The sequence below is a fragment of the Gadus chalcogrammus genome, chromosome 13 (genome assembly GCF_026213295.1).
Source record: "Gadus chalcogrammus isolate NIFS_2021 chromosome 13, NIFS_Gcha_1.0, whole genome shotgun sequence".
NCBI classification, from domain to species: domain Eukaryota; kingdom Metazoa; phylum Chordata; class Actinopteri; order Gadiformes; family Gadidae; genus Gadus; species Gadus chalcogrammus.
In genome coordinates, this window is record NC_079424.1 from 3,030,141 (window position 1) to 3,098,480 (window position 68,340).

The following is a 68,340-nucleotide window of genomic DNA, read 5'->3' on the forward strand; positions in this document are numbered from 1 at the left end:
ACCAGAACGACGTGAACCACATGGTCTGTGTGTTCACGTTGGTGCTAATACACGCTATATACACGCTAACAGTGTCTATACTCTGTATCTCTACAGAGACGTGCGGGTGGTCGCGTATACACGCTCGCAGTGTCTATACTATGTCTCAACTCGCTTCAACGTTTGTCTCTGGGTGGTGGGAGGGAGGAAGAAGGGAAAGAAAGAATAGCAAAGAAAACAATAAAAGAGAGAAATCGAGAAAACACTGAAAGAGAAGAAGAAGAATGCAAACGATGCTATGAGTCACTGAGCGGGAAAAAAAGAAAGAGAGAGAGAGCGAGAGAGGCGGGTCTGAGACGCTCTGAGTCATCGCTTTGTCTCCGTCTCTGTAGAGACGGATCGTGGGGGGGGGGGGGGGGGGGGGGGGCGCTCCGGGTGGGATAGCAAAGCCGCGGGGGAGAAGGACGGCCCGCTGTGCCTCAGCTCCACGCGTGACATCCTCCGCTCTCCAGCTATTCACCGTGCGCTGAGGTCTCCCGGAACCTCCACAGGTGCTCTCCTGGCACCCGGAGCGTTAACCCAGGACTGACGGGGGGTCCCTGAGGAGAGGACCCCCACCAGAACCGGCCGTTTGATCGGCCTCCATTCATAACCCCGTACTCTGGAGCCCCCTCGTGTGTGGCTGGGTTGAGCTGGTCCCTCGGGGGAGGGGGGGAGACCGGCTTTAGGGATGGGTGGCTCGTCACTCCCCCCCCCCCCCCGCCGCCGCCTCCCCTACCTCCCTCATCTCCCCCCTCTCTCACCCATCACACCGTCCTGCAGCTCCAACAGGTGTGACATCCATCTACTGGGGCTGGCATCAAACCAGGCCGTTCACATCATATGTCCCCCCCCGACCGCCACCACCACCACCCCCCTCTTCATTGTGAATGATGGAGGGAGAGTCTCCCCTGGCATTGGTCACATTTGTTCTGACACCGGATGACAAATGCGTGACTGTCCACACTGCCGGGAACCTGCCAGTAAAAGGTAGCAACGAAGCGAGCGCACGCACAGATACACAAACACACGCACAGACACAGACACGCACACGTGACACACACACAGACACGCGCACATGCGCCCACAGACACAGACAACAGTGGCACACAAGGTACAAAGACACACACTTGTGCACACACAGACACACACACACACACACACACGTGCACACACACACACACACGTGCACACACGCATGTACACGCAAACCCAGGGGTAGTGGAGCGTTTAATCGTGGGGGGGGGGCGTGGTGTCGCCTCCGGTTTGATGGAGGCTTTGTGGGCCTGCCATGTACAGTAGGCCCGTGATCAGCACGCCCCCCCCTCCCACACGCTCCGTCCTTTCAGACGGAGAGCGCTGTTTACGCAACCGCTCAAAGAGTCTGTCTCTGTTCCACACAATTACCTCGTCCCTCTTCCCGCCGCCGCACCTGCGACTTTTGTTTGTCGTTTACCGCCTCAGTTTTTTTTAATGACAAGCTGGAGGGAACACCGGAAAAAAAAACGGAACGAAAGGGGAGAAAAAAAACACGGCGACAGAACTTAAGGCTGAATCGGCGACTCTGATGAAAGCACCTGAGAGTTTGGAACTCTGCGTCGCGGCGCAGACCCGTTTTCGGTCGGGGGGTGTTGGCGGGGGAGTCTGTGTTGTGTTCAGGCGTGATTAGGCGCCGGAGCCGAGAAGAAAGGACTTCACATGAGAGCCGCGCGTCGCCCACCACCGAGGAGAGCTTCCTCCACTTCCTGTTCCTGTTTGATGTCCCCCCTCCCCGTGCTGAAGGCGGACCCTCGAATGTCCCCCTGATTAGACGTCGGCTCCTCTACCAGCTGTTTGTGTCTACAGTTGGTTTTGCTTCCAGGGGAAATCTTAATTAACAAGGGCTGAGTACATCGATGAGGACTGCAATTATACAGCGCCTTTCTAACCAGTGGACCCTCAAAGCGCTTTACAATATTGCCTAACATTCACACATTCAGACACTGACGGCGGTGTCAGCCACGCAAGGCGACAGCCAGCTCGTCGGGAGCAGTCAGGGTGAGGCGTCTTGCTCAGGGACACCTCGACACTCAGACGCTAGGAGGAGCCGGGGATCGAACTAGCAACCTTCCGGTTACCAGCCAACCCACTCTATCTCCTACGTCACATGCAGCCCCAACTCTGCGAGAGACAGAGAGGGAAAAAACATATTGAAGATTGTTAATTCTGTATTTGAAGTAAGACAACAGCAACTTTTCCATGCAGCTACTTTAGTATTCTGAGGCCAGACAATGGATGACCCTTTCTGAAACAACAGTAAAGAGGGAATTTTAATCTCTGCTCCGTATTAACATTCTCTTTGATCTTCCAAGGCAGGATATGGAATACTGAAACAAAGACGGCGGTGAGAGTGGTGGTTTCTGCCGCTCAGAGACGTGAAACATAGAATGTGAAGCATCGTAGTCCTCCATTAGGCTGTATTTACAGGCAGGACAGGATATTAGCATGGGACTCAAACCGAGCAGGAATGTGATATGAATGTGGAATGACTATATTATATTGATATTGACTAGAGTTTGTTTACTTGGTGTTTGGATTAGTATTTACATGCAACACATTTATTTACATATATTCTGTGTTGGCACACCTGTGTTACACAACACTTTTATGTTGTGTATTAAGCCATTTAGCAGTCTCATCCAAAGTGACTTACCCTTTAATACTATTTTGTTAGAGCTTGGCACTTTACTTGGTTCTATGAACATCCTTACTGTAGTGACAGCGATATGATATTTCTCTTTCTTCTGACAAATGTACTTACTGTAAGTCGCTTTGGATAAAAACGTCTGCTACATGCCCTAAATGTAAATGCAAATGTAAATGTTGTATAACTAAGTCCTTGTTTAGGAGGAAGGTTTAGTCATCTTGCTCAAAGATGCCTACAGGCTAGGCTGCATGTATGAGGGATCCAACTCACAACCTTTCAGCTGGAGGTAAAAAAAGTGACACCTTAGTACACAACCCAAAGGCACGTGTGACGTACGCACAGGTACGCATCACACGCTTGGTAAAACACCAGCCGCTACAAACTACAACAGAACAAGCTAGCGGGACAAACATTGTTCCAATCAAACCACTGATAGCGTTAACACAGGTGTCAGAGGACCTGCACCGCCCTTCTACACCTCGTGATTTAAACAACAAACTACAAAACCTACCAACTCTTTGATTGAAACTACTTCACCTACCGACTCTTGAGATCAAAGTACTAAACCTGCTACACCTTTTGATTCAAATAACTAAACCCTTCCAAAAAAAAATAATACAACGATATCTTTTCTTACGTACTCAGATAAGATGAACCAGTATTAATCCCTGGACGGAAATGCAGGACTACTATATTAACTGTTGAATCGTTTATTATATAACCTGTGACATCAATCGTGTTACATCCTGCCGTCAGGTATCATCCACATCCTGTTAGGATGAGGTCTACACTTCGGATAATGCGTTTGCCCAAGCAAGGCCGCGGTGGTGCCAATGAGTTTGTTAACAGGTAATTCTGGCAAAGCAATTGGATGCACAAACCCCCCCCCTCCGCTGTGTTCTCGCCAGCCTGGTGGGAGCACAAATTGGTTTGGATCAGGCTCCAGAAACAAAGTGGTAATTGGCTGCTTTGTTACCTTTTAGCCAAGCTGCATTGATTGGCTGCGATCAGTTACGCTGAGAAAAGCAGGACAAAGCCGACCGGGAGCTGGGGCGATGAAAACAGAACGATGAACCACTCGAGAGTTCCTCCTCGTTGCCGCTGTTTGCCTCGACCCCCGGGTCGCGTCCATCAGTCCAAACAGACTTCGATTTCAGCCGGCCTCACCCTTCGCAATTATTGTTTTGCTGGATTGCGTCGCGGTCTTGCAGACTCTGTGATCAGTCTCGTCACACTCCGCAGCCTGCAGGCAGTGAAGGGCCACTTCGTCTTCCTCTGATACCATGACAATATCTCTACTCTGTTTCGCTACTCGCATGTCATTAAGGAGCAGGTGAAAGGTTAGAGCATCCTGCTCGAAGATACCTACAGGTATGCTACAGACTTTGGACTTCAGTCCCATATCCTTCAAACAGGGAGTCGTAAACCCTCGCCCTAAGACCTAACTTAACAGGAGTGCCGATATCAAATGTATTTTAAGTCTATGCATACTGATAATGGCAACACAGAAATAACCGGAGCCATTACTGGGGTTGTAAAACGTGTCCTGTACGGCTCAGATAAAGCGACGTCGTGCTTAACCACATCCTGCACTCTTCAGGAGGAATCCATTTTGGATTCACAGCCGCGCTCAAACTTTCCGCAGCACAGTCCATTCGTCAAAGGCTTTTTTTTTTGGACTGCCGAGAATGACACAATTGTACACACTCCCTCGCGCGGAAAAAACATCTCCAACAAAGGGAGACTATCAAAGAGCAGACTTTCAGGCCAACATTTTGATGCATTGTCTTCACAAATCCCTGTGGGAAGGAGGTGAGGATTAATTTGTTGCATCTGTCGGGCTGGTTCTGGCACAGCCGATAGTGTCCATGCCAGGATTCGGCTTTTCTTCCCATTGACTGGTGTGTCCTCTCCTGTGACACAGCAAACAACCGGCCAAAAAGACAATCTCTCAACCCCCCTCCTCTCACCGTACCGCTGTCACGGGCGGCCGAACACTCATGACCCCTGTGTCTGGACCTCGTTTGACCCCCCGATTCCCCCGCCCTGCGCGCCCGTCTCTGTCTCTCTGCGCTGGATCTCAGACATGGCTGTGCGACGGCAGACACATTGATTTGACACGGGAGGGAGAAGAGAGGGAAAGCTGCTCGTGGTGTAAACAGCTCCCGCGGGATCGGCCCTAATTTGTCGTGGCGTGCGTCTTTCAAGAGAAATATCCGAGTGGTAAGATTTGTGTTGCTTGTTTACGAGGTTGTCTGTGGCAGGAGATAAAGCAGGGTCAAACCCCGGTAACACCCAGAAATTCATTTATTTTACTTAGAATAAAAAGTTCCTCTTAAACTCGATGTCTTTGAAGCGGTCTCTTCGTCGGAAGGAGCGAGGACGGTAAAAAAAAACTAAATTAAACTTGTGGCCAAAAACCAATCGTAACTTTACGGAAAAGGGAAAAATGTAATTCGCTGAAGTGTCTTATATCCAGGCAGAGGCTCATCTTCATTTGAAATGCCTCTCGAAGAAGCGTGCTTGTTTGTTTTATAATCAAGGTCCCCCCCCCCCCCCACCCCCAGCCCCCCTACTCCTCCAACGTCGACAGGCTGCTGAGAGGAGGAGAGTAGGAGAGAGGAGAGCCTCTAAAGAAAACCATTTGAACAACAAAAGACGAACCAGGATAAGAAAAACAACCTGGGGGTGGGGGGTGGGGGGTGGGGGGGAGAAGGAGAATTAACCCAGACAGGTTGAGGGAGATAATCAAGGAAGGGAGACGATACAGAACACTCCTTTCCAAGGATTATTGGACGTGGATTTGCTGTTAGTTTACTGTCTGCTGTCGGAAAAATAGCAAAACAAACACAAAGTGGAGACAAAAAACAAGTGAGAGGAAAACGACAAACACACACACACACACACACATGCACGCACACACACACACACACAGACACAAACAGACACACACACAGACTTCCACACATGCTCATACACACACAAACACACGCACACAATGGCACACAAACACACATAGGCACACAGACACACTGACCCATGTGGCGCACACACCCACACACAAACACACAAACACACACAGAGGCAGCAGGGGAGGGTGTTGGGAGGGAGGGGGGGGCTGACCCGAAGGTAGTGGGCCCTACCTTCTCGGTGGACTGCGAGGTGCCGAAGAAGATGGGGATGAAGGCCAGCCAGATGATGCAGGTGGTGTACATGGTGAAGCCGATGGGCTTGGCCTCGTTGAAGGTCTCGGGCACGCCGCGGGTCTTGATGGCGTACACCGTGCACGTGACCATCAGCAGCATGCTGTAGCCCAGCAGGCAGATGAGCGACAGGTCCGAGATGTCGCACTTCAGCACGCCGCGCGCCATCAGCGGGTTGGACGTGCGCTGGTCCTCGTAGTCGATGACGGCCTGCGACGGGTCCACGCCGAACCAGATGCACACGCCCAGCAGCTGCACCGCCGCCAGGGCGAAGGTGATGATCAGCTGGGAGGCGGGCGAGATGAGGCGCGGCGCGCTCACCGACACGCCGCCCTGCTCGAAGATGCGGTAGATGCGGTTGGTCTTGGTGAGCAGCGCCGCGTAGCTGATGCTCATGCCCAGGCCCAGGAAGATCCGCCGCATGGAGCACACGCCCACGTCGGGCGTGGAGATCATCAGGAAGGTGTTGGCGTAGCACAGGAAGATCCCCGTCAGCAGCACGTAGCTCAGCTCCCGCCCCGACGCCTTGACGATGGGCGTGTCGTTGTAGCGCACGAAGGTGACCACCACGAAGAGCGTGGCGCTGATGCCCGCCACGGCGATGAGCACGGGGATGACCGCCCAAGGGGAGCTCCACTCCAGCTTCACGATGGGGATGGGGTCGCAGCCCGTGTGGTTGGCGTTGGGCCGCAGGTCGAAGCGGCACATCTTGCAGCTGAAGGTGTCGGCCTGGTACTGGTAGCCGTCGCAGCGCTCGCAGTGCCAGCAGCACGGGATGCCCTTCACCGTCTTCTTGCGCTCGCCCGCCTTGCAGGCCTGGCTGCAGATGGAGGAGGGCACCCGGCGCACGCCGCCCGGCCACTGCATGGTGCGCACCTGGGGGGAAGACAGGGGGGGAGACGGGGGGAGAGGGGGGAGGATCAGAGGGAGGTTTGGAGACCGGGGGAGACGGAGGGCAGAGACGGGGGAGACGATAGGGATCATGGGGGAGGTTTGCAGACCGGGGGAGACGGGGGGGATCACGGGGGAGGTTTGGAGACCGGGGGAGACGGGGGGGATCAGGGGGGAGGTTTGGAGACCGGGGGAGACGGAGGGGATCAGGGGGGAGGTTTGGAGACCGGGGGAGACGGGGGGATCCGGGGGGGAGGTTGGGAGACCGGGGGAGACGGGGGGAGGTTGAGAGACGGAGGGAGATGGACGGAGAGAAACCTCCGTCTCAATAACAGCCCTCTGGCTGGAGACAGCAGGGGAATAGCAATGAGCCGATGATGGTTTGGAAAAGAGTTTGTTTGTTTTTCCTGTCCAGTGTTATCTCCAGAATACGAATGAGAAAATATAATATATTGAATCGTATACAAACCGTCATAACACAACCCGACAAATTAACATTGGAGTTACCGCCCTTGTTGACACACAAAGCTTTTGAGCTCTTGATGTCATTCTCGATACTGCTGATGTTGATAGTATTATTGTGTGATAAATATTTGTCTGGTCCCACGTAGCGTTGGCTCTCAATACACGACCGTGCTATTGCCTCGAGATTAACGTAACAGTGAAAAAGCACAAAAGCCCTCGGTTTGGGTTGAGAAATATTCCCCCGGAGTCTGCCACGGGAGATAAACTTGTCTTTGTGTCGTTAAAAAGCGTCAGACTTAATGTTATGTTTGCTTTCAAAGGTGCATTCCCAACTCAAAGCTGTTTGTCTTCGCCTTGCCATTCAATTAAGAGCTCAAAGACTGCTAATTAACTTAAAGCAGCTTGACAGGCGAAAGAAAGGAAAGCCATAGAAGTAGCTTACCTAAGGAAGCTATCGGGGACAAAAGGAACAGACAGCGCAGGGCGCCCTAAAGCAGACTGTAGTCAGTCAACACTGTGTTCTTCCTCCTCCCCGCCGCCCCAGGCAAGTTATTTGCCAAAAGCGTGATTTGTGATTTCGAAACCCTTAATTTAATTCATTGTTATTCCCTTCCTTTACGTTATTACTTTTATCCTCTTGCCAAGAAAAATAGTTTGAGTTCCAGTTTTTAAAGTAAGTGACAGCGTCTGAAGTGTCTGTCTGTCCTTAAGTCCGGGCTTCGCTCCTCTGCTCCTCTGAACCAGCCCCGGTTCGTCATTCAAACGCACCCTGTGTGTGTTTACACCTTTTGAAGGAGACGAGGCTGAGCAGAGGGGGAGACAAAGGGCTCTGGGGAGGAATTACACGCAAACACAGCTGCAGAGCCCCCGACAAGCAGCCGGATTCCCCTGGCAAACACTCCATCACCGGCAGCACATCGGAGCGCTGAATGCCCTGGGTGGAAGGGGGCGGCGGGGGAAGCTGTGGTGGGTTTGTGTGGGTTTACTACGGGGGAGTGTGTGTACGTGGACTTTGGGAGAGTGTGTGTGTACGTGTACGGTAGGAGTTGTTTGTTTATTTGTTTGTTTGTGTGTTTGCCGTGGGAGTGAGTTTGTGTGCATTCATGTGTACTGCGTTATTAAGGGAGGGTGTGTACTACGGTGGTTTTGTGTATGCAGCAAGAGAGTGTGTGTGTGTGTGTGTGTGTGTGTGTGTGTGTGTGTGTGTGTGTGTGTGTGTGTGTGTGTGTGTGTGTACTTGTGAGTTCTGCAGGAGTGTGTGTGTCTACGGGAACTGTGTGTACTGTGTTTACTGTGTCTGTATGCGTGCATGTCCGCGGGTGTTCATGTGTGTCTGTGTGTTGTGCAGGGGTGTGTGTGTGTGTGTGTGTGCGTGCGTGTGTGTGGTGTCGGTCTCACGTTAAGGTGCAGCTGGTCGGTCCAGTGGCCGATGATCTTGTACTCAGCGGTCCGGTTCCTGATCTGGTACTGGTAGATCTCGTAGCGGCCCGGGGCGTCTCCGTTCTCGTTGAACAGGACCGGGTTCCCGGCGATGCCTGCCAAGGACACAACAGTCAACAGTCCAACGTTACCGACCCACACAGTCAACAGTCCAGCGTTACCGACCCACACAGTCAACAGTCCAACGTTACCGACCCACACGGTCAACAGTCCAACGTTACCGACCCACACAGTCAACAGTCCAGCGTTACCGACCCACACGGTCAACAGTCCAGCGTTACCGACCCACACGGTCAACAGTCCAACGTTACCGACCCACACGGTCAACAGTCCAGCGTTACCGACCCACACAGTCAACAGTCCAGCGTTACCGACCCACACAGTCAACAGTCCAGCGTTACCGACCCACACAGTCAACAGTCCAGCGTTACCGACCCACACAGTCAACAGTCCAACGTTACTGACCCACACAGTCAACAGTCCAGCGTTACCGACCCACACAGTCAACAGTCCAGCGTTACCGACGCACACAGTCAACAGTCCAACGTTACCGACCCACACGGTCAACAGTCCAGCGTTACCGACACACACAGTCAACAGTCCAACGTTACTGACCCACACAGTCCATTGTTACCGACATACACATTCAACAGTCCATTGTGACTGATCCTTACCGTCAACAGTCCATATTGTATGTTGTACGTCCTGGCACTTAATGTACACACTTATTGTGGATTGTACATCCTTGCACTTAAAAATAGTAATTAGCATGGTGTAGCGTCTTATCCTAGCTATCTTAGTTGTACACGGGGAATGGGTTAACCTAGCGATAGTTAGTGCTTGGCACTTGGATCTAAGGACATCCTTACTGTACCAACAGCGATATATTGTTTCTCCTTCTTCTGACAAATATACTTATTGTAAGTCGCTTTGGATAAAAGCGTCTGCTAAATGCCCTTAATGGAAATGAAAACGAAAAAATAATATGAGATTGATAATATTTAGCAGATGTTTGATTTGCATTACAGTTGAGCTCTGTATTTAGTTGAGTACTTATTTAAACTCCTTGCACAGGTGCCACTGCTGCACCTTATGAACACCATGATTGTGAAAAAATGATTTTCTTTGGGTTCTCCGAATTCCAGGCATAGATAGTTTTAACTTTTTGGGCTTAACTTTCCAAATGTACTCGAAATGTGAATATTATACTTTTATACCCCAGGAAATTGGTGTGAAAACGAGTCCAGATTCATTGAGTTCTTTCCATTGGGTTTGACACTCACACACCCGGTACATTTGCCCACCTCAGCGTTGCCAGTAAAGCCCCTTCCCAGACGACCATGATGACTAAACCAGTTGGTTCATTTTGAATGTGAGATGTTTGTGAATGTCGCACATTCTTCGGCCCACTCTGGTGACAACGGGCTATGGGCGGCATGGGGCTTGGGGCATGGGGCTCAGCACGTAGAGCGGGTTGGCTTGTAACCGGAGGTTGCTAGTCCGATCCCCGGCTCCTCCTAGCTGAGTGTCGAGGTTTCCCTGAGCATGACACCTCACCCTGACTGCTCCTGAAAAGCTGGCTGTTGGCTTGCATGGTTATGACCACTGAATCTATGCATGAACGGGTGAATATTCTACGGTGCTTTGGGTTGCCACTGGTTAGAAAAGTGTCGTATGATTGCAGTCCACTCACCATTTAACATTTACAACACCTTTACATTTCCACTGCATCCACGGTCTCGGCTTACTACCATCGCACGCAGAAATAAAGTTTCACCGCTGCAGTGTATTCTGCAATCCTACCGTACGAGGAACAGTCGTGTGTAACAGAGCGTAGACGTTATCTGAACAACAACATCCATTTACCGTCCCTGTGTTACACAAATCCAAACTTCGACAGTGTGTCGCGCGACAGCTGTACAGGTGGTATCTGGCTAATTAAAAGTGAACGCCAGTCAGACGTTGGCACTACAAGGTGTTGGTTCGCTATCAAGAGGCACGGGGCCCCTTGTTCACTTCCTGCACACTCAGCACACCGTGGGACCGCTCCCACAATGCCCTTCTTATCTGCACTGTTGTGCTAGGAAGCGGCTACACATTCATCACATCCAAGCATTAATTCAGTGCTCTCGCACTGTTGGATTAAAACAAATGGCTGTTTGCTGTTACAACTCGTGGGTACAAATTCCCGTTGTTAATTATGATCATAATTAATTATGATCATAATTATAATAATTATTTAATATATATATCTATATTTTAAGATTTTTTTATTTTGTTTTGTAATTTGCTCATCGTCATCCTAAAATGATGGTTTATCTGCCGTGCCTGCGTTATATTATCAAATGGTAAATGGACTGCACTATACGTGCATTTATACGGCGCTTTTCTATCCAGCGGCCACTCAAAGAGCCATTACCCTACATTACCCATTCATGCACACATCAACACACCGATGAGCCAACCATGCCAGGCGACAGCCATCCCGTCGGGAGCAGTTAATGCGAGGCGTCTTGCTCAGGTAAACCTCGACACCGGACGCTAGTGCGGAGCCGGGGATCGAACTAGCAACCTTCCGGTTACCAGCCAGCCCGCTCCACCTCCTGAGCCACATGGCGCACCCTGTGCAGCCCCAGCAGCCGCTCAGAGTGAGTCTATTGGACATAGCGGGTCGCTGCGCTCTCTGTATTTCTGCTGATGGCTCTCCTGCTCTTTGTGTGAGCAGGAGACGCACGGCGCTAATCCACAGCGAGCGATGAGCCGGGCTGTGGATCGACGCGTTACCGGTTCACACCTCACGCTGATCCACTCTGTACCAAAACAGCGTCACAAGGCGGAGAAGCAATGTTTGTGTCCATGTGTGTGTTTTTGTATGTGTGTATGTGTGTACTTCCTTCGCTTCTCTCTCTCTCTCTGTCTCCCTCTCCCCCTGTCTCCCTCTCCCTCTCTCTCTCTCTCTCTCTCTCTCTCTCTCTCTCTCGCTGAGTATTTATTGAAGATCATATTCCTTCTGCCATTAAATATGTGAGCCATGTGCAGTGTGTGTATGTTTGTGTATTTGTGTGTCTGTGTATGTGTATTTACCGTATGTGTCTGTATGTGTATGCATGTGTAAGTATGTGTGTTTTTATGCATGAGTCTATGCGTGTGTGGTTGTCTGTATGTGTATGTGTGTGTATGTTTGTGTGTGTTTATGTGTGTGTGTATGTCTGTACATGTTTGTGTCTGTGTATGTGTATATGTTTGTGTGTGTGTGTATGTGTGTATATGTATGTGTAAGCGATGTGTCTGTGCACGTGTATGTGGTTGGGAGTGAGTGTGTATGTGTGTGGTTGTTTGTATGCATACTTCATTCCCTTTGGCTGGGAATAAAGCGCCTGACCGAATAAAGCCCTCCTAAATCTGAGGGTTTTGTGTTATATTTGTGCTCTCCTCTCAAACCCAGAACTTTGGCAGGGAATAAAGCCCCTGACCCCAACACCATGTCCACTCCTTGCGTCGATTGAGTCCTCCTATCTCTGAGAGGGCTTTGAGTTATATGTGTGCTCTCCCTCCAACCACAGAACCTGTGGGTGGGAGGTTTGTGGATATTTCATCCAGGTGTTCTGACACCACATGCTGAACTTCTCCAGTTCATCGCAGTTCATTCGATCGAGCTTTGTTCATACATGTCTAGCCTTTATCTGGCTGAAATGGTAATATATATGTATTCAATTTCTAGAGGGAATATGAATATCCATAAGATCTCTCTCTCGCTTCCTTTCTCGATCCATATCGTTCTCTCGTCCTCGCTATCTCCGTATGAAAAAGAGAGACTGTAACTCTATTTATGTCTCTCTCTCTTTCTCTCTCCCTATATACCTCTTTATTTCTATCTCCCTCTCTCTCTCTCTCTCTCTCTCTCTCTCTCTCTCTCTCTCTCTCTCTCTCTCTCTCTCTCTCTCTCTCTCTCTCTCTCTCATGAAGAGAGGATTCTTGAGGGCAGAGGAGCAGAGGAGGAATCCAGGGTTTTAACATATTTACCCTCAGTGGTGGGTCTAAGGCGCTGTTCATTGTTGGCTGTGTGTGCACGTGTGCGTGTGCGTGTGCGTGTTTACATTTGTGGGAATGCGTGTATGTGCATGCATGTATGAACATGTGTGTGCGCTTTTGTGTGTGTGTGTGTGTGTGTATGTGTGTTTGTGTGTGTATGTGTATGGACGTGTGTGTGTGCTTTTATGTGTGTGTGTGTGTGTGTGTGTGTGTGTGTGTGAGTGTGTGTGTGTGTGTGTGTGTGTGTGATACGCCAGGCCGGTCAAAGTCTCACCGGCCGATGAGGACTTCGAGCTGTCATGTGGCGCAGACGGCTTGTTTTAATAGCGACTTGGCTAGTCAGAGGCCTAATGAGCTCCCTGGGGAGAACTCTGTCTGCAGCGGTACGCTATCGCCACCAGCTAACCACACTGCAAACTGCTACGTTTACTAGCCGAAATACTAGCGCCGCGAACCTCGCCGACATGTGTTAGCGTAGCATTTGCATTCGCTCTGTCTTATAGCTCCACATCTTCACCAGACACCGCACTCACAGGCATGCATGCCCGAACAACACATTCCCCTAGACATGTACACGTACATACACACACACACACACACACACACACACACACACACACACACACACACACACACACACGCAATAAAGAGTTGCATGATTGGTCATTGATCGCGTGCGGTCATCAATCCACTCGGATGAACCACCGAGCTAACCCGAGGTGCTAACACAGCTTGGCTTGGTAGTTCACCTCCCCCATAATTAACACCCACAGACCTGATCGCCGTGACAACACAGCCTCCCCGTTTAGCGGGGCGAGCCCACAGATCGTCTGCCCTCCGGCATCAGTCACTATCAAGCCCCAGAGGGGCGGGGTTCCTCACTTAACAGACGCCTTAAACTGAAGCCGCACACAGGGAATACCCTTAATACCCATGTACTTAAGATAAGGACCAGGTATGGCGTAAGACAGGGAATACCCTTAATACCATGTACTTAAGATAAGGACCAGGTATGGCGTGAGACAGGGTATACTCTTAATACCATGTACTTAAAGGTTGGGTATGGAATTCTCTTTTTTGGCCATTTTTGCAAAATTACTTGAAATCCTTATCATAACCCACTTACAGCCACCGAGTTAGAAGTACGGACATGAAAATTAAACAAGTCAATTATCTGTGGTACGGGCAGGGTTTGAAAAACTCCAGCCAATGATTTCCAGAACCAACGAGTGTCATTGGACGGTAAGTATGTCAATCAAACGGTCATACTGCACTCCCCCTCCCCCCGCTCCCCACGCGTGACCCCTTTGTGCATGTACTCAAAGCTCGTGACCAAGAGCAAGCTTCTGTTTGTTGTTATCCTGCGGTAGCTACTGGTGCTAGCTAACTAGCTAATCCACATTTGGACCTAGCACTAGAAGACAACCCTAAACTCCAACCTAGATAGCGGCTCGCTCTCGCGCATCTTTGTTCGCCCTCGTGCATGATTGCGCGTCCATGTACTTGGAATGGGTGGAGTCAGAGTCAGCGTTGAGGGAGAGGGGGTAGGACCATTTGAGTTGTTTATTTTCAAAATCTGGCGTTTCGCAAATCCCATACCCAACCTTTAAGATAAGGACCAGTTATGGTGTGAGACAGGGAATAATCTTAATGCCCATGTACTTAAGATAAGAACCAGGTATTGTGTGAAACAGGGAATGCTCTTAAGACCCATATACTTAAGGTAAGGTGTAGGTATAGATTTAAACAGTGAATACTCTTCAGACCCATGTACTTAAGATAAGGACCAGGTATGGTGTGAGACAGTGAATACTCTTAAGACCCATGTACTTAAGGTAAGGTATAGGGTTAAACAGTGAATACTCTTAAGACCCATGTACTTAAGATAAGGACAAGGTAGAGGGTTAGACTGAATACTCTTAAGACCCATGTACTTAAGATGAGGACCCGATATAGGCTTAGAAAGTGAATACACTGAGAACATTGTCATTAAGTTAAGGAGGGGTTAGACAGTGGATCCCTAACAGGCCTACCCATGTCCTCAGTGGGAGTCGAAGCTCTATCAAAGCCCTCTCGGCTCCTGATCCCCCGTGGAGAACAGGCCAATCAGCATCATCATTACCGACCACAGAGCATGGAACCGGAGACTCAAGTAAAAGGTATCAGTAGGCCTCTGATCACCGGCGTGTAATCGTACAAAAAAACGTATTAAATAACGTTCAGATGTTGTAATCCGGGGGACTGATGACATTTCTTAAGTGTGGGGGCAGAACACCACCACCGCCGTCACCACCACTACTACCTCCATCGCCACCCCCACCACCCCCTCCACCACCGCCACCCCATCCACCACTGCCCCCACCACTGCCACCTCCACCGCCACCTCCACCTCTACCAGCTCCACCACCTCCGCAGCCGTATGGCTCGTGTGTGATAAGCTCCTCCGATAACATCGCCGCTGCCTCGACCCTTTATAAAAACGTTCCGCATCGGCGGGGCTTTTTTCGTGTGTTTGTGGGTCGTTTCTTTTCTGCTGCTGCAGATATTATGCAATATCAATCTGGGGGGAAAATATGGCGTTTGATTTCAGCGAGCCAGAGGAACACAAACGGCCAGATGGGAGGGTGGTGTGCAGGTTTCGTTTGTGGGTCTGTGCTGCGGCACAGCAGACTGGCGGGGGGGACGGGGGGACCGGGGAGGGGGGGGGGGGGGGGGTTAGGGGAACTAATGTGCAGAGGGGAGGCAGAGGCAGGCTTCTTTCTTCTTCCAGCCGAGGAGATGGAACGGTGACAAGAGGTGACTTATCACAGAGCCCGGCTCTGATGTATGACCAATTACGATACACACCTCGTCTTTAAAATTGTGTAAAGTCGTCGAAAAAAAAAGAGGGTATAAAATAGCATAAATAATTAAAATAACAGGATATAGACTGACTGCGTACCACTGCATTACCATATTCCGTGATCTCCCACCAGGGATCCATAATGTCCTATCTCATGGTGTATATATATACACACTAGTAATTACCGGGTGTTTGAGTGGTATCGGAATGCAGCAGCACATCCTAATGCATATTGATGCTGTGCAGAAGTCATGATGAATATAATAACACATGCTCCCGTATCCGGGAGCCGGCCCCCACGCCTCGCGGGCGGTCGTGTGCTTCGCTCCCCCCTCTCTCCAGTGACGCGACAGCCAAACAGAGCTAATCAACACGGGAAAGATGGAGCACGCCACCGCAGAGCGAGGCTACAGCCATACAACAACCAACGCTCCGGATCAGATCGCTGCTCTGGAAGTGAATGCAGTCCCGGACACTACAACCTGTGTAAAATGGGTCTGCTCTACTCCACTCTGGCTCAGAGAAAATTCCCCCGGAGTTAAAATAGTTTCCGTCAAAAAATGGCGAAATTTCATCAAACCCTTGACTACCTTGAAAAAATAAGGCGATAGAGCCTCAGACAACACTGCTGTTCCCCTCCGCCGCTCGGCGTCCTCTTGCCTTCTTGTGCGTATTAATTAGCCCTGCCTATGGGAAAACCCTGAAGCACTGACTGGAAGTACGCAGTGAATAACGATCACGGCTACAGTCAATTTTTACTCTTTACTTCGTGGAAGGAAAAGTGGAAAATATATCAGCCTTGACGCGGCCTTGGGACAGCACAGGCACCTGAATAAAACGATGTCTGGAGTAACGCTACCGTCACCCCGGCCACGGGAAGAGAAACATGGAAGTGGCCTTTGTAACCGTCCATGCATCAGTGGTGATTGAGGAAACCACCCGCCGCTTCATGGCTTCCAAAATGTTTACTTTTGTTTTGTTCCTGTCGTTTCTCTTTCAGTGGGGACCTTGGTTTGGGGTTTCTTTTCCCTTTCACAGTCAATTTAAAAGTTTTGGGGTCGCTGCCTTGCCACTGTGGGGTGTCTCCTGTGAGCTCTGCTTTGCTGTGGTGATCGCTAATGGAATTAGGGGTCATAGCAGCCATGTTCGGGTCCTTTTTTGCATTTATTGATTGCATTGATTTATCTCAGTGGATTAAAAGGTCGAGCCTCCTGACAATGTTCTACGTCACCATGTAGGTTGTAGACAGCAAGGTAATGCATATTTGGCTCTGTATTTAATGGTGAATAATGGTGTTGTTGCACAGTCTGAGCGGTCCTACAATGAGCTAGCTTTAATGCTTTGTTAAGCCATACCGCTCAAATTCCTGGGAAAGCTGGCCACAATAATGCTGAAAGCGTATCATATGTTTACCGCCTTACACTCAAGCTTTATTATATATTTGAGAACTGTAATATGTTAGATATGTCATAGATGAGAACTCTTACATAGGATACAGCTCTATCATGGATGAACTATGAGATCTGCAATAGATTAGAGCAGCCGTAGAACGTAGCTCTGTCATATATTAGAGCTGACACAGAAAACCTCCTTCATAGAATAGAGTAGTCATAGAACAGCTCTGTCATATATTAGACCTGTCCTAGAAAACATCAGCCATAGATAAGAGCTGTCCTAGAAAACTTCTGTCATAGATTAGAGCACTCATAGAAAAGATCTGTCATAGGTTAGAGCTCTCATAGAAAAACACCTGTGATAGATTAGAGATGTAGAAAACATCAGTCATAGATTAGAGCCATGTCATAGATCGCCGCTGTATCGTGGTTAAGAGCTCTGTGGGAGTTTTGTGGTAGGTAGGGATCAGAGCTCTGAAAACCTTCACTTGGCTCCCATGGAGAAATCCACAGTCTGATGTAAATTACAACGGCTCTTAGGAGCTTTTGTAGCGCTTGGCATTCATCACGCATGCTTTATGATGATTCAGCCGCACTAAGTCCGAAGAAAACTTTGGGGATACATGACAACCGTTATCTAAAAACGCTGTAGTATCCAACAGAGAACGGGATAGGATTTATCTTAGTGGACAACCCCCTAATGCGCAGGCAGAAACTTTCAATCACTAAAGCAGACTTTTACTGCTTTAGTTGCCAACAGTGATTCATGAAAATATTCAACCTCAGCCCCCATGACGGGCAAACATACGCTTCAGAGGTTAGTGTGTGGGTGTGTGTGTGCGTCTGTGTGTGTGTGTTTGTGCATGAAGGATAACACCTTGGATTTGCTTGTCCAGAAAGAGCAAAGTGTGTGGGTCAAGGCCTTCAAAGTTCAAAGTTCAAGTTCAAAAGCTTTATTTGTCCAACCAGCCATGACACTGCCGTACCTGACCTCGCCAACAAGGCTGGTTTTCAATGGCTTTAAGACGTTCTTTCTGCTGTGTTATATTTGAGATCCTGGCCCGAACAAATGTCCGAAACGTACACATTCCCGTTGGATGGGGTGATGTGCAGCACACACACACACACACACACACACACACACACACACACACACACACACACACACACACACACACACACATATATACACATACACGCACAGACACACAAACACACATTAACATACACACACACACACACACAGTGTAACAGCTCTGCCAATCGTTTCAATTTGAGAGTCTGAAAAGGTCAGTTCATATTGCCATAGCGCATATTTTCCTTGACTTTATTGATCACGTTTATCCAGTAGAGCGTGTTTTCAATACTCTCTCTCGGTCGGAACCGGTGACTCAGGGTGGAAAAGCACATTGTCTCTTTGCCTCCATCACATGCATGAGAATACAGCTTCACATTCCACACCCTCTCTTCATCAAGTATTTTTGAAATGCTGCGTTTTTCTCTTTACATCTCTGAATCCTCTCTTCAAACGTCGGCCTCACACCAACAAGGCAGAAAAATAAACATCAGCTTGACGCAAGCAAAAATAAAAATCTCGCCAAGCTGACCGTCGCGGTACTAGAACAGGCTGGGATTGGTGCCAGCGAATTACTCACAGGAGACGGCATCAATAGTTGATGAAGTGATGATGTACCTCCACGCTCCCAGACAATAAACCAAGGAACCCCCCATTCCATGTAATGAAACTGTACATTGAGGGGCTGTTTCCGTGACGATAAACCCAACACAAACACAACACCATTTCTCTTTCCTGGCATTCCCAGAAAACCTTTTATTTTTGACTGATGCGGGGGAAAAAACTACTTATGCTTTCCGGAAACTTCGCTGTGTGCTGTTTTGGTCCGCGTTTATTTGACTTCCAGCTGAGATTACTAATGGAGCGAGAGGGACAAATTCCCCACAATGCTTTGTTCATAGGCATTCGGGGGAAAGAATAAGTATCCCAAGATGCACCATTCTGCAATACGCAATAGAAAAGCGTATCAGCTGAACGCAGCTGAGAGTCTAGCAAGAAAGGTCCCGTTTATCAAGTTACTTTATTGTTATCACTCCACTCTCTGTCATGAATTAAAGATCGAATTTGCATTCTGCCCGCGCAACAAGTACACAACTCTCACGGAGAATTAGCTTGAGGAGAAAGAGTTGAAATGAATAATGCATCTGTACGGAGCCCACGGTAGAGTCCATGGGAGAGCGTTGATAGTGGTTGTAGGACTCTGCAGTCCTCGGTGAGGACATGCTCGGTGTTCCCTCACCACGGCTCCTTTCAGCGCGCACGCCCTCATGGGATCGTGTATGTGTGCATTTGTAAGATATCAATAAAGTTGCCGCAGGAAGTAATCAACGGAGGGATGAAGGAATGAATACATGAATGAACGACCGAATACAGGCTCCGTTTTACGCCGAAATAAGTCAATCCACAACCGGGGAACAGCTGTGATATGTGATATCAGTAGAAGGATGCTTGACACGGTTTCAGCCAGCAGCCCCAGCCCGCCCCAGCACTGCAGATCTGATTAGGTGAGCCCAACATGGCGCTGCTTTCCTTAATCCACTACTTATGTAATCCTCGTAATGCGTCTGGCCTCATTCGGCGGCACCGCTGCCTTACCTCTCTGTGTTTTTCATTAGACTTCGGAGGTACTTTTAGGGCGTGTCCCCCCCAGCCCTTGGGATGGTGTAATCATGAAAAAGCGCTGTTCTAATAAACCCAACGTGATTTATGTTTAAGTTGGGACCTCCAGGCAAACGCCTTGGATCCCGTCCCAGAAAGCAGGCTAAGAGTGCCCCCCCAAAAGGTGTTACATTAAAGTGCCAGAGTTGTGGGGGAAATCGATATAAAGTCCCTTCTGCATGCACCCCCCCCTTCCCTCCATAACCCCATCCCTCCCCCATTAAAGGCCCCCCCATGGTGCAATAAACACTTCAGAGACCAACCACCAGAACCAGGTAACCACCATTACTACGGCAATGGTGTCCACGTTAACTAAGGTGATGGTGTCCACTGTCCACGTTTACTAAGGTAATGGTGTCCACGTTAACTAAGGTGATGGTGTCCACTGTCCACGTTAACTAAGGTAATGGTGTCCACTGTCCACGTTAACTAAGGTAATGGTGTCCACGTTAACTAAGGTAATGGTGTCCGCGTTAACTAAGGTGATGGTGTCCACTGTCCACGTTAACTAAGGTAATGGTGTCCACGTTAACTAAGGTAATGGTGTCCATGTTAACTTAGGTGATGGTGTCCACGTTAACTAAGGTGACGGTGTCCACGTTAACTAAGGTGACGGTGTCCATGTTAACTAAGGTAATGGTGTACATGTTAACTAAGGTGATGGTGTCCACGTTAACTAAGGTGATGGTGTCCATGTTAACTAAGGTAAGGGTGTTCATGTTAACTAAGGTAATGGTGTTCATGTTAACTAAGGTGACGGTGTTCATGTTAACTAAGGTAAGGGTGTTCATGTTAACTAAGGTGACGGTGTTCATGTTAACTAAGGTGACGGTGTTCATGTTAACTAAGGTGACGGTGTTCATGTTAACTAAGGTAACGGTGTCCATGTTAACTAAGGTAAGGGTGTTCATGTTAACTAAGGTAATGGTGTTCATGTTAACTAAGGTGACGGTGTCCACGTTAACTAAGGTGACGGTGTTCATGTTAACTAAGGTGACGGTGTTCATGTTAACTAAGGTAATGGTGTTCATGTTAACTAAGGTGACGGTGTTCATGTTAACGAAGGTGACGGTGTTCATGTTAACTAAGGTGACGGTGTTCATGTTAACTATGGTAACGGTGTTCATGTTAACTAAGTTGACGGTGTTCATGTTAACTAAGGTGACGGTGTCCACGTTAACTAAGGTGACGGTGTTCACGTTAACTAAGGTGACGGTGTTCATGTTAACTAAGGTGACGGTGTTCATGTTAACTAAGTTGACGGTGTTCATGTTAACTAAGGTGACGGTGTTCATGTTAACTAAGGTGACGGTGTTCATGTTAATCAAGGTGACGGTGTTCACGTTAACTAAGGTGACGGTGTCCACGTTAACTAAGGTGACGGTGTCCACGTTAACTAAGGTGACGGTGTTCACGTTAACTAAGGTGACGGTGTTCACGTTAACTAAGGTGACGGTGTTCACGTTAACTAAGGTGACGGTGTTCATGTTAACTAAGGTAAGGGTGTTCATGTTAACTAAGGTGACGGTGTTCATGTTAACTAAGGTAATGGTGTTCATGTTAACTAAGGTAAGGGTGTTCATGTTAAATAAGGTGACGGTGTTCATGATAACTAAGGCGACGGTGTTCATGTTAACTAAGGCGACGGTGTTCATGTTAACTAAGGCGACGGTGTTCATGTTAACTAAGGCGACGGTGTTCATGTTAACTAAGGTGAGGGTGTTCATGTTAAATAAGGTGACGGTGTTCATGTTAACTAAGGTGACGGTGTTCATGTTAACTAAGGTGAGGGTGTTCATGTTAACTAAGGTGACGGTGTTCATGTTAACTAAGGTGATGGTGTTCATGTTGAACAAGGTAGTCATGTATACATTATTTAATCGGGTCAGGGTACGAAGGATTGGAGATGATGCCCCTTTGCAGACAGAGTAACTTTAAACCAAAAGAACTGAACTACAATACAAAACCCAAACCCTTACCCCTCCGCTAACTTTACATAATAATGCTAACTACCTTCTCCATACCCCCCCTCCAGCCCCAACCCTCCCCTTACAGGGCTCCCCACGGTGCTTTAAATCGTCAGAGACCGACCGACCGGGGCCTCTCCTCCGGACTCACCGGCAAAGTTGAGGCGGCGGATGTGTTTGAGCAGCAGGGTGCCGTTGAGCGGGTCCATCTTGGGGCAGAGGGTCACCGTGCCCGGGCACAGCTCCCGGTGCATGTTGTGGAGGGCGTGGGCCATGGCGTACACCGCGTCGATCACGAACTGCACCTTGCCCTCCTGCTCGTAGGACGAGTCCTTCCCGATGCGCTCCTGGTCTGAAACGACAACAGTCAGAGCGCAAAAGGGTCGTCAATAACAATCAGAGTACAGGAGTCAACAGTCAGATCACAGAAGGGTGGTCAACAACAGTCAGAGCACAGAAGGGTGGTCAACAACAGTCAGAGCACAGAAGGGTGGTCAACAATAGTCAGAACACAGAAGGGTGGTCAACAATAGTCAGATCACAGAAGGGTGGTCAACAACAGTCAGAGCACAGAAGGGTGGTCAACAACAGTCAGTTCACAGAAGGGTCCTACACTGGGGTTGGGGTTTAGGGGGTTTAGGGGGGTTAGGGGCGTAGTGGGGTTAGGGTGTAGAGTGACCCCAGGATGAACCGGACGGGTTTGAACCCCAGTGACCCTGAAGGAATCGTAGGGCGACATGCCTTACCCCCCTACCCCTCCCTACTCCTACTGCTGTGTCTTTTAAATCACTAAAGCCGCTAAAACTAAAGTGAGTAAAACTAAAAACTACAAATAAATATATCTATATATATATTTATACACACACATACTGAATTACAATATATGCATTCAAATCATTGTAGAGCGCCTAATTAATTATATAATTTAAAGTAATTAATTAGCGTAAAACTAAAAGAAATATATATATACCCAAACACATACTGAATTACTATCTAAATAAATACACAGATACACAGTATATATATACTGTACAGATATATAGTATATACTGTACATGTATATGGGTTATCGCAAGAGGCATGAACCCTCCCTCCCTCCTAATGACCTGTGTCTCATCACGAGTCACTTTGGATGAGCGCTAAATGACGGCTAAATGACTGCGGTGGCGACTAGACTCTGCGTTCCCTGTGTGAGACTCACCCCTTCCTTCTCTGGCTGAATTCTGCCGCCAGTAATCAATTAGAAAGCAAATGAACGCAAGGCCCCCGCCGTCTGCCTCAGACCGCCGTTCACCTCGCTGAGCACATATTCGATTTGGAACCGCGGCAGAAAACAAAACAAGTCTACTCTGCATGCGTATACATAATTAGTACATTTGTTTTGTATACATATATATATTACACTTTGGCAGCGGCGTGTCTGCGTGCTTGGCCGTTTTAATTCTCTATTAAGCACTTGGTGCATTTTTATAACACCTGTGCTAAGATTAGAGGAAGGCAACGTTGCACCAGGAATAGTGACTGTTGATAACACATCCATCGTGGTCTTCAGCAAAACAAATGAGGCGTCTCTCCCCTGACGGAAACGGCAGAACACGTTACCATCGAGGTACCAAGTACTGTAATCAGGCAATATATAGAGCAAAAGGTCTTCGAAAAACCTCAACAGTGCCAATTAAGGGAGCTCTGATGTTGCAGTCTGGGTCATTTTAGCCTCTTCCTGTGTTTTGTTGGCCATCAAAGGAGGACTGCAGCAGCTGTTTTGGTCCCCTACCTCTAATAGGCCATGTGTCTGACGTGCACCTGATGCAGGGGTCCTCTGAGAGGGCGCGGTGTGCTGCTTGGTGTGGCGATGTTATCGCCCTTTCGCTCTCTTTGGAACACGTCCCCATTTGTTAGGATGGAACAAACTCTTAAACCGTTCAGTGTACTGCCACTGACACTGAAAACTACAGCCTTCTCTGCACTCTGTCGGCCTGGCAGCACTTTCAGGTGATTTGGGATTGTGTGCTTTAATTGTTCTCAGTCGCAGCTGTACCTCACACACTTTGGGTAGACGAATCAGCCAATGGGGGGGCTTGGTGGCTCACCCCAAGAATGCGCCAAAGATGTTTCTAACGGCCCAGGTTAGAGTCTGACCTGCAGTCCTATATGTTATAAGGTAACTATTACAGGGTTACAATAAGGGCACGTTAATTAACCATTAAGTAACATTCAGTGATAAGCACAAACTAACAATTTACTAACAGCTACCTAGTGGTCTAGTTATCATATCTTATGGTGTTCATGTTTGCTACTGGTTTTAATGTTAACTAAGGTAATGGTGTTCATGTTAACTCAGGTAGGTTTTCATGTTCACTAAGGTATTCGGGTACAAATGATTGGAGATGGTTATGAATGTTAATGAACGGTTGATGGTTACCTAGGTGTTACCACGTTCTGGCTCAAGCAGTGCACCATAGCGGGGTGTCTTTTTATCCCTCCCATCGTAAAAACACGACAACTAAATATAGCTAAATATAGCCGTGCGCGCTACAGTAAAACCACTATGCTGCTCCCACCCGTTTACCGGTGAATGTGACCGTTTGATTGGACGAAAAGCCCCTACGCTGCACTACTCCGGCGTGTTTAATATGTTCCGGCACTCAGCGCACTTTACACTTCTCGTCACTATACCGCCGCCAAAGCAGCGTGCACCCCCCGGGAGCAAGACAGGGTATCAGGGTACCGCCTCACTCAGCGACCTTTGACCCCCAGCCCTCCTGAGGGTTCAGTCCATCAGTCTAACCGCTGGAGATGAAGGTCATCAATCAGAAGAGAGGGATTCAAAGCCATAGAAGGAAAGGGTCCCAACGGGGGTCTGGAGTATTGGATCTCATCCGGCCTCTGCTGTGTGGTCTGGAAAAAAGGGGAATGGACTGCATTTATACGGCGTTTTTATTTTGCACTCAAAGCGCTTTACAATATCCCCTAACATTCACCCATTCATACACACCGACGGCGGTGTCAACCATGCAAGGCGACAGCCAGCCTGTCGGGAGCGGTCAGGGTGAGGGTTCTTGCTCAGGGACACCTCGACACTCACTTGGAGGAGCAGGGGATCAAACTAGCAACAATCCGTTCACCAGCCATCCCGCTCTAGCTCCTGAGCCACATGCCGCCAAGAAAATTGGATCCGCTTCAAGATTCCGGTCGTCTTTGTGAGGGGGAACAGTTCTGAGATAATGTGGAACTGGCTTTGATAGTGCCAGAAGAATATCTATATGTATCGGGCCGGGAATGTAACAGCAACGGACACACTGAACGTGTTCAGTCTACACACTAAGACACACAAATGTCTGAAGAGCCAGGGTTTCAAACTTGGTCTTTGCAGCCTTCTTTTTTTCCAATTTTCACTAATGAAAAAGCCTAGGAGTATCAAATCTCTTCTGCAGGAACATGGCTGCTCTCGCTGGGCTCCATTCCACGCGAGGCGTTTCATTATCAGTACTTCCTAACAACGACCTGAACTTTTAAACAGGGGGATGGGCAGCGTTCCAAACGCTCAAGGATGAAAAAGCATTTTCCTCCGTCGGTCGCTCCCTTCCTACGCCAAGTGAACCCCGGGCCGGTAGCAATCAATTATAGAGCGAGACGTCTGCGTCGGCGCTGCATTGGAACACGCCCTCTCCCCAGGTCACCACGTCTGCTGGGGAGAGGAGAGCACTTTGATATCCATCTGTGTGCGGCTGTGTCCTGGCCAGCGCATAACAACAACAACACAAGCCTGGCCTTGTCGTCCGTCATCGGGCTGACCTGAGACCTGCCGCGAGAGCGTGTCAGCACGCCGTGTTTTTCCCAGAACTGAAATGTCTTTTTATTCCCGTGAGTCGACGCCACACTGAGGATGTTGCTGCACACACAACACATAGCACGACACACACGCACAACACACACGCACAGCAACCGCACACACACACACACACAACACACCACACATACAATACACAAACGCACACCACAACACTCACAACACACATGCATTACACACATACACATCACACACAAACAACACATGCACAATACACACACACACACACACACACAAGACACACCCACAACACACAGCCGTCGGTCCGTATAATCCTTTCTGGGCGTGATAAGTCGTGATAGGTATTTATTAATCCCTGTGCCCGGGTAGGGGGCGGGTCGGGTTATTAATGGAGCTGTTAATTAGTGGCATGCTAGGTGACAGAGCCTCAGATAGGACACCTCAGGAGCTTCCAGAAGCTTCTCAGAGCATGCTGTTGAACTTGCGGTGGCCCGGACGCCACGACGGTGTCGAAGGGAGATAGCGGAAGAACAACCGCGGCGACATGCTAGCGTTCGTCTCGGAGCTGACAACGCAGCGTCTATCTGGGATAAGCGGAGACAGCGCTGCCAATACCTGCCGGGCCGCGGCTAATTAGCCGCGATGTGCTAATAGCACACGGCGGACAGGGATTTAGAGGCCAGGAATAATACCCTGACTTTAGTGAAATTGATAAAAACAACATTATTGTTGTTAGCGCTGCCGTTTTGATTCTCCTCGTTCTTGTTTGCTATTTGCAGTTATATTAATAACTTCAAAAATATTGTATTGTTTGATGTCCAATTGCATCAAGTATCAATCTTACATAAAATATAAATATGGTTTTAATAAGATTATATGGTCACTATATGATTCAAGAGAGATTAAAGAGTACTGTACTTGTCAAAGGCATACAAGTATGCAGTCTAATGTAAAAGTGACATCAGTGCATCAGAAGCACTGCAATATAACATTAAAAAAGTAACAAATAGTGCTCACCTAATAATAAATATAAAGCACTAATATGCTATAGCAGCATGTAAACAGTGTCATGAATGAAGAGGTGACCAGTCCAATACCACGTCCAATGTCGCCATGTTGTGAAATGGCTCTTTTAAAAACAGCAGATAAATGCATCCAAAAGCTTTCCTCGAAACAACTTCTTGAACTAAATAAAGTCAACTCGGGAACTTGCAGCAAGAAGTTAACCGTCGATGAGAAACAAGCAACCGTCCCCTCCGCCCAAAGTTTGATGGAGTGGAATGGGTGTGATAATGAACAAACCACCTTTCCCTGCTCCTCCCGGGCCCCTAGGAGCCGCGCCTCATTGACACTGGCTCCAGATCAGCCCAGCACATCGTAATACTAATCCCGGGCCCCGGGGCCTCCACCTCCTCTCAGAGCGGGCTCACGAGGAGAGCGGGGAGCTGTGGACGTTGGAGCGAATCCATCTTCCCCCCGCGTCCTCAGACACACGGGGGGTTCTGTGTTGTGTGGTGGTGGTTGGGTGTTCCGGTGTGTGAGGCGTTGTGTGTTGTGTGGTGGTTGTTGGGTGTTTCAATGTGTGAGGCGTTGTGTGTTGTGTGGTGGTTGTTGGGTGTGTGAGGCGTTGTGTGTTGTGTGGTGGTTGTTGGGTGTTTCAGTGTGTGAGGCGTTGTGTGTTGTGTGGTGGTTGTTGGGTGTTTCAGTGTGTGAGGCGTTGTGTGTTGCGTGGTGGTTGTTGGGTGTTTCAGTGTATGAGGCGTTGTGTGTTGGTTGTTGGGTGTTTCGTGTGTGAGGCGTTGTGTGTTGTTTGGTGGATGCTAGGTGTGTGAGGCAGGCGTTGTTTGTTGTCTGGTGGTTGTTGCGTGCGTGAAGCGTTGTGTGCTGTGTGTTGGTTGTTGGGTGTTTCGTGTGTGAAGTGTTGTGTGGTGGTTGTTGGGTGTGTGAGGCGTTGTGTGTTGAGTGGTGGTTGTTGGGTGTGTGAGGCGTTGTGTGTTGTGTAGTGGTTGTTGGGTGTTTCGTGTGTGAGGCGTTGTGTGTTGGTTGTTGCGTGTTTCGGTGTGTGAGGTGTTGTGTGTTGTGTAGTGGTTGTTGGGTGTGTGAGGCAGGCGTTGTGTGTGTTGCGTGGTGGTTGTTGGGTGTTTCAGTGTGTGAGGCGTTGTGTGTTGGTTGTTGGGTATTTCGGTGTGTGAGGCGTTGTGTGTTGTGTGGTGGTTGTATGGTGTGTGAGGCGTTGTGTGTTGTGTGGTGGTAGAGGGATGTTTGGGTGTGTGAGGCGCTGGTCAGCCAATGACACTAACGGTTGCCCGCTTGCCCGGGGCAAGTAAAACAATTTTTTGGGCAAGTTGAGATTTTCTCTGGTTGCCCGAACGGGCAAGTGGATTTTGGGTGGATGTTAATATAAAGGCTATTTATTCAAATGTTTTTAGAAACTGCAGAACAACCTTTTGTTCCGCAAAATCACACAAAATAGAAGTATATCAGCACGCTGTCTTCTCTTCTCTCGGAAAGCGAGTTAGACACGCATCGCTTCAGTGCGAATATAGCCCCGCCTTCTGTCACTCACTTGCAGTGTGGTCTCTGGCAGTGATTCGTAGGTGTTAGCTAAAGGTTAGCCAATACAGCTAGCATCTCAAGTGCAGCGCCTCCGCGAACGGTTTAGGTAGAAGGAAAATGGAGTAGTGATGGAGGAGTGCAGTTTGGAAGTACTTTGGATTGAGGCAAATTACCAAGGAAAGTCATATGCAAGAACACGGTTTTGAGTTTCATAACTGTGCACATGCACAGCAATAGCGATCTTTTTCACGAAATCGACCTATTTCAACTACCAATTTCAACTACCGTAACAGCGCCGCGCCAATCAACTGTGACTGGCTTGCTGCAGAGAGTCAGCGTCTTGGGAATACCCGGACAATATAATGGATATAATATGGACACATAAGAAAATCTATATTCGGTATTGGTCGTCATGAAAAAAACCAAAGGGGAAAAACGTTTTTATCAAATGAAACATAAGCGGTAACAATGTCGTTTTTTATCGGTCGTCATGAAAAAAACATAAGGGGTAACGCTGTCGATACTTATCAATAAAATCATAGGGGGTAACACTGTCGTTTTTATCATATGAAACATGAGGGGTGATACTGTCGTTTTTCTTTGGTCGTCATGAAAAAACCCATAAGGGGTAACATTATTGTTTTGTATTGGTCGTCATGAAAAAAAACATAAGGGGTAACACTGTTGTTTTTTATTGGTCGTCATGAAAAAAAACATAAGGGGTAACACTGTTGTTTTTTATTGGTCGTCATGAAAAAAACATAAGGGGTAACAATGTTGTTTTTTATTGGTCGTCATGAAAAAAAACATAAGGGGTAACACTGTTGTTTTTAATTGGTCGTCATGAAAAAAAACATAATGGGTAAAAATGTTGTTTTTTATTGGTCGTCATGAAAAAAAAAACATAAGGGGTAACACTGTTGTTTTTTATTGGTCGTTATGAAAAAAAACATAAGGGGTAACACTGTTGTTTTTTACTGGTCGTCATGAAAAAAAACTTAAGGGGTAACAATGTTGTTTTCTATTGGTCGTAATGAAAAAAAACATAAGGGGTAACACTGTCGTTTTTTATCGGTCGTCAACACTGTCGTTTTTTATCGGTCGTCATGAAAAAAAACATAAGGGGTAACACTGTCGTTTTTTATCGGTCGTCATGAAAAAAACATAAGGGGTAACACTGTCGTTTTTTATCGATCGTCATGAAAAAAAACATAAGGGGTAACACTGTCGTTTTTTATCGATCGTCATGAAAAAAAACATAAGGGGTAACACTGTCGTTTTTTATCGGTCGTCATGAAAAAAAACATAAGGGGTAACACTGTCGTTTTTTATCGGTCGTCATGAAAAAAAACATAAGGGGTAACACTGTCGTTTTTTATCGGTAGTCATGAAAAAAACATAAGGGGTAACACTGTCGTTTTTTATCGATCGTCATGAAAAAAAACATAAGGGGTAACACTGTCGTTTTTTATCGGCCGTCATGAAAAAAAACATAAGGGGTAACACTGTCGTTTTTTATCGATCGTCATGAAAAAAAACATAAGGGGTAACACTGTCGTTTTTTATCGGTCGTCATGAAAAAACCATAAGGGGTAACACTGTCGTTTTTTATCCATCGTCATGAAAAAAACATAAGGGGTAACACTGTCGTTTTTTATCGGTCGTCATGAAAAAAAAATAAGGGGTAACACTGTCGTTTTTTATTGGTCGCCATGAAAAAAAACATAAGGGGTAACACTGTCGTTTTTTATCGGTCTTCATGAAAAAAAACATAAGGGGTAACACTGTTGTTTTTTATCGGTCGTCATGAAAAAAAACATAAGTGGTAACAATGTCGTTTTTTATCGGTCGTCATGAAAAATAACATAAGGGGTAACACTGTCGTTTTTTATAGGTCGTCATGAAAAAAAACAAAAGGGGTAACACTGTTGTTTTTTATTGGTCGTCATGAAAAAAACATAAGGGGTAAAACTGTCGTTTTTTATTGGTCGTCATGAAAAAAAACATAAGGGGTAACAGTGTTGTTTTTTATTGGTCGTTATGAAAAAAAACATAAGGGGTAACCCTTTTATTTTTTATCGGTCGTCATGAAAAAAAAATAAGGGGTAACACTGTTGTTTTTTATTGGTCGTCATGAAAAAAAACATAAGGGGTAACACTGTCGTTTTTTATCGGTAGTCTTGAAAAAAACATAAGGGGTAACACTGTCGTTTTTTATCGATCGTCATGAAAAAAAACATAAGGGGTAACACTGTCGTTTTTTATCGGTCGTCATGAAAAAAAACATAAGGGGTAACACTGTCGTTTTTTATCGATCGTCATGAAAAAAAACATAAGGGGTAACACTGTCGTTTTTTATCGGTCGTCATGAAAAAAACATAAGGGGTAACACTGTCGTTTTTTATCGATCGTCATGAAAAAAAACATAAGGGGTAACACTGTCGTTTTTTATCGGTCGCCATGAAAAAAAACATAAGGGGTAACACTGTCGTTTTTTATCGGTCGTCATGAAAAAAACCATAAGGGGTAACACTGTCGTTTTTTATCGGTCGTCATGAAAAAAAACATAAGGGGTAACACTGTCGTTTTTTATCGGTCGTCATGAAAAAAAACATAAGGGGTAACACTGTCGTTTTTTATCGGTCGTCATGATAAAAAACATAAGGGGTAACACTGTCGTTTTTTATCGGTAGTCATGAAAAAAACATAAGGGGTAACACTGTCGTTTTTTATCGATCGTCATGAAAAAAAACATAAGGGGTAACACTGTCGTTTTTTATCGGTCATCATGAAAAAAAACATAAGGGGTAACACTGTCGTTTTTTATCGATCGTCATGAAAAAAAATATAAGGGGTAACACTGTCGTTTTTTATCGGTCGTCATGAAAAAAACATAAGGGGTAACACTGTCGTTTTTTATCCATCGTCATGAAAAAAAACATAAGGGGTAACACTGTCGTTTTTTATCGGTCGTCATGAAAAAAAAAATAAGGGGTAACACTGTCGTTTTTTATTGGTCGCCATGAAAAAAAACATAAGGGGTAACACTGTCGTTTTTTATCGGTCGTCATGAAAAAAAACATAAGGGGTAACACTGTTGTTTTTTATCGGTCGTCATGAAAAAAAACATAAGTGGTAACAATGTCGTTTTTTATCGGTCGTCATGAAAAATAACATAAGGGGTAACACTGTCGTTTTGTATAGGTCGTCATGAAAAAAAACATAAGGGGTAACACTGTTGTTTTTTATTGGTCGTCATGAAAAAAACATAAGGGGTAACACTGTTGTTTTTTATTGGTCGTCATGAAAAAAACATAAGGGGTAACACTGTCGTTTTTTATTGGTCGTCATGAAAAAAAACATAAGGGGTAACAGTGTTGTTTTTTATTGGTCGTTATGAAAAAAAACATAAGGGGTAACCCTTTTATTTTTTATCGGTCGTCATGAAAAAAAAATAAGGGGTAACACTGTTGTTTTTTATTGGTCGTCATGAAAAAAAACATAAGGGGTAACACTGTCGTTTTTTATCGATCGTCATGAAAAAAAACATAAGGGGTAACACTGTTGTTTTTTATCGGTAGTCTTGAAAAAAACATAAGGGGTAACACTGTCGTTTTTTATCGATCGTCATGAAAAAAAACATAAGGGGTAACACTGTCGTTTTTTATCGGTCGTCATGAAAAAAAACATAAGGGGTAACACTGTCGTTTTTTATCGATCGTCATGAAAAAAAACATAAGGGGTAACACTGTCGTTTTTTATCGGTCGTCATGAAAAAAACATAAGGGGTAACACTGTCGTTTTTTATCGATCGTCATGAAAAAAAACATAAGGGGTAACACTGTCGTTTTTTATCGGTCGCCATGAAAAAAAACATAAGGGGTAACACTGTCGTTTTTTATCGGTCGTCATGAAAAAAACCATAAGGGGTAACACTGTCGTTTTTTATCGGTCGTCATGAAAAAAAACATAAGGGGTAACACTGTCGTTTTTTATCGGTCGTCATGAAAAAAAACATAAGGGGTAACACTGTCGTTTTTTATCGGTCGTCATGAAAAAAAACATAAGGGGTAACACTGTCGTTTTTTATCGGTAGTCATGAAAAAAACATAAGGGGTAACACTGTCGTTTTTTATCGATCGTCATGAAAAAAACCATAAGGGGTAACACTGTCGTTTTTTATCGGTCGTCATGAAAAAAAACATAAGGGGTAACAGTGTTGTTTTTTATCGATCGTCATGAAAAAAAACATAAGGGGTAACACTGTCGTTTTTTATCGGTCGTCATGAAAAAAAAATAAGGGGTAACACTGTTGTTTTTTATTGGTCGTCATGAAAAAAAACATAAGAGGTAACACTGTTGTTTTTTATTGGTCGTCATGAAAAAAAACATAGGGGTAACACTGTTGTTTTTTATTGGTCGTCATGAAAAAAAACATAAGGGGTAACACTGTTGTTTTTTATTGGTCGTCAAGAAAAAAAACATAAGGGGTAACACTGTTGTTTTTCTTTGGTCGTCATGAAAAAAACCATAAGGGGTAAACCTGTCGTTTTTCTTTGGTCGTCATGAAAAAAAACAAAAGGGGTAACACTGTCGTTTTTCTTTGGTCGTCATGAAAAAAACCATAAGGGGTAACACTGTTGTTTTTTATCGATCGTCATGAAAAAAAACATAAGGGGTAACACTGTCGTTTTTTATCGGTCCTCATGAAAAAACCATAAGGGGTAACACTATTGTTTTTTATCGATCGTCATGAAAAAAACATAAGGGGTAACACTGTCGTTTTTTATCGGTCGTCACGAAAAATAACATAAGGGGTAACACTGTCGTTTTTTATCGGTCGTCATGAAAAATAACATAAGGGGTAACACTGTCGTTTTTTATCGGTCGTCATGAAAAAAAACATAAGGGGTAACACTGTTGTTTTTCTTTGGTCGTCATGAAAAAAACCATAAGGGGTAAACCTGTCGTTTTTCTTTGGTCGTCATGAAAAAAAACAAAAGGGGTAACACTGTCGTTTTTTATCGATCGTCATGAAAAAAACCATAAGGGGTAGCACTGTCGTTTTTTATCGGTCCTCATGAAAAAACCATAAGGGGTAACACTGTTGTTTTTTATCGATCGTCATGAAAAAAACATAAGGGGTAACACTGTCGTTTTTTATCGGTCGTCACGAAAAATAACATAAGGGGTAACACTGTCGTTTTTTATCGGTCGTCATGAAAAATAACATAAGGGGTAACACTGTCGTTTTTTATCGGTCGTCATGAAAAAAAACATAAGGGGTAACACTGTCGTTTTTTATCGGTCGTCATGAAAAAAAACATAAGGGGTAACACTGTCGTTTTTTATCGGTAGTCATGAAAAAAACATAAGGGGTAACACTGTTGTTTTTTATCGATCGTCATGAAAAAAAACATAAGGGGTAACACTGTCGTTTTTTATCGGTCGTCATGAAAAAAACATAAGGGAAATAATAGAAATACAAACATACATTAAATTGTCATGTATATCCTCTTTATTGTTGATTGATTATTGTGTAATGTCATCGCCTCAGTGGTGCAGTGGCGTGCCCTCTGCCTAAACCCCTGGAGACCGGGGTTCAAGTCCGGTTGATGTCAGCTGTTGGAAGACTCTTGTCTCTATTTCATGCGAATTATAAAGTCAAGTATAACCATTGTGTTGCCTCTTTTCTGTGTCTTCCTGGTGCATTGATAAGTTTGGTGGTTATCACTCTAAACAGCTCAGGTTCGGTACCCCGCAAAAACGTAGACAAGGGTACCACTATTGTTTTTTATTGGTCAACATTGAAAAAACCTGAGGGGTAACTCTGTCGTTTTTTATCGGCCGTCATGAAAAAGAACATAAGGGGTAACACTGTTGTCTTTGTCAAATAAAACATAAGGGGTAACACTGTCGTTTTTTATCAGTCCTCATGAAAAAACCATAAGGGGTAACACTGTTGTTTTTTATTTGTCGTCATGAAAAAAAACATAAGGGGTAAGACTGTCGTTTTTTATTGGTCGTCATGAAAAAAAACATAAGGGGTAACAATGTCGTTTTTTATCGGTCGTCATGAAAAAAACATAAGGGGTAACACTGTCGTTTTTTATCGATCGTCATGAAAAAAAACATAAGGGGTAACACTGTCGTTTTTTATCGGTCGTCATGAAAAAAAACATAAGGGAAATAATAGAAATACAAACATACATTAAATTGTCATGTATATCCTCTTTATTGTTGATTGATTATTGTGCAATGTCATCGCCTCAGTGGTGCAGTGGAGTGCACTCTGCCTAAACCCCTGGAGACCGGGGTTCAAGTCAGGTTGATGTCAGCTGTTGGAAGACTCTTATCTCTATTTCACGCGAATTATAAAGTCAAGTATAACCATTGTGTTGCCTCTTTTCTGTGTCTTCCTGGTGCATTGATAAGTTCGGTGGTTATCACTCTAAACAGCTCAGGTTCGGTACCCCGCAAAAACGTAGACGAGGGTACCACTATTGTTTTTTATTGGTCAACATTGAAAAAACCTGAGGGGTAACTCTGTCGTTTTTTATCGGCCGTCATGAAAAAGAACATAAGGGGTAACACTGTTGTCTTTGTCAAATAAAACATAAGGGGTAACACTGTCGTTTTTTATCAGTCCTCATGAAAAAACCATAAGGGGTAACACTGTCGTTTTTTATCGGTCGTCATGAAAAAAACCATAAGGGGTAACACTGTCGTTTTTTATCGGTCGTCATGAAAAAAAACATAAGGGGTAAGACTGTCGTTTTTTATTGGTCGTCATGAAAAAAAACATAAGGGGTAACACTGTCGTTTTTTATCGGTCGTCATGAAAAAAAACAAGGGAAATAATAGAAATACAAACATACATTAAATTGTCATGTATATCCTCTTTATTGTTGATTGATTATTGTGCAATGTCATCGCCTCAGTGGTGCAGTGGAGTGCACTCTGCCTAAACCCCTGGAGACCGGGGTTCAAGTCAGGTTGATGTCAGCTGTTGGAAGACTCTTATCTCTATTTCACGCGAATTATAAAGTCAAGTATAACTATTGTGTTGCCTCTTTTCTGTGTCTTCCTGGTGCATTGATAAGTTCGGTGGTTATCACTCTAAACAGCTCAGGTTCGGTACCCCGCAAAAACGTAGACAAGGGTACCACTATTGTTTTTTATTGGTCAACATTGAAAAAACCTGAGGGGTAACTCTGTCGTTTTTTATCGGCCGTCATGAAAAAGAACATAAGGGGTAACACTGTTGTCTTTGTCAAATAAAACATAAGGGGTAACACTGTCGTTTTTTATCAGTCCTCATGAAAAAACCATAAGGGGTAACACTGTCGTTTTTTATAGGTCGTCATGAAAAAAAACATAAGGGGTAACACTGTCGTTTTTTATCGGTCGTCATGAAAAAAACATAAGGGGTAACACTGTCGTTTTTTATCGGTCGTCATGAAAAAAATATAAGGGGTAACACTGTCGTTTTTTATCGATCGTCATGAAAAAAAACATAAGGGGTAACACTGTCGCTTTTTATCGGTCGTCATGAAAAAAAACATGAGGGGTAACACTGTCGTTTTTTATTGGTCGCCATGAAAAAAAACATAAGGGGTAACACTGTCGTTTTTTATCGGTCGTCATGAAAAAAAACATAAGGGGTGACACTGTTGTTTTTTATCGGTCGTCATGAAAAAAAACATAAGTGGTAACACTGTCGTTTTTTATCGGTCGTCATGAAAAATAACATAAGGGGTAACACTGTCGTTTTTTATAGGTCGTCATGAAAAAAAACATAAGGGGTAACACTGTTGTTTTTTATTTGTCGTCATGAAAAAAAACATAAGGGGTAACACTGTCGTTTTTTATCGGTAGTCATGAAAAAAACATAAGGGGTAACACGGTTGTTTTTACTAGACCTCAGTGCTGCATTCGACACTGTAGACCATACAATACTCTTGGACAGGTTAGAAAACTGGGTGGGGCTTTCAGGCACAGTCTTAAATTGGTTCAGATCCTACCTACAAAATAGGAACTACTTTGTTTCCATCGGCGACTTTGTATCAGAATCAACCAACGTGATGTGTGGAGTCCCACAAGGTTCGATCTTAGGGCCCTCTTTATTCAACATCTACATGCTCCCACTAGGGCAAATCATGCATAATAACAATATTGACCATCATTGCTATGCTGATGACACGCAAATCTATGTATCGCTATCACCAAATGACTATCGGCCCATAGATCTGCTGTGCCAGTGCATTGAGCAAGTGAAAGACTGGATGTGCCGAAATTTCCTTCAGCTAAATGAGGATAAAACAGAGATAATTGTATTTGGTGCTAAAACGGAAAGGCTTAAAGTAACCCAACACCTTCACTCTCTGTCCCTGAAAACCTCAATCAAAGCCAGAAACCTAGGGGTTATCATGGATTCTGATTTACATTTCGAAAGTCACATCAAATCAGTTACAAAATCTGCATATTATCACCTTAAAAATGTAGCAAGACTTAGAGGGCTCATGTCCACAGAAGACTTACAAAAACTTGTACATGCCTTTATCACTAGTAAGCTTGATTACTGCAATGGTCTCCTTACAGGTCTCCCAAAACAAACTCTAAGGAAGCTTCAGCTTGTTCAGAATGCTGCTGCTAGAGTATTAACAAAGACCAAAAAATTTGAACATATTACACCAATTCTTAAATCGTTACATTGGCTTCCTGTAGGTCAGAGAATTGATTTTAAAATCATGTTGCTAACCTATAAATCCCTACATGGTTTAGGCCCAAAATATTTAACTGATATGCTTCCACTACATAAGCCTTCTAGAACACTAAGATCTTCTGAGACCAATCTGTTAATTATCCCCCGAGTAAACACGAAACATGGGAAAGCAGGATTTAGTTACTATGCAACAAATAGCTGGAATAAACTCCCTGAGGATTTAAGACTTGCCCCAACTCTGAGCACCTTCAAAACAAGATTGAAGACTTTTATGTTTGCTTTAGCTTTCTGCTAAATCTTAAATACTTTAGCTTTATTTTACTAAAATGCCTTTTTAACTCACTTTCAATTTTACTTACTAAAAAGCCTTTTTAACTTTCTATTTTACTCATTTCTTTGCATATGTTTTCTTTTCTTTTTTAATGTATAACAATGTTTATATGTGAAGCACTTTGAGTCTGCCTTGTGTATGAAAAGTGCTATATAAATAAAGTTGCCTTGCCTTGCCTTGCCTTGCCTTTTTTATCGATCGTCATGAAAAAAAACATAAGGGGTAACACTGTCGTTTTTTATTGGTCGTCATGAAAAAAACCACAAGGGGTAACACTTGTTTTTTATCGGTCGTCATGAAAAAAACATAAGGGGTAACACTGTCGTTTTTTATCGGTCGTCATGAAAAAAAACTTAAGGGAAATAATAGAAATACAAACATACATTAAATTGTCATGTATATCCTCTTTATTGTTGATTGATTATCGCGCAATGTCATCGCCTCAGTGGTGCAGTGGAGTGCACTCTGCCTAAACCCCTGGAGACCGGGGTTCAAGTCCGGTTGATGTCAGCTGTTGGAAGACTCTTATCTCTATTTCATGCGAATTATAAAGTCAAGTATAACCATTGTGTTGCCTCTTTTCTGTGTCTTCCTGGTGCATTGATAAGTTCGGTGGTTATCTCACTCTAAACAGCTCAGGTTCGGTACCCCGCAAAAACGTAGACAAGGGTACCACTATTGTTTTTTATTGGTCAACATTGAAAAAACCTGAGGGGTAACTCTGTCGTTTTTTATCGGCCGTCATGAAAAAGAACATAAGGGGTAACACTGTTGTCTTTGTCAAATAAAACATGAGGGGTAACTCTGTCGTTTTTTATCAGTCCTCATGAAAAAACCATAAGGGGTAACACTGTTGTTTTTTATTTGTCGTCATGAAAAAAAACATAAGGGGTAACACTGTCGTTTTTTATCGGTCGTCATGAAAAAAAACATAAGGGGTAACACTGTTGTTTTTTATCGGTCGTCATGAAAAAAAACATAAGTGGTAACAATGTCGTTTATTATCGGTCGTCATGAAAAATAACATAAGGGATAACACTGTCTTTTTTTATAGGTCGTCATGAAAAAAAACATAAGGGGTAACACTGTTGTCTTTGTCAAATAAAACATAAGGGGTAACTCTGTCGTTTTTTATCAGTCCTCATGAAAAAACCATAAGGGGTAACACTGTTGTTTTTTATTTGTCGTCATGAAAAAAAACATAAGGGGTAACACTGTCATTTTTTATCGGTCGTCATGAAAAAAAACATAAGGGGTAACACTGTTGTTTTTTATCGGTCGTCATGAAAAAAAACATAAGTGGTAACAATGTCGTTTATTATCGGTCGTCATGAAAAATAACATAAGGGATAACACTGTCTTTTTTTATAGGTCGTCATGAAAAAAAACATAAGGGGTAACACTGTTGTTTTTTATTTGTCGTCATGAAAAAAAACATAAGGGGTAACACTGTCGTTTTTTATCGGTAGTCATGAAAAAAACATAAGGGGTAACACTGTTGTTTTTTATTGGTCGTCATGAAAATAAACATAAGGGGTAACACTGTTGTTTTTCTTTGGTCGTCATGAAAAAAACCACAAGGGGTAACACTTGTTTTTTATTGGTCGTCATGAAAAAAAAGATAAGGGGTAACACTATTGTTTTTCTTTGGTCGTCATGAAAAAAAACATAAAGGGGTAACACTGTTGTTTTTTATTGGTCGTCATGAAAAAAAAGATAAGGGGTAACACTGTTGTTTTTTATTAGTCGTCAAGAAAAAAAACATAAGGGGTAACACTGTTGTTTTTCATTGGTCGTCATGAAAAAAACATAAGGGGTAACACTGTTGTTTTTTATTGGTCGTCATGAAAAAAACAAAAGGGGTAACACTGTTGTTTTTTATTAGTTGTCATGAAAAAAACATAAGGGGTAACACTGTCGTTTTTTATTGGTCGTCATGAAAAAAAACATAAGGGGTAACACTGTCGATATTTATTAATTAAAACATCGGGGGTAACACTGTCGTTTTTCTCAAATGAAACATGAGGGGTGACACTGTCGTTTTTTTTGGTCGTCATGAAAAAAAACATAAGGGGTAAGTAACACTGTTGTTTTTTTATTGGTCGTCATGAAAAAAAACATAAGGGGTAAAACGGTCGTATTTTATTGGTCATCATGAAAAAAAACATATTTGAAAAAAAAAAAAAATTTCCTTGTCAAATAAAATATTTTCATCAATCATTATGGCAAAAAAACATAAGGGGTAACACTGTCGTTTTTATCAAATGAAACGTAAAGGGTAACACTGGCATCGTTTTTTATCTGTCATCATGAAAAACCCATAAGGGGCAACACTGTCGAAATCTATCGAATAAAACATAGGGGGTGATGGTAATTAAACATTAAAACACCTGCGGTTTATGGTCCAGTGCGGCTTATATATGTACACATAATTCAATTTATCTGCTGCGGTTTATACTCCGGTGCGCCTTATAGCGCGGAAAATATGGTATATATATCATGAAAGCTGAGCCTCCACTTATTCCAACAGTCCAAAGTCATTCTGTAACTAAAATTCGCAAATAACAACTTGAGAAGAAACGTCCCCTTTTCTTTTAACAACAAAAAATTAAGTATTACCTTTGTGATTTTTGTCCACAAAGTTGATTCTGATCGAATAAAACCACCATAAACAGATTATCCAGTGTCTGGGCCAAATTTTGCAACTAAACATGGTGTTTTCAATCAATGAATAAGAGATGGTTTCTTAGGGAATAGGTAAATTGCCTTCAATCAGAAAACATATTCTTCAGCGCAATCTAGTGCCATATATTTATTAGCGAGTGTTTGGCTTGTATTGGTGCATTCGATTATATTTGCCCTGAACTTTAAATAGAGGTGTCAAGTGTCAAAATTGTAAGATATCTACCTTTATTTTTGTCTCATAGTAAGACAGCGCTCCCAACTGATAAGGACCAACTGATAATTATTTCAGGTGGAAATGTTATATTCCACTTATGCTGTGTTCCATAGCTTTATTCACTTTAACCAAGTATTATCCCCATAGAATTGCACTTGCACAACAATCTTTCTTTTGGCACAAAGATGACATTATCGCCCTTGCAGTTGTGGAGATATACTCTATTTACCTTGGGTATGTTCTTTCCTGAAAAAAACTTTTCCTCTGATATCGAAAATGGTATAGAATATCGATATTTTTCCAGGTATACTGTCGAAGTTAGAAAATCCAGTATCGTGACTGACACTACTAGAAACGCGATTGTGATTATTCAGTTAGAGCTACAAGAAACTTGAAAGTTAAAATAGACATATCTTTGCTACTACCTCTGACATTTAGTTATGTACATTTGCTTAAATCATGCAGGTCTACATATGACTTGGCGATAGCTTTAATAGGTTGCAATGGTGGACTGAAATCACTTCATGGAACGATGTGACCGCTCGATAAATAAGTAAACAAAGAGAAGTTTGTTATTTTTTAAACGCAACATGTGTGGAAGCTAACATTCAGCTTCAGTCTGAGCTAGGATGATTTTTCTTAGCCCCCCCAAAACCAGGCCGGGTGCTTGGCAAAAAGAGGCCCGTTCACGATTCTGATTATAATTTGGGCAAGTGAACATTACATTCGGGCAAGTTGAACCGGACTTGTACTTGCCCGATGGGCAAGTGCTTTTGAAACCTTAGTGTCAACCCTAGTGTGTTTTGTGTGGTGGTAGAGGGGTGTTTGGGTGTGTGAGGCGCTGTGTGTTGTGTGGTGGTAGTGGGGTGTTTGGGGCGTGAGGCGCTGCTTATTGAGTGTGCTGTTGGCTGAGCGAGGTGAGGAGAGGCGGTGAGGCTCGGAATCCGATAATGAGACTTTCTCACGGCATAACTTCAATGGAAGATTGTCAACTGAAGTTCTTTTTCTTACTCTGTTCTTCCTGGCGAGGTAAACCAAGTTGTTACGGTTAATAAAACAATTGTATTTTCTCGATACCAGATATTTATTACCACATTTCAACGATGAAACAAGGAAACTGATGTCATCAAGAAGGCATGTATTCTATTAGCATAACGTATCAAAAGCTGCTAAAGGGCTAAGGAGGTAAGGGGCGGAGCCAGCAAGGGTAAGGTGCGGGGTCATTGCTGTAAGGGGCGGAGTCAGCAAGGACAAGGGGCGGAGTCAGCAAGGTTACAGGGGGGAGTCAGTGAGGATTAGGGGCGGTGTCAGCCAGGGTTTTTTCACATACACAAGCACGCACGCACGCACACATGCACACACACACACACACACACCAATTCCAGTGTGTGGAGTGTGCAGTCTGACCTTGGGTCTCATGAAAAGGTTTAAGAACTGATCCTACTGTACCGTCCCTTTCTATATTGCATACAAAACATAATTGGTTGCCCTAAAAGGCTTATATTGGTAAAAAAGGTTAACAAGGCAAAGAAATCATCTTTGTTAAAAAAATGATATCTATATATATAATACTTTTGGAAATGGGGACTCAAACCCTGTAGCGCACACACTCACCACTAGGCTATCCATATTTGTTTATATCTTATATACCAATTATGTTGATAAAAATGTCTTTAAACTTTTCTGGCTTATGATTGTACTTAAACAACCTAACCATTGCTAGACATTGTTTTCCTATTTCTTACTGAAGACTCGTTCAAGCCCCTACAAACAAACGTATCGACTCCTGAAGAGGGCAAAGAGGATGAAGAGGTGATGATCTCAAAGGAGGGCAAGTGGACTGCTGATTGGTCAACTCTCCTGCGTCATTATAACACGGTTCTGGGAAATCAGTTGTTTACATAGGTACAGATTCTCAGAAGTAATTTTATCATTAACGGTATGACTCAGAAGGTGTGAATGCAGATTGGCTCGTTTGTGTGACGACCGGCACAAAGGACTTTGATCCTGTCATGTCAGGTAACTGGATTCTACTTTTAAAGTTCACTTAAAAGCGATCATTGTTCGTTTGAGTGTGTGTGCGTGTGTGCGTGTGTGTGTCTCTAATCGGTTTCTCTTTGAGGGCCCCCCTATTCCCACTCTAAACGTACATGTGCACACCCGTGCTGATTTGTGGCATTCTGAGAGCAGCGGTGTTCTTCGACCATTACACGGGGTGACAAGGGCTTTCTGCTGGGTCAAAACAATCATTCCACAAGCACTGGCTTTAAGAGTCTTTAGAAGTACTTCCAGCTTTTTAGAAAAACTCAGAGCTAAAGTCCTCAGATGGCACAACATGAGATTGTTCAACATGCATTAGAACACAAAGGAAATGGGAAATTTGCACAGTGGGATTTAAACCGCTGCACGTTGCAGCGTTTCCACCACCAGCTGCTGCAGAAAACACCTTAAGGTGTTGGCAGTAATACTGGTGAGGGACAGAGAGGGAGAGAGGGGCAGACAGGGGGAGTGGGTGAGAAGGAGAGGGAAAGGGTTAGGGGGATAAGGAGAGAGGGGGAGAGGGAGAGGAAGAGAGAGGGAGAGAGAGGGGGGACAGACTTAAGGAGAGAGAGGGTAGATCGAGGGAGAGGGATGGAGAGAGACGGCATTAAAAATAGTGGAGGAAAGACATTGAGGAGGTTAGAGGGAGAAGGGGAGAGAAGGAGAGAGAGAGAGAGACAGAGCCGGGGAGGGAAAGAAGAGGTGGAGAGAGGGATTGAGAGAGACCTAGAGAGAGCATTGCATGATGGGCACAATGTTCTTATCATCCCAGTCGCTGACATCCCCTCCCAGTGAATCACTGATGATTTTGGGATGTTTTCATCCGTCCGATAAACACCAATCTGTGGCTAATTAGTTAAACTCCTGCTCATTACATTGACAATCACAGATGAGTTGTTTTTGTCTCTAAATCCTCTCACAAGCTTCTCTCTGGTCCAAAGCTGGTATATCAGCTGCCCTCCACTCGTCCACTCGTCCTACCTCCCTGATCTCTGCTTATCATTCAACAGCTGTCCTCACCGGTTAGCCTCTCCTCGATAAGGCACTTCTCCGGCACCCACTTCCCCGTTTGAAAGGGTCCCGGACCCTCCTCAATCAGTTAAGGTCCCCTTCGCCTGCACCTCCCTCTGCCTGCGTCTCCTCCCCGCCGCCCACTTGATAAACATCACCAGCCCTCTCCCCCCACGGACCAAAGTCATTTTTAACGGCCCCAATTATCTCAGCGAGTTTTTCGAAAACGTATGAATTAAAAGCAACGACTACCTTCGGCCCACGCCAGGGGCCGGGCCCCTGACTGCTCTAGGGGGCCGAGGGGGGCCTCCCTGGCTGTGGACAGATACCGCCGTGGATTTAGGGCCCCATTTGGTATTCTGCGAGGAGGGGGGTCTAGAGCCAGCTTGGGGTAAGAGATGTTTCTGTGGTGCTGCGTCTGCAGCCCACACACACCGCGCGGCGGCGGCGGCGGCGGCGGCGGCGGCGGCGGCGGCGGCGGCATTGTCTCCGGGCTCTCTAAGCCCCAGCCTCCCAAGCTGCTTCTGTCTCTCCCTCCTTGTCTCCCGTCTTCCTCCTCCTGCTACGCTGGCAGCCTCCCACACGTTTCCCCGGGCTGGAAGCCGGCCTTCAAAGTGATAAGCTCTTACAAAGTGAGGGCGTCCCAACTTTGTGTCGCCGCCACACACAAGTCCGTTTGTGTGGCGGGGTTTGTATGCGTGCGTGCGTGCGTTCCGAAAATGTTCTCTTTCTTCTTTCCCCCCCAGTCGTTGTGAATAGACACGACGTGCTTTGAAGGCATCTTTATCTGCTCCGAGATGTGAAGGATCTGCATTAATCCGGTTATTCTTGTCATAAGCCGGCGTCGGGCTGTTGTAAAATAACGCTAGTGTTGAAGTATGAACAACGATGTCGAATCGGTGCATGGTGTGTTCCTGGTTTTAAATACCAGTGACGTGGGTCCTCATTGTGCCGCCGCTGCCATAACATAACAACGTTAGCGACGTTAGCATCAGGCTATCGGCTCGGCTGACTCTGTCGCTAGTTTGAGCTCCTGAAAGTAAAACTGCTGACAACTCTCCTAATATTGTTGTCTTTCGCCGCCTGCTGTGCTCTATTCCAACTGTCAAAAGCCTCCAAATGTTTCACGGTTCCCGGGCCCTTTGATACCCGGGCCCGCACACTGGGAGTCGGCGGGCTATAAATAGCCTCTTGTTTGTATGTTGGTCTCTCTTCTCCAGATCTTTACATGTTCGTCTGATTCCGTCACGACGGCGAGGAACTATGCAGTAGCTGAGCCACTCGAACCGAAGCAGAGCACTAAAAACCAGCAGAACAAAGACGCAAAATAAAACAATGCCGTCAAAGACTTAATCTCCAGGGACGGGCAATGATTTAAATGTTGTCCTGGTCCTGGTCCAACTCCATTAATTAGTGGGGATATCGCAGACTGATTAGATGGCCATCCAGCCTCTCGTGTTTAATCAATTAATTCAGGCTCCTCAAGATCTCCCTCCTTCCTGATGACCAAACTTCTATCCCTTCACTCCCTCAGACTCTCTATCTCTCTTTCTCTCTCTGACTGCCTCTCTCTTTCTCTTCTCTCTCTGACTCTGTCTCTCTCTCTCTCTTCTTTCTCTCTCTCAGACACTCTCTCCCTCCCTCTCTTTCTCTCAGTCACTCTCTCTCTGCTATATCTCTCTCCTCCCTCTGCCTTTCTGTGTGGCTCTCTTCTATCCATTTCTCTTCTCTCTGCGTCTCTCTTCTATTTATTTTTCCTCTTGCTGCCTCTCTCTTATACATCTCTCTCTCTGTCTCTCCTCTCTCTGCCTCTCTCTCTGTCTCTTCTCTCTCTGCCTCTCTGTGTCTCTCCTCTCACTGCCCCTCTCTCTGTGTCTCTCCTCTCACTGCCTCTCTATTTCTCTCCTCTCTCTGCCTCTCTGTGTCTCTCCTCTCACTGCCCATCTTTCTGTGTCTCCTCTCTCTGCCTCTCTCTGTGTCTCTCCTCTCTCTGCCCCTCTCTGTGTCTCTCCTCTCTCTGCCTCTCTCTGTGTCTCTCCTCTCTCTGCCCCTCACTCTGTGTCTCTCCTCTCTCTGCCTCTGTGCGTCTCTCTCCTCTGCCTCTCTGTGTGTCACTCCATTCTGTTTCTTCTTGATGTACCGGGGTATCTTTGATCACTCTGATCCCAGCAGACCTCTGAAGACACTGATTGTTCCCGAGCCCTGCCCCCCACATGGACTCCTCAAACAACGGCAGGGAGAGCAGTAATGGCCCCTCCATCGCTGGAGACACACGCCGGCCCTGTTAAACAGATGGCGGGTGGCACCTGCAAGCAGGAGGCAGACGGAGGGAAATATCTCATTCCAAGAGCCGTGTTGGTGTCATGGAGTTTAAACTGGCTGCACTGGTGTTAAGGTCGCTTGTGTGTAATACAGTGGGAGGACTTAACTGCTGTTTGCTGCCATCCGGTGTAGATGGACTCGAGGCCTGGATAGAGTCTGCTGTGTTATTTCAGCTAACTACGATACAATAGAGCCAAGAGGTAGAACAATGAAACGCATTGGAACAAGTCTGCTGGCTCTGACCCCACGCAGAGGCGGTCAACGCTATGAGGCAATTTGCTCACAAATTCACCGGCAATTGCAATTGCTAGTTAACTTGTGTGATTCTACTTTAGTGGCATAATAGAAGATTAGGCTCTCTCGGACGTGGACATCCCTATGAAGCGTTGGCTGGCCAGACACACATCCACACATCCACAAATCCACACATCATCGTCCTTTGGTCGTGACGAAAAGGCACTTTGGAGCCTCGAAAAGAAGCCCACTTGAGTCAGGAGCAGGAGAACTTCACAGACTGCTTGGCAGAGATTGGCTCCTGCGAAAACGTGTTTTATTGCACCTTGAGATTGGTTCAACTGATTTATCCACAGGCAAGAGTCGTCAAAAAGGTAATAACTACTGGCACCTTACACAATACATGCCAGTACAGGATACCTTACACAATACAGCACAGCCCCCCTTGCACATGCAGACCAGTACAGGAGACCATACACCATACATGCTGGTGCAGGCCACCGTAGTTGCTGGAAACAACCTTTAACTTCAGCATGACCAAGTTAAGAACACATTCAAACACATACACACACACACTCTTGGATTAGACGGAGCCGTGCCTAGTTTATGTGCGCCTCTCTTGGTTGATTACAAGCCCTTCTTCATAACACCCTCTGAATAGACTGCCCATTAACATGCACTCAACACCTTCGTCTGTGTGTGTGGGTGTATGTGTCCGTCTGTGTGCGTATGTGTGTGTGTGTATGCATGCGTGTGGGTTTGTATGCATGCGTGTGTGTGTGTGTGCTTCTGTGTGCGTGTACGTGCATGTGCGTGCATGCGTGTGTGTGTGTGTGGGTGCATGCATGCGTGCGTTTGAGTATGTGCGTTTGTGTGCTTGCACGTGCATGCATGCATGCGTGTGTCTGTGTGTGTGCGTGCATGTGCAGTGGCAGCCTTTAAAAGCCTGTCGTGGGGCGTCTGAGGCTGGGCGCTGGTTTAACGAGTGTCCTTGAGATGTGTCTCTCCTCAGGTCCATCTCAGCCTTACGATGGATCTCCAGCCCAGTCTCAACGGGCCTGAACCTTCACCCCTCCTCCATCTCACATCTCTGAAGACCCCTGGCACTGAACACACTTTAAAAGTTTAAGTAGAGTTAAGGCAATAGCTCAGAGCAATGCGTGTGTAGGTTTGATGATGTCAGCAGATGTCAGTATATAAGCCTTTTGTCTTCCTCTCCATGATGTCACACTGAACCTGACACAGATAACCAATCAGGCAGCCACACTGGAAAGAGGCTTAATCGATGTGAGAGTGAGTGAGTGAGTGAGTGAGTGAGTGAGTGAGTGAGTGAGTGAGTGAGTGAGTGAGTGAGTGAGTGAGTGAGTGAGTGAGTGAGTGAGTGAGTGAGTGAGTGAGTGAGTGAGTGAGTGAGTGAGTGAGTGAGTGAGTGAGTGAGTGAGTGAGTCAGTGAGTGAGTCAGTGAGTGATTGAGTGAGTGAGTGAGTCACCCACACAATTGTGGACTTTTCCACCCAGAGAATAGTGGATGCTCAAATGCTTTTTCAAAAGCATGAACTCAACTTTTCTCTTAAAATAATTACCGATTATAATCGTATCTTTTTCTCGCCCTATTGACCTCTTCAAACTGACTTTAGGCCACTCCAAGTACTTCAGTCCGAAGGTTTGTTTCCTCATTTGGCTCAGTCCTTTATTTCTGTGGCTATTAAAAAGAGCTCCCACCAAAAAGTTTTTGTCCAGCAGCTGTGTGAATCCTGAGTTCAGCGTAGGAAATGTGAACTATATGCAGACAACGTCACGGAAAACTCTTCTAATCTTGGAGGATCTGTCAAGATGATGCTGGTTTAAAATTAATATACACTACTGGTGTTCACACAAAGACCCAACACAGCCCACGTCAGCGCGTTCACCAGGCGCATTGTTAGACCTGGGCATTCGAGGCTATAGCCCCGGATCTTTTGGGAATAGCCCCGGATTGCTGTGCCGTCAAATAAAAAATAAAAAAACATAATAATGATGAAAATAGCTCCGTAGAGTAGACTTCTTTGAGGTTGCATTACCAGCAGCCACAGATGCAACATAGCCAGTGAAAAACTCAAAATTCTGACGTGTCGATACATGGGCAGATTTAGAATAATTTGTTGCAAAATGTTGCAAATTCAAAGTTGGAATTCTTTCTTCTCTATGCATAGCGCATCACGTCGATATTGCTGTTTCGTGCTTCCAGCCTTTCAGTGAGATCAGAGAGTGTTGAGAAGGACAGTAATAAAATATCTTTGGTAAGATGGATATATAAGAAGAGAGACCCGCAGTTAATTCAACCCGGTCCACTTGACATCAGGAAGGTGCATGACAGTGGTACAGTAAAACTTCAATAGCCCGGGCTTTTATTTATTTCAATCACTGAACTTAAGAACAAAACTCTTGCTCAGCAAAGGTGGGAAATACTATCAAATGTATTATTTAAACCAGTACGAATATTACCGTACATGTATACACATTACCAGGCTATCGAATAACGCCTGCACGCACGCACGCACACACACAGTGATCGACGGAGTGATAATCAGGAGTCGGGAGAATTTCCAGTGGGCCGCAGGGCTGATTACTGCGGGATAACAATATTGCGTTTCCTTCTCAAACTACGCTACAATTGCATGTTCATCAGCCCGATTATTAAATTTTCCCGGGGGACAAACCCCCGAACCCCCGTTTTAAAAGGACTCTAACTTCTGGGCCACAGCCCCGAATGTTTTCAATTGCTAGCGACGGTCCTGGTGTTCAATTATCGGAATTAAATCTGTTACATTAAATTCAATGTAATATTGTGTGAACTGAAGGTATGTATATTTAGTTGAAAGAAATGTCTGACCTTGCAGTGATTCATGTTAGTTCTGAGTCACTGTTTAATAAAAAATAGAGGCCTCAGATGTCTGCTGCTCTGAAATCCCTCAAATCAATCGAGATCTAAAGATGTTTTTAACACAAAGGCAACGTGACCATGTTCAGCACGAGCACTTAAAAGTACAAAAACCACTAAATAATAAGGCAACGGACCATAATGCTACCGCCCACCCCTGGAGACACAAAACAAAGAGCCAACAGGTGGACCGGACGGAGGTGAGACGGGGGGGCTGTCGTGTCGAGACCCCCTTCGTGTCGAGGCCCTCCTTTGAAACAGCTGTCTTCACGCGTGAATCCCAGACAGATCCTGTGATGTGATATGAATTCGCTGATGCCTCGACATCGCCCCTCTCCCTCGAGCACCGACCGCCACGGATACGATGCACCTCTGCGTAGATTCGGGTAGGTACCGTCGGGTTCTGTGTCCTAGCAACAGCGAATCAGAGCTCTGACTTTGAGAGAACGCAGAACCTCTGACCTATTTATACCGCCCGAGAGAGGGAGGATTTTAATTGTGTCTCCTGCTCTAATTTATTTGCAATTTGTGGTAAATAAATTCGTCAGAGAGTCCTCTCTGGAATTAGAATCAGAAAAGTTTGTTTGTTGCTAGGCAAAATCAATTATTTTAATTGCTTTTGTTTCTGTTTCTTCAGGTAATTTTCGTTGTGTGGTAGATGGAGATGAAATTTGGGTTCTCGTTCCAGTCTGCAGTCGCTCGATTGGAGACTAAATCAGTTTTATTTTATCAAAACTAGTGACACTTATTTCCACCACATGAACAGCAGTTTGTCTAATTGTTTCAACAAGTGTTTTCAGCAGGTTTCTTTCTCCATAAAAATATGATTAAAAGCATCACAAATTACCGGTACAACAATTTCAAAACACGCATAAACATTGTCTTCTACGATGAGGAGGACAATAAAATACTAAATAGAGTTGCTTGGTTTCTTATTCTTAAAACAGCGATAAAGTGCCTTGTGTTTCAGCCGGCTGAAGACATTGAGAGCTTCCTCTACAGCCCTATCACAAACGGAATAACCGCCAAAATACCAACGTACAACGGTACAATATACCCCTCATATACCCCAATGAGAACCCCAATGTACCCCTCATGTTAGTGCAGGGGTCCGCATTCATTCAGGATAACAATTCAAAGCTCCAATAAATAGGGCTGAAAGGAGAAATTTGTAAACATGGATGTAAAGACGGATTGTGTTTTTGCAATGCAATTTGTCTAATCGAAGGGTTCGTCTACCAAGCCCTCAGGGTCAGAGATCCGTCCTGGGGCCATTGTCCTGGCAACCAAACCCCTACCCTGAAAGCTAAAACCAAACCCTAACTCTGAAGCCGCGCCTTAACCTAACCTTTAAACCAGACCTTAACTCTAACATCTATCCCTAAAACCCCACCCCTATCCTAAAGCCTAATCCTAACCACCTCAGTCTGATTTATTATTTGAACATTGGTTTCCCCATTTGCATGTACGGGTACCAAAGGTTCAGACTCCATGGTGTTCAAGAGTCCCTGAGTCACATGACGGGTCTTCCAATGTATGGTATCATAATTAATTATTAATATTATTTTAACCAGGGCTCCCCCTGCTCCAGTCAGTTCCAGCCAGTCCCAGCCAGGTGGGCCCAAGCGGTCGGTACTCAGCACAAATAAGACTCAGCGCTACAACAGAGACGCCAGACATTCAGAATATTTGATGCGTCGCTGTTCCACTTTTAATGACTGAGCTGAAGCTGTTGAAGACTCCTTCACTACACACTCAGCATGTCTCTTCCTCACAGAATTCTGAACTCAACTTGGGGAGAAGAAAGACCTAGACAATATATATATATATATATATATATATATATATATATATATATATATAAAGAGATAGAGAGAGAGAGAGCGAGAGAGAGAGAGAGAGACAGAGAGAGAGAGAGAGAGATAGAGAGAGAGAGCGAGAGAGAGAGACAGAGAGAGAGAGAGACAGAGAGAGAGAGAGAGAGAGATAGATAGAGAGAGACAGAGAGAGAGAGAGCGAGAGCGACACACAGACACAGAGATAGACACATACACACCGACAGAAAGAGAGCAAGAGAGACACACTGACAGAGAGAGAACAGAGAGACAGGAATCAGCAGCCCGTTAGTACGGTTCAGACAGAAGTCATCTCCTACTTGTGCACTTCTTGAGCCCTGATCCTTTCTTCAGCGCGTGCCGGCTCAGCTTGCAGTTGAAGTTGTTCTCCCAGAACTCAGCGAACCAGATGTTCCTCCTGTTGTTCTCCAGCGTGCGGCTGATGAAGTAGCGGTCGAACCCTGAACACAGTCATCAACAGAGGCCAACAGTCAGGGGACAACCAGCCTGTACAACACGTACGTTAGGTTTTGTTTTCGTTATGTTACTGTGGTACAGTAAGGATGTTCATAGAACCAAGTGCCAAGCACTAACAATGGTTGGGTTGAATTTAAGGTTAGACTCTACTTAATACATTGCATATTGTTTAATGGCTACAAGGTACTTGTTGCTGCCATGTATTTGTATTCATCTAATGCACAGTAGAGCACAGCGGCATTCTGAACATTAAATTCTAAAGACAGGCAGCAACAAATACATAGTATTTGTTATTTGATTTAAAGACATGTCTGCATGTCTTTAGAATTTAATGCTCAGAATGACCCTGAGCTATACTGTGAATTTGATCGATAAAATACTTAAATGATATAATTTTCCTATGTTTGTATTATTCTGTTAATGTTCAGGTTGGCCATATGATTTTCTCATTAGCGTGGTTATAATTGGCTGCTGGCGACATAGGTAATTACTCAACGATGTGGCCTTGATAGAACACAGCAGCCGCAATCACTCCAATTAATATTATTTTGATTCGACATGGAGAAAACTAATAAATCAGTGCAAAAAACACAACCGAAACATTTTAAAACCTAAGAGAGAGTTAGTGTCGCCATGACGACGCCAAAGGAACCAAACACTGGGTTTGATCTGCCCTGACCCATGAGCAGCAATACTGCCCCAGAATATTAAGTCAGCTGGGAGGAGTCGGGGATCGTACTAGCAACCTTACGGTTACAACTATGGCATGGGCTAAATGTTATTGGGCGGCCAGGTAATGTCAAGCAAACATTCTGGCTGAATCTGATCGGAGGACCTGAATTAAAGGGGTGTTATTACGCAGCCAGCTAGACACCTAACCCTAACTATTCCCAACGAGCTGGTTGTTATCTTGCCGTCTGTGTTTGAATGTGAGTATGAATAAGTACGTCGCAATGGATAAAAGTGTCTGCTAAACGTAAAATGTAATTCTACATCTGTTCCTATGTCTTCAGTCGGGATTCGGACAAGGATGGATCAAGCACTACTTTGTTTCCCGCTACATCCCCTGTCCTGTAACATGAGTAGTTTCAGGGTGAGGTAGAGAAGGTGGTTTCACACAGCAGCAAGAGGAGGAGGATGGAGGTTGCGTACCTCTGACGGACAGTCTCTTGGGCAGGATGGTGACAGCCCCCTCCGCCATCTCCTCCTGGTCCAGCACCGGGGATATCTTGGAGCCCCAGCTGTCGGAGCCCACCCAGATGAAGTGTCCCGTTTGGTTGGCCTTCTTGGCGGCGTGGAGCAGCCGTCTGTCGACGCACGGGGAGCACGCGTGGGAGACGAACAGGTCAGACGGGGAAACACGATCTGCTCCTGAGGTTCATGTTTTATTCTGTCTGGTTTCTATTGTTGTTCTGCTATCTGGAGCAGAGCGATCCCCAACAAACTATTTCCTCTCCGATTTCAGAAGTAGTCTGACTCTGAATATCTAAATCGTTTTTTTAAGGTTGTCTTTTAAATGTGATTCCTGCTCGTATGAAACTCTGCCATTTGTGTTTGGGTTATATAAATAAACTTGCCCTATATTGAAGACTCTGCTTTTGAAGTTGTCCCAAAATGTGCCTATTATGCAGTGCAGTAAATATTAATCTTAAGATATATTATCCTTGTTTCTTTCTTCGTCGTCAGCACAGCGAGGAGTGAAGGGAAAGTGGGTTAAAGAGTACACAGTAAAGAGTTAAAGAATAATCACTTAGCAACCATAAGGAGTTGGACTCAGACCTGGTGTTACTGATTTCATGATAGCAAGTCTAATTTGCATTTTTTGATTTTACAATGTTTTTTTTGAAAGAAAAATATTTTGTATTACTACACCATGAATGCACAAATAATGACCTGCAATTATTACCCGATATCAATGCATAGACAGATGCTGCTTTGTCTTGTCTATTAAACCATCATTCAGTATTCCAACATCCCTTAATGACCTGGTTTCGGATAATGCAAAAATCAGTATTCTCATTTTCCCTTCCTTCTTATGTGAAAACAAATCCATGTACTCCTCCGACCTCCGTGTCAGACCTGAGTAATGGAGGCCCGATCTGGATGGATCGGATGCTAGGAGTCCGGGGTACTTAAGAGGGGGTCAGTCACCTGATGTCGTCCTCGTTGGCGAACAGGATGACCACCCTGGCGTTGGGGTTCTCTCGCAGCCTCCGGATCACCTTATCGAACTCTCCCTGTTTGGGTTCCCGCGGGATCTTCACCGACTGGGAGATGCACACGCCCCCTGGGGAGAGGAACATCGTTAGCACCACTGCTAGAACCATCGTTAGGACCAGCGTTAGGGCTATCGTTAGGACCATCGTTAGGACCATCGTTAGGACCATCGTTAGGACCAGCGTTAGGGCTATCGTTAGAACCATCGTTAGGACCAGTGTTAGGGCCATCTTAAGGACCATCGTTAGGACCATCATTAGAACCATCGTTAAAACCAGGTTATTAAAGAACCAGGAACCATGGTAAATTAAGATCTATTCAGGAACCGTGGTTAATGAAGAAGATGGTTAGAGGGTCTCCTTAGTGTATCTGCTTAAAAGTTGAGCAGATACTTAAAATTATTAGAACTCAGAGAGGATTGGAACGTACACACAGACATTACATAGCGCGACTCAAAACAAAGGTGGTTCAAAGTCCAGCCTAAAGAACCGAGGTGGATGTTAGCGGGTTTATCACTCGCTTGGTGTCCGTATCATTAGAGGAGAGCACCACTGCCCCCCCCCCCCCCCCCCCCCCGCACCTTAACCAAGGTGCACCATTTCTGTTCAGCTATATAAGGACACAATAAGCACGCCTGGCTCTGAAGAATGCTGTTGGTGGTCTGAAATCGCATTATCGTCTGTATAATACGGACAGTTTTACAGAAGTAGATTTCCACAAACAACTTGGCCTTCCTTGCCCCTGCGGTTGTCTCTCCTCTCTGACTAAATAAATATTAAATGTACCCGCCTCACGGTCGGCCCGTTCCAGCTCACCGCTGCACTGGCATCGCAGCATCACATTATTGTACACGTCACTCATGGAGTCCTACAAACACTGCCAACCCCTGCCAGGGCTTCTCCCAGGTCTCTGAGGCCGAATCGCCTCGGTAAAAACCAAACGCAACAGCGTAAACATTACACACGGACGAGGCAATATCACCTGGATGGACATCGAGGTGGTAAACAATTACCCTCTGTAATCAGCCAGGATAAACCAGGGGGGTTAGTGTGTACCGGGTACGATCCCGGATGTCCACAGTCATGCCCACCATTGAGCAAGCAGCCTTACCCCTACCAGTTCCTTAATTTCCTTCCCATCCGCTTTGGATAAAAGCATCTGCCAAGTTACTAAATAATTACTAATCAGTAGTAGTGTTAGTAATATAGTTACTATTAACAGTAGTAATAGTAAACATAGTCAAATGTTAAATGGAATGCATTTATACAGTGCTTTTCTAACCAGTGGCCACTCAAAGCACTTTACAATACTGCCTAACATTCACCCATTCATGCACACATTCACACACCGACGGTGGTATCAACCACGCAAGGGGACAGCCAGCTCGTCCGGAGCTGTCAAAGGTTTGATGTCTTGCTCAGGGACACCTCGACACTCGGAGGAGCCGGGGATTAAACTAGCAACCTTCCATTTACAAGCCAACCCGCTCTGAGTAACATGCCGCCCAAAATAAGGGCCATCCCTTCCTAGACCCTTGTGGAGTGTGGTGTGGACAGCCTTCCTGGTTTCCCTCCCAGTGCCTCTTCCACACCCCCGGGAGAATAGTATTGTTAGTGTCATGGCTGCTGTGCTGACAGGCCAGGTGGGCCCACGCAGTGAGCATTCTGCTCTGCTTCTCGGCAGGAGCGGAGGCTTCTGAATCCCCCCCACCGCGTTACAGGAGGGAGGAATCACTACTGTACCCATACAAGTCACTGAGGATTAGGGGAACAGCTTCGGAAAGACTTTCTTAGAAACTAACAGGTCTGCTTCGCCTCAGGAGTATCTTTCCGTTTGCTATCTTGGCGGAGAGAGATTGGGGAGAGAGACACTTTTATTTTTATTTTACGTTTATTCAGTGATTTCTTTAGAGTTTTTATAAAATCGGTTTAGGTTCCTTGTCTTTAGGGAGCAGAACGGGGGTTTACCGTTCACTCAGGGGGTTCACACCAAGAACATCACGCCTGGCCATCACCAGCCTGACCCCCAGTTAAACTAACCCATCTATCTGGCTCATCCGTGTGAACTGCAGACCGGATTCCCAGTCCTGTACTGGGGAAAGAGCTCTGAGGCAACGGGATCACTGAAGGGCCCTGGGCTTAAATGATTAGGACTGCCTTGTCCCATCTCGCCTGAAACATCAGGGCCCTTAGGAACGGGGGAGGGTCACTTTAACTTCGGGAACAGAGGAGATACACCGCCCTCTCTCCACCCGTCTGTACATAATTACACAGGATATGAATAAATGTATATAGAATATACAAATTTGGGTCCTGCTTGTCTGCTGCTTTTTTTGTTAAAAACCTGTCTCTAGTCTAAGGGACTTTGTACGAGTCCCTTATTATAATTAGCGTTTTTGCACAGTAATTCCCAGCATTAACGACGGTAAAGTAGGACTGTCTGTGGATGTGCACGACGTGCACGTTCACTACAGAGTACTGACTCATTATCCTCGCTGCACCAGACCCCCTGATGGGGTACGAAATCTGCTTTGGTGTCACACCACCCCAAAGCCCCACCCCAAAACACACCACCCTTTACAGACACTCACAACTTTCAGACGCTTCCGCAGGTCTGGGACACTCGAGATCTGATTAAAGACTGATTTATTCAAATGAGTTTTATTCTCGTTTGCATACCGTTCCAAGGCCACACGTTCCCCCGTTTGAGTGGGTGTGATGTCAGTTGACATCACACGCTGACTGAGACCGGAGAGTGCATATAATAATAGAGAGACTGTGTGTAGCGCTGGGCTAATAAGACGGATAGCATCTGTACAGCCTGATAGCATCTGTATAGCATCTGTATAGCATGATAGCATCAGTACAGACTGATAGCATCTGTATAGCCTGATAGCATCTGTATAGCCTGATAGCATCTGTATAGCATGATAGCATCAGTACAGACTGATAGCATCTGTATAGCCTGATAGCATCTGTACAGACTGATAGCATCTGTATAGCCTGATAGCATCTGTATAGCGAGATAGCATCTGCTAGCACCGTGGCTTGTTTCGCACTAGTGTCCCAGACGAAGCTGTCAGTTGCTGTGGTCTCTGCTGTTCTGGAATGTGCCAGTTGGATATTTATGTTAAGGTGTAAAGAGTCTTTTGATATGCACAATGTTAAGGCCCCATCCCGTTTCTACCCCTTACCCTTACCCCTTCAAAACAAGGGGGAGGGGGAAGGGGTAAGGGGTAGAAATGGGATTGGGCCTAAATGTGGATCCCACCTTGTGAGAGGGGTTTTACCTGTCGAGTTATCTCTTAGCTGAAGTTACTTAAGTATTCAGCGTGTGTTGATGACTATATTACTATCTCACTACTTAATTCAAGCCATCAGTGCGCCATGGCCTATCGAAGTGACCCTCAACGAGCTAGCAGTCCTCACAGCCCGTCTGGATGGGTCCTGGTCCTATTTGAACCGGTTACCCCAGCGGCCATCTTGGTGTGGCTCTGTAGAACTTAGGTATTCAGCCATACGCGTCGGTTGAGCTCTTCTGGCTCTCTGCGTTGTAGCTCTACAGCTTCAGAGTTTAACCGTACAACTTCAAAGTTAAAATATGAATCAGGGAAAAAGGTGTGAACACTGAAAGGATTTAAAAATGTTTTTTTCCTCTTTTTTTAAGATTTTTGATATTTTCGGGTACTTTACTGAAAGTGGGAGCCCATCCGTTCAGTGTTGATTTAGGATACTTAGATTTCAAAAGTAACTTTTTCTTGCAAACTTCTGCTTTTACGCTACAAAGAGGTTCATCCGTTTCATAAAGTATGTTTTTTGGATATGTGAGGGCAATTGATATTAAGCTATCTTTATATAACTTCTCAAAAGGTTTATTTCAATTTCACAAATATATTTGGGGAAATCTTATTCCAATTTGGAGTTTTATTCAAAGGACCACTATGGTCTTTTTCTCACCCTTTCATCCGTATGTGTCTGTAGTTTGTGGTACTCTTAGATCTTATTCGCCCCGTGCATGCTGAGTATACGTTCAACGACGCCCAATGAACGCCATACCATCAGCTCTGCAAACACAATTTGTTGTTTCTCTGCTCCGCTTGCTTTTTAATCACACATCTTCACCGTTCCCCGTTCGCCACACACATCTTTGTGTGTGTTCCAGCCACAGAACCACTCAAGTAAATAATTAAAACGTGGCCGTGGTGTACAGTGTTTCTCAGTGTTTTTCCCTAAAATTAACACCATCAAAACAGCGATCTGCCAGTGAACTTGATGAAGTGGGTCTGTTAACTCCGCTGAGACTGTTGTCGGAGAAAAGCAGTGTACAAAGCACTTTAATTTATGTAAAATTAGAAAAGCGCATGCTTCATTTATTATACTTCTTCAGTTGGAAAAACTGCAGAGAAACTAAAGCACTGCTTTTTTTTAACAAAATAAAAAAATAAAGCAGGTACGGTTTTAATAATGATTACAACAATGGAGTGAGGCGAATAAAAAAAAGTATGTGAAAGCTTGTATCGCAGTACACGGAATCGGGATACAATTGCCACATATACCTCGCTAATTATGCATCGCTTGCCCCGAGCTGTAACCACGCGACGCATTTATCGGCGTGTTTCTGTCATCTCGGCAGAGCTGAGATGCCGTTCATTAAAAGTGAACTGCATCCTTTATTTTTCTTTCTTTCCGTCTTTCTTGGTATTTGAGTTCCACCCTGGAGCTGTAATTCATCATTTATCCAACAGCGTGCTAAAATCACCATGAATAGCCTCTGTGATTGTGGCCTTATGAGACCGTCCACATATCAGGTCTGAATATATAAGTGTGGCCTTGGCGGTGCGGCAATTGACTTCCAAATATGGGCATCAGCCCTGTGTGGTTCAAAAGAATCCAGCCAATTAAAGAACTAAGTCATTCTCTCGCTCCCTCTCCGCTCTCGCAGAATCTGAAGACGGGGGTAAGTAAAGCCGATATATTCCCCTCTGAGGAAAGCATTGCACGCAGATCCCAGGTCATCTTTTAACGTTGTTATTCTGTCGTTCTCCGGTGAAACGTTTCAGATCACTCGGCAGATTGCTTCACTTTCCGTCGGTTCCGCCATGGCTTTTTAATCGGAAGACTGCGGTGCTCCTTGTAAGTCAGGACCTGAAACTACTTCCCCCGAGCCGATTGGTCCATTCATAGCTCCCCGAGGTTTTAACAGGTATTCTACTTTGCACTCTTTCAACCCTTCTACCACGCTGGTTTCTTTCCTCTCCATGTATTGAGTATATTTCTTATCGCGCTAGAATAACTACAGTAATAGTCTACAGTCTATCCTTGTCAAGTTTGTGCCTCTTTCTCCCACTGCTGCATATAGACCTTCTGGAGCATCACATGACGGTGAATGTGTTGTCTGTTACCGGGTAAATCACTGCAGATCGAGGCATCGTATTTAGCGTTGACTTCTTTGGTGCGTTCAAAGATAACGAACGTTCAGCAGATGGGACAAGGAGCTCTTGGACTGACATACGATAAACCAGACATATGTAGCTGCATTATTCATGTATTTATATTCTGTTGCCAATAATGACTTACTCCTTCAATTAATAGAAACATATTTGTGAATGAAAACTCAATGCGATGCTTCCTCTGTTTGCAGAAGTCTAAATACATGGATTAAACCAGGTGAGAAGGACGAGATATCCTGTGTTGGTTCCTCAACCCAAACTCCTAACTCTTTAAACCCGGAGACCTGCTCCTCCCTGCACCATTCTCTTCTCCATTCTCCATCATCCTCTTTCTTCTCTTTCCTCTTCTTCCCTCCTCTTTCCTGTTCCTCCTCCACATCCCTGATCCTCATCCTCACTGTTCCTACTCCTCTTTCCTTGTCCTCCTCTTTCTTCTTCCTCTTCCCTCTCTTTCCTGTTCCTCCTCCTCCCCCTTCCCGTTTCTCCTCCACCTCCTCCACCTCTTCCCTGCTCCTCCTTCTCCCTTTTCCTCTTCCTCCTCCTCATTCCTCGTCTCCCTGCACCTCCTCTTCCTCCTCCCTGCTCCTCCTCTTCCTCCTCCTCCTCCTCCTCCCTGCTCCTCCTCTTCCTCCTCCTCCTCCTCCTCCCTGCTCCTCCTCCAGCTCCTCCCTGCTCCTCCTCTTCCTCCTCCTCCTCCTCCCTGCTCCTCCTTCTCCCTTTTCCTCATCCTCCTCATTCCTCTTCCTCTTCCTCCTCCTCCCTGCTCCTCCTTCTCCCTTTTCCTCCTCCTCCTCCTCCTCCTCCTCATTCCTCTTCTCCCTGCACCTCCTTTTCCTCCTCCCTGCTCCTCCTCTTCCTCCTCCTCCTTCTCCCTGCTCCTCCTCTTCCTCCACCACCCTTCCTCGTTCCTGTTCCTCCACCTCCTCCCTGTTCCTCCTCCTCCTCCTCCCTGCTCCTTCTCCACCTCCTCCTCGTTCCTGTTCCTCCTCCTCCTCCTCCTCCTCCCTGTCTGAGTTTGCAGAAGGTTTTTCCATGTTTACGTCCTTCAGTAACAGAATCAAAGTATGACAAGATCTCATGCTGAGGTTTACAAAACCTTTCCAATGCAAACCATTATCATCCCGTGTTTCTACAACCAATCAATAGACTGAGCAATGTATCAATATATCAGTGGCCAGATCATCGATCGACAGATCGGGCTACCAACCCACCCACTGGACTGTACCATCTGTTAGGGCCAGAGCGATCCATCATACATCTGGGCGGACATCGAGGGGTCGATTTGGAAATTGCTTGTAATGGCTCATCAACTTCAAACCCGCTCGTGAAAGAGGGGGCCTTTAATTCCGTCATGCCCCATAGCAGCATCCACACAAACATAGACACGGTCGGTGGCTCAGAACACACCGGGCGACAGCCAAACTCAACTCTTTGTGTTGTGTTGTGTTCACTTTGTGTTAGCTCAGTGAGTTCTCCGGGTGAACAGTGTGTTCCCAGCCAGGATCGGCTGAGGTGCTTTCTCCCATCCGAGAGTTGCTCTCCCTTACTCTGAAGGGAACAACCTTCTCTCTGGCGACGCTGATCCTCTCCTGGAACATGGGATTTGGCAAAAGACGTGGAAGGGAAGTAGATGCTCGTCGGTTTGTGTGGATTGTTGTACTTGTGTGAGTTGTGTGTCTGTGATGTATGCGCACGCGCAGGTGTGTGTGTTTCTGTTTGTGTGTGTGTGCGCACGTGCTGGTGTGTGTGTGTGTGTGTGTGTGTGTGTGTGTGTGTGTGTGTGTGTGTGTGTGTGTCTGTGTCTGTGTGTGTGTGTGTGTGTGTGTGTGTGTGTGTGTGTGTGTGTGTGTGTGCCTGTGATTCGGCGTGCTGGGCTGTGTGGGCGTGTTTCTCCCCGTCTCCATCGACAGGGTGCTGGCAGGGACGCGCTGCCGTGCTGAGGTGAGCAGGCTCACAAAGCCTTTTTGCCGTGTGTGTGTGAACTGCAGCTACTCCTCAACACACTCAAGGATCTACCGCCTCCTCCCGCGGTTCAAGGACTTGTTTACACGAACCAAACCACAAATGCTGTCATTGTCGTGTTCAGAAATAACAGGAAAAGGGCTCTGTGCGGTTTTGAGTTTGTCATCCCCTCAGTTTAATTCGACTATGTGATATCGCTTTGGCCCCCCGCGCTCGGCCCAGTGTCGCATGCTGACCCGGCAGCCCCCCCCCCCCCCCCCCCACACTATAGACTCCGCCTCCGGCCCCGTGTCAGGGTTCACCGCCATACGAACAGAGTCCTTCAGCCCAGACGGAGGGACTGAGGAGACAGAGGGGACAGAGGAGAGGATTTACACCTCGTGTTCCCAAACGCATGAGTCCCCTCTCGTCTATCCTTCTGTCTGTCGGACCGTCTGTCTGCCCTTTTCGACTATCGACGTGTTCTCACCTATCTGTCTGTCTGTCTGACTGTTCGTTCAACCGTCTTTGTGTTCTCACCTATCTGTGTGTCTGTCTGTCTGTCTGTTTGTTCAACCCTCCATGTGTTTTCACCAATCTATGTGTGTGTCTGTCTGTCTCTATGTTTACATTTAGTCGTGTAACTTGGGCTATTTTCAAAGGCACTTCAAAGTGAGGCTGATAGAATTCAAAGCTCACGATCCGAAGGGGAGCAGTAGCATCAACACCAGTTACAGCAGAGCACAACATAGTTAAAATACAATACCTGGAGGGGGAGCAGAGCAGCTCCTGAATCACAGGTACAACAAATACACAGTGAGCGTACAAATAGAAGTGTTGGAGAGCACATATCAATGGGCTTTCGAATTTAGAGAACACTTTCCAACAGTCTCCCTGTCTGTCGGTCGGTCTATCTGTCTGTCTGTCTCCCTGTTGGTCCGTCTGTCCGCCTCCATGTCTGTCCATCTGTCTCCCTGTCTGTCTGTCTTTCTTCCTGTCTCCCTGTGTGTCCGGCTGTCTGTCTCCTTGTCTGTCTATCTGTCTCCCCATATGTCTGTCTGTCTTCCTCTCTGTCCGTCTGTGGTAATTTTTCTATGTGTTATTGTTATGACGACAACGAGACTTGCCGTCACAACAACTGACACGACGAGCATCGATTCATCCTCAAAAAATCCAATCCAAAGCGCGTTCGATTTGACCAAAATAAAATAATAAGAAAGGTGTGTGACCTCTGAATGTCTGTCGGAGCCTGAGCTGTTTCCTCCAATCAGATCATTTCATCGGAGTGGCATTTCTCGCCCGGGCCTGTCTAGACACCCCGGCCGTGTGTCAGCTCTCAGCGGGGCTGCGGCGGCAGAGCTCTGACCTGGCTCTCAATAAACAGAGGTCTACTGCAGCCCACCGGCTAGATGCACGTCCTCCACTTCAGCACCGGAGCTCAGCCGCGTGGCCTCGGTAGCGGAGTAGCTTAGCTTCGGGGGCCTAGCATAATCACCCAGTTGTGAGGAGCAACAGCGTAGGCTGGCCGTCAGAATGAATGTGATGCTGAGCATTACCTGACATCAGTGTTTGGGCCGTGGTGATTGGCCAAGAGGGACGGGACCAGGAAGTAGGAAGCTCAGTACTTTTTTAACTACTTTTTTTTAGAAGTTTTATCCCAAGGTGAGTGACAGTGAATGTTCTGATCTCTAATGAGCAGCTAGAGGGTAATGGGTCTTACTCAGGGGTGCCAATAGGTAGAATGATATGGGGGTCTCAGCCCAGGGAAGATTCAGCTCGACGTCACAACCCCTCATGACCAGTCCATCCAGCTATGTCTTTCAAACATATCAGGAACTTCCTCCTAATTGCTTGAGCACCGAGTGCGAGCGCAGAGTTCGAAACGCTGCCGTGGAATCGGTCGGAGTGGATCACACGGCTATTTGTCTTAATGTATTTGGAATAACTGGAACATCGAGTCCCTCGGAGGAAAGCGAGAAAAGAAAACACATGCGTCTGATGAGAAGGGATGGCCGAGCCCTGAGGAATAAATCACCCCTGCTCCTTCGGCTCCTCAGGCCCGGGCTCCATAATTGATACGCCAGGGGGGTCGTTCCCCATCATTAGTTGAGCCCTGCGGTCCGCCAGCCTTTGACCTGGGGTGAGGGGCAGGGGCAGGGTCCGGAGGGGGCTAGGCTAGGTCCCGGTGCTGGAGAACCAGGCCAGCAGGGGGACGGGGGCATTGATATGCAGTAACTGCAGGGTTCACTCGTCCAATCAGGATGCAGGTTGAGGTCCCACCACGACGCCATGGGGAGTTTACATTTAGGCCATTTAGTAGACGCTGTTATCCAAAGCGTCTTACAATAAGTACATTTGTCAGAAGAAAGGAGAAACAATATACTGTATCTCTTCCGGTACTGTAAGGATGCTCCTAGAACCAAGTGCCAAGCACTAACAATCACTAGGTTAACCCATTCCCTGTACACAACCAAGATAGCTAGGATAAGCTGCTACACGATGCTAAGAACTATTTTTCAGTGTCAGGACGTACAACACCTGATAAGTGCGTAAGAGGGGTAATTGGGGGTAAGGGGGGAGGCTATGCAGTCTAGGTGAACTCTGAACGAGTGAGTCTTGAAGCCCGAGGACATTTGGTCAACCAAGAACCGATGTGTAATATGAGACGAGCCAGGATCACCATCATCGTTGAATCCCGACACTGCCTCTGCCTTCACCCACCCTTAAAAAGCCGGCCCTTGAAGCACTTCGTCGTTGAATCATTGGATACGAGACTGAGGGAAAACAAGGTTGATTGTGTTGTGTTTGGTTCGCGCAACGTCTCGTTTAAAATTGCTGTGGAAACGTGACAAGGGGAAAACCTACTCCACTAAAACACAGCCCAGAAAACAATGCTAAATTGACTGTGCTTGTAGCATGGGGCAATGTCAGCGATTGGTCAACTCCTCACAGATGAATGCCCGGGAAGGGCAAACCAATCCTGTGTTGGAATTGTTTTGGATCCACCACAACCAAGCGAAGAAAAGACTCGCAGGACACAAAGGACACCAGCCTTCATCGCACGAGGTACAAAAGACTCCAGATGAAATGGCCATGAAGGCAGCGGTCCAAAGGCAGCTCCGCAAGATACAAAGTTTCATGGTGGCAAAGGACATGAGTCATGACCGATGTGAAATACAACTGTGTGTTCGGTCTGTATACATGATGTACCATTTATTAAATAGGCCTTTACCAAATATATCCAATGTCTCTCTCTCCAACCAATATGTCTCTCAAACTAGTATGACTCTCAAATTATACAATGTAGGCTAAAGGCCTTCCACTAAATACAACATCTGTGTGTGTTCTTCTTGTATCTGAGAAGCTTTGCCATGCATGCAGATTAAAATTAGAGAGTAAAACAGCAAGATTCATTATTCATTAGTATACTATTCTCTCCATTACACTAAAGTGTGTGGGTGAGAGTGTGCGCATAGATGCCTCTGTTTACGTGTGTGTTTGTGTACGTGATGTACGTGTGTCTGAATTTTTTTTTTCTTTTCTGTCTGCACCTGCTTGGTTTGAATGCGTGTATGCAGCGGAATTTGCGTTCATGCGTCTGTGTGTGTTACATTGACATTTACATTCCGGGCATTCAGCAGACGCTTTTATCCAAAGCGACTTAAAATAAGTACATTTGTCAGAAGAAAGAGAAACAACAATATATCACTGTCGGCACAGTAAGGATGTATATAGAACCAAGTGCCAGTCCCTGTATACAACAAAGATAGCCAGGATAAGATGTCAACAATGCTAAGAACTGTCTTTAAGTTAAGGATGTACAACATACAATAAGTGGATAAGAGGGTGTGGGGTGGGGGGTAGACTCTATGCAGAGTCTAACTCTGTGTTCATGTATACATCGCTGCAGACATGCAATTAGCCTCTGAGTGACAATGAACCACGTCAGCGTGGACACACACGCCCGCCGTGACACACACACGGGCGCTCGAATCGCCTGCCCTCGGCGACCAAACATCGATGTCCTGAGGAGCCCGTTGGATCATTTAGCCGCGGATTAGCGCCACGCTAGCCTTGTGAGCGGACGACTACTATAGTCACATGCGACGCGCCACTGAAACAGAGGCGCCGCTGTACACTTCAGACGGCGGCGTTGTTGTTCTGAAGGCGTCAGGCCACCCTGTGATGCCGATAAGGGCCACACTCTAACAAAACCAATTTGGCATCAAAGGGCCTGAGATGAAAAGGGACAGTGATGTCACTTTCCTTGAAATCCTGCTCTGAGACATATTTTCATTCCTCACTAACACACACACACTAACACACACACACACACACACACACAAACACACATACACAAAGACAAACAAACACAGAGACAACCACACACAGACACACAAACCATTGCAACATCTAATTTAGCTAACTATCACTGGGATGTGCAGTTGTTTGATGATAGTGTGTGTGTGTGCGTTTCTGTGTGTGTGTGTCTGCATGTTTAAATGTATTATTATACAATAGAACCAAGCCCGGGTCATTCTGATCATTACCTTTCACCAAAGCGACACCCCTAAAGTGAGGTGATGATGCTGACATATTTTTCTCGTCCACCAAGGTAGGTGGGCCACTTGGGTTCTGAGTACTTTGAAAGCAATACATTTAAGCAGCAGCAAGTAAAAATAACCATGTCAACCTCAAAGGTGTTTATTAGCATAGCGTAGCTATGTATGCTTAGCCGCGCAACTAGCTCAGTGGGCATGCTGCACCTCCACACCCTAGCCGCACGGCCTAGCGCCTCGGCGCAGCAGCTACCTAGCGTAGCGGCAATGATCACTCCACCGCTGGGCATCCTCTTAAGCCTTCAGCCTTCGCGTGTTCCCTCATTTCCTTGGTGCACGCTGACACACGGACTCGTTCTCCCAGAGGGGAACATCTCAACCACCATCAGCTCATCATTCATTCATTCAAAGGGAACGAACAGCGCTGGGTTGCGCTGGGTTCCTCCCACCACGTTGAGAAACACTCACTGCTCTACACCTGGCTGTGGAGACGCAGGATGCAGAGGTTAAAAGTGTAGATGGATGGAGAGAGAGATGGAGGAGAGATCATTCCCGTAGTGCCGTGGTGCTTACTCTATAGAAAGTGAGAAACACAAAGTTCAACCACCACATACTTCCCAATAAATAGCATCCTTTCGGCCGCAAACCCACCCTTCAGTGAAACCGGATGATATTTTTCGGTTTGTTAACCAATCGGTCGGCTAAGAGTTAGGACATTTAGTGACCGGTTGCAACAAACAGGAGACAGTGTGGGCCGGTGTTGATAATGATTGTGGTTAAATACCGTCAAGTCCTGTCAAGTATGTTTATTAATCATTCCAGCCCACCCAGCCTGCGGACACAGACAAAGACGACACAAAAATTAAACCATATTTAAGTCTCTCCGGAGATATCACGGCTACTTAACCGTAGTAGAACCTTCCAGATGCAACACTCTTTGATAATTTGAGGCTGGCTTGGTTTTATTAGGCCAACTCCAAACTTTATCACAAGGCCAAAAATATAAAAGAGAAAAGCAGGAGAACAGCTTGAGAAGAACGCGTCCTCGTTTGCATACAGAGGATGTCGAACAGATCTCCTCCGTTTACAAATGCTCGGAGATTAAAGCCATTTGGTGCTGCTCTGTCTTCCTCTCTCGTCCTGTCGGGCTCTCCCCGGAGCGGTCACGCTCCAGCACACCTGTAGTTGGTTCTCCGATACCCGCGTAGCATAACACACCGCAGGAGGTACACGAGCCCGGCCTGAAGTGGAAACCTGACGAGGCTTTGATTTCAGCCTCCCTAGCCACCATTACTCCTAGAGAGTGGCACTTTTCAGATTTCAGGGGTGGTTTTCTGTGGAGGATGGATGGATCTGTACTCGTCTAGTTTGTAGTTTAGAATTCACAGTGAATGTCAATGACGAGTGAACAGGAATGTGTTTTATGAAAGCAGGAGTCACGACCATCTGTGTGTGAAACCCTGCTTTAAGCGACTACCGTGTAGTTCCTTTAATGGCCTCCAGGTGTCTCACTGTAGAGACTAACGTGTAGTTCCTCTAACAACCTATAGCTGTCTCACTGTAGAGAATAACGAGTAGTTCCTCTAACAACCTAAAGCTGTCTCACTGTAGAGACTAGCATGTAGTTCCTCTAACGACCTATAGCTGTCCCACTGTAGAGACTAATGTGTAGTTCCTCTAGCGACCTATAGCTGTCCCACTGTAGAGACTAATGTGTAGTTCCTCTAGCGACCTATAGCTGTCCCACTGTAGAGACTAATGTGTAGTTCCTCTAAAGACCTATAGCTGTCTCACTGTAGAGACTAGCATGTAGTTCCCCTAACGACCTATAAGCGTCTCACTGTAGAGACTAACGTGTAGTTCGTGTAGGTTTATACCAGGCGTACAGAGGTTAGAACAGGAGATACGTTGTCCGTTTTTAATCCTAGACGTGAGATCCTCGTCTCATCACAGAAAACGCAGCACATGAGCGGCAGAAACAGGACATGTCACAGCACATGTCTTGTTAAATGTCTTATTATTGCAACAAACATTCAAATACGAGACGCACAGAAAAGTATCTAGGCAAAACGAAAGGCGGGAGAGAATAAACGAGAGTCCTTCCAGATTTTGAAAAAAAAAATGAAGAAAATAACAAAAAGGCGATTGGAATGCTATTCATGTTCAGGGCTCATGTTTCAGAACAGAACCCCCCGCTCCAAAAATGGTAATCCCCGCCCGGGCTTCCTGGCCGGTGGGGCTGGCCTTGTCAGAGCAGGCCTCCTCTTTCATGTCCGTGGGTCCGACCGCGAGAGCCACACTAAACTGGGCTAATCCCACACACCTCTGGTCCCGGCATGGCCAAGTACCTCGGGTGGGGACGCCAGGGAGGGCGGAGGGCGACGGAGGACACAGAGGAGTGAGCTACGTCCGGCTCTAAATTCATTAGCGCCCAGCGTTTTTCCCGGAGTGGTTAAGGAGGAGGAGGAGGAGGAGGAGGACGGCGAGGAAGAGGGAGGAGGCAGGGGATTCATTAGCAGATTACTTTGCCTAGTACACTGATTTTGCTCTTAAGCTTTAACGATTTTTGTATTTATGAAGTCTCACATTTCCTTTTTTGATATATTTTGGAGTAAACTCAATACCTGGGTCGAATTTAAATCTTTTTTCACTTCACTCACCTCACGCTGTTTAATCCCTCTAGAGATGCGTTAATCTCCAAACGTCTCACAAAGAACTCAGATAAAGGTGATAAATGATGCCGCTAACGCTAAGTAGTACGACTGGGGACTCCGGGAATCGAGCTCGGTTCTTCTCAGCACCCTAACCTCTACTCCATACCTCTCCCTTATCATTCCATTATTGAAAGCATGGTTTCCTATATTACCGGAGCACGTTCCTCGTCTCTATAACACTGTGTTAGCGGTTAAAAGAGATTTTCCCCTCTCTCTCTCTCTCTCTCTCGCTCAACCCCCCTCGGTGCCCTGCAATTGGATCTGACATTCAGGGACATTGATCCGTCCATTTGCCTAACTCCACACCGCTGGTGGACCGCAGTCACTTTGTATTCATGCAACGACCCTGCCATTTTGAGCCCGGCCCTGTTTAGCGTTCCTCCCCGCCGCCGTCGAGGTGTCGTGACGGAAGGCGTCTCGCCGTGTCTCATCAGTGGGGGAGACCAAGGGGTCTCGAGAATGCAGAGCTATGCTTACCCCGCTAAGCATAGCTCGGCGTTATAGGGACCCCCTGTCGTGGTGTCGGCGACGGAGAGCGTCTCTCATCAGGAGGGGGACACCGGTTCCTGCTTCGTGTTTGTCCAACAACCACCAAAGGGGTCTCGAGAACACGGTTGCACACGCAAA

The 68,340-nt window shown here is 45.8% G+C and overlaps 1 protein-coding gene across 1 annotated transcript; it reads right to left on the reverse strand.

The window, feature by feature from the left end:
- Positions 1–5,276: 5,276 nt before the first annotated feature.
- LOC130402264 (metabotropic glutamate receptor 4-like) lies at positions 5,277–53,136 on the reverse strand. Its single transcript, XM_056606408.1, has 7 exons — positions 52,985–53,136; positions 51,986–52,140; positions 50,677–50,817; positions 21,824–22,024; positions 8,662–8,798; positions 5,828–6,783; positions 5,277–5,301 (listed from the first exon to the last, which is right to left on the reverse strand). Exons 1-7 carry the CDS (start codon positions 53,134–53,136, stop codon positions 5,277–5,279), a joined length of 1,767 nt encoding a protein of 588 aa, XP_056462383.1.
- Between the last annotated feature and the right edge of the window lie 15,204 nt (positions 53,137–68,340).

What these genes read in the sequence shown, in the direction of transcription:
- LOC130402264 (XM_056606408.1), bottom strand. Translation starts at nt 53,136, where the DNA reads ATGTTCCTCTCCCCAGGGGGCGTGTGCATCTCCCAGTCGGTGAAGATC. An exon ending in CAAGAGACTGTCCGTCAGAG is followed by an intron (nt 50,818 to 51,985) that starts GTACGCAACCTC and finishes GACTGTGTTCAG; the next exon opens with GGTTCGACCGCTACTTCATC. An exon ending in AGGGCTCAAGAAGTGCACAA is followed by an intron (nt 22,025 to 50,676) that starts GTAGGAGATGAC and finishes TTGTCGTTTCAG; the next exon opens with ACCAGGAGCGCATCGGGAAG.